Below are 72089 nucleotides of genomic sequence, written 5' to 3' on the forward strand. Positions count from 1 at the left end.
ATAAATGTAGATTTTTTTATATGAAAATACTTACCTATGTGTTTTTCTTCAAAAAGGACAGTTTGTGAGTAGGCAGGTCAAATTAGCAAGGGACACCAACCAACCTCCTTGAGTTCGCATTTTCGGATAGGAACTTTTCCCGACCGAAAAATAGAGGACATGCTCTCAATCTTTTGCTGGCTGGAATTCCGCCAGCAAAAGACCGATTGGAGCACACGGTCGCATTTTCCGACAAAAAGCTCTCATCAGAGTTTTGCTGGCGTCATTTCTGATCGTGTGTATGCGGCATTACAGTTTCCTTTCCAAGTGGTAGGGGTGCAAGCCAGAACCTCACCACCTCCCTCCTTATCTTATTTCCCTACCTTTGTTGTGTTTGATTGTTACACTATAAAAAAACATAATTCTCTGTAACACCGTTTCAAAAAATACATTTATTATACATATTACATAAAGATTATAAAGTTTAACATAACATTTAACATTATAAGTTTAACAAACTTTAATAAAATAATCTAAACCATTCTGGTTTACCCTTAAAAACATTATAGAAATGAAACAAAATATTTCATAAAAGCAAAAAATCTGTAGAAGTGAAAAATGTTATCTAAACATTATTTTAACATTAGCATATATTTTTTCATGCTAAAAGAATATGCTGAGAATGTTAAGTTAAAACACAATTTAGATTTAAAATTAGTCAAAGCATGCTAAAAAGGTGAAAAGTTTTAAACGTAGCAAAAATCATTCTGCAAAGCAAATTTGTAAGGGACATATGGATTATCCTATTTGAGTAGTTTTCATGATTTAATGCAGACAAGTGCAAAGATCTTTTTCCTCTCTCAAATTGAAACCCCATACGAAATGGAACACACAAGAAATAAGGATGGATCATTAATTTTCTGACATATTTTTATCAAAGGGGTTATATTTAGTCTCATAAACATGTGAAGAGGTGTCCAGAGATCCACATGCTCACTAAAAATGTTAAACATAAAATATTCATGTGAAATATACATAACTATTGGATGAAAAATGGAACATTATCTCATTTGCGTTCTGAGAATAATAGAGAAAGACAATACATACATTAATCTAATACATTTGTTGTTGGTGGAGTTATAGGTTAAAAGGGTCGTAAACCATTGCCGTTTTTCACCTTAATGCATTGTATGCATTAAGGTGGAAAACCTCCTGTGCTGCAGCAACGCCCCCGAGCCCCCCTTATACTTACCTGGGCACTGTAATTCCCCCGACGGGAATGAGCAAACCAGCTCTGGGCGGTGTCTCATGTCCTGATTGGATAGATTAATAGCAGCACAGCCATTGGCTCCACTGTTGTCACTTAAATCCAACAACGTGGGCGCCAGGGGCTGGAGCCAAGTCCTGCTGTCTGTGTCTACAGACGCAGCAGCAGGACATGGGAGCGTGCCCGCATGGGTCGGAGAGCGCTTCTCCAGTGGGACACTAAAGGAGAGGAGGAGCCTGGAGCGCCGCTGAAGGACCCCAGAAGAGGAGGATCGGGGCAACTCTGTGCAAAACCAACAGCACAGCGGAGGTAAGTATGACATGTTTTTTATTAAAAAAAAACTGAACCTTAACAAACCCTTTAAGTGTAAAGGTAAATGTTGGGGGGATTAAGATTTAAGGGCTTGTTTTATTAGATATGCTAAGTATTAGGTGTTCATGTGGAAAAAAGTTAAAAGACAAATTCAAGGCAAACAACTAAACACGCAGTTGAATAGTTATCATTATATTCATCAGCATTTAGAATGCTGGAAAAACTCTCTTGGAACTAAATTGTCCCTATTTTGCAATGCTAAGTATTCCCCAAATTGTTAAACCAAATCTATGTATATTTACTTCCAAAGCCCAGCAACCTTAGGCATTTTTTTAAATAGTCCTCCAACAATGGTTTACCATAAACAAGGCTCTCTGGCTGCAATCTTCACCTCCTCTATGTTCTCAGTTTTTTGGTTTGACAGCCAGCTGTTACAGTACTGATCCCATTTGGATCCCATGCATAATCTTCCAGGATTTTCGGGATCCTAGGGCCTCCACTACCTCCAGAACATTTCACATCCATATGTGTCATTGTGCATCAGTGCATGCTAATAATGCTGGGCATATACTCTGAACAGAAGGGTATTTAGGCACAAGTGTTTAAAAGGGCTGGTGCTGTGTTTTTTCACCCGCTACATGAGAGCTAAAGCACTCTAATACTTACCTATTAGCTGCCTGTTTGTACCCTACCCAGATTAATCTCACAACTCTCTAGTTTTCCCCGTCTACTCCCTGCCTGGACCTAACTACTCTCTTGCCAGCTGCCTGCAAGACCCCTGCTTGATCCTGGCTACTTTTTTGCTTGCCACCTGCCAAGGTCTTCCTGGATCTGACTCTTTTTACAGCCCGATGCCTTGTGAACAGTCCCTGCATTGTAAGCTTCCCGTTCCAGCCTCCCCTTGGTAAAGCGATCCTGAGGGTCCGACCTATTGGCAGTTTGTAGCTAAGAAAATAGGTGACTACTAGGTCTAGATTTACATATAAGAGGTCCAGAGGGGATATTTTCAGTTGGAGAGCCATATCCAATCCATATCTGATCCACCTGAACCCATTACTTTTCCTTCTGCTGCTTCTGCCCCAGTTTCATCTGCCACACCTGAGCTCAGGGTACTTCTTCCAGATTGGATCTCAGGAGACTACAGTTCAGGGTCTTTATCGGTGCTTGTCTCCACTAATTCTCTCTGTGACCCAAGACCTTTGCTAAACAATGTACTAGAGTGGGCACCATTGTCCCTCTTCTTAAAGGGGATCTTAAAGCCTTTTTTTTGTCTGATGGAACAGGTAAGTGAAATTTCGGGACTGGCCAGACTGTATTATGACTCTCATTAAACGTTAACTGCAGAATTTGCTCTAGGTAACCTATATCAGTACTTCCCATTGAGAAAGATGTTTCTGATTTCCACCGATGTAGTGTGTACACTCACTTGAATGAGGCTACCCTTAAATTCCAGTTCCACCTTGGCCTCTTGGAACAGTTAAAGGATTTACTAGACACACCTGTACTGATTTACTGAAGCTGTTGTGACTGTGCTAAAACTGCCCCATGGCACAAATGTGCAAAACAGCACTTTCCAGTATTTATTACACTGCACAAGACTGTCACTCATAAAAGAGGTTTGTTGGGAGTGTGCATGAGGCATGTGAAGAGCCACCAGCTATGCTGTGATGAACCACATTTTAACATTTATTAACATTGAAATCCATGATTTTCAAGCATACAGTAAATGTGATAGCTGTAAAATGTGTATGTTGGCCTAACTAGAAAAAGTACAAAAAAATCAACAGAAGTGAAAAAAACATAAATAACACACCTGAACCTAAAAAAAGATCACATATAGAAAAGTGACTGTTGACTATACGCAGGTACAGTAGTGAGTTGAAGCAGAGTTCTGCTGTAAAAAAATAAAATAAAAGTCAGCAGCTACAAATACTACAGCTGCTGACTTTTAAAATAACGACACTTACCTGTCCAGGGCGCCTGTGATGTCCTCTCCTGATGCCTACCCATCCCTTGGCTCCAGGTGCGGCTTCACAGCCTTGTTCCCTACTGTGCATGCGTGAGTAACGTGGCACGTTCTGAATGGTCCCTGCTGTCTTCTGGGACCTGTGTGTCTCCCAGAAGGCAGCAGGGGATGGATGGAGGAGGGGCCGGACATGACATAGTTCACTGTGGATTCAGCAGCACACTTTCGCTGGAAGTAGGAGAAAATACTTGTATTTGACAGGTATCTGCTTCCCCTCCCCCCTGAAAGGTGCCAAATGTGACACTTGCGAGTGTGTGCCAAATGTGGCTTGCCAGTGCATTACAGGATGTATTCCTTCTTAAATACCCACATGGACAATGGTGGTGTTGGAGCAACATTCTAGAACATGGACTATCACCAGAGGCTATTGTTGGAGGTACACATTGCCCAAAGCAAATAGCTAAGGGTTTATTATTGCTGCATTAGCCAAAGCTTAATAAGCTTGAATCTGTATGCATTGCTGTACAATCACAGTCATGTACCTACCAAAAAAAACAATTTAAGGAGACAAGCATTGGCAGTACCCATGAATGTGGTCTTCTTATAATTGTATTTTTTTCCATCCAACTAATATTAGGCATGCCAAATTTCATAAATAAGTAAATGTTGATGTATTATAGAATTGCTGCACATTCCTTTTTTTATGTTTTGCATATTGTTGAAATGTGTTACTTTTAAAGCAAATAGCAGTTGATCATAGACAGGATATTGTGATTTCGGCATGGAAGCTATGTACATTACTCTGGATTCTCAGAAGAATAGATAGCCAGTGATGGTGTCCCACTATCTAAATCTAGAGATGTGTGGTGAATCCTTTTTAACAGGGACATAAACAATAATCCCAATCTTATGTGTTTTGACCTAAAAATTCTGTAAAATGGTCCTTTCACTCTTGGCACATGGTTTAAAGTGTGATGATCTATTGATCACCAAATGGATTTTAAAAAACAAACAGCAGGCCCACAGTCTTGATATATAAAGGACTGCACTAGTTTATGTTTCCTTTAACCATACTGCACCAGTTTTTTCCTTATTTTCCAGGAATGTATGTGTTCACTTAACACTTCTAAATATTAGCTTAATAGTGCTGTAAAATACTGAGAAATGTGTTATCTCTTACATTCTCTCCAGACTTTGCCATTTGAATAGCATGTGCAGCTTTTTTTGGTTTGTGCTTAATAGGGATGAACCGAGCACCCCCGCCCCCCGGTTCGGTTCACAGCAGAACATGCGAACAGGCAAAACATTATGTATAAAGGATAATATATACAAATTAATTCTGCACTGCCCTGGAAAGAAACAAGCAGCTAACACGACCAACAAGATATATGTCAAAAAATAAACCACAATAAGTGTAGCGCTATTGAAATATTAAAACGTCCAATGTAAAGAACGTTAAACCGACAGTTCCAAATGTAAATGATGCGAAAAAGTCATCCGTATGTATGTTAATAAGGAGTCTTCAGGAACTAAACACTTCAAGCAGAGATATGAAACATCTGATGTGAAGACAGACACACCACCACCAAAAATGAAGAGGCTTACCAGATTGGATGGACCCAAGGGGGCATACGCCGAGTTGGGTCGGAAAAGGCTTAGGTGGTGAGTGGCTGTAGGTGGCCCAGACGGGCGATGTTTATGGAATGACCCACAAGTTGCTGCAAAGTTTTCAGGTAGGTCCGGTTTTCAAAAGATGTTCAGCAAGTGTAGCCTAAACGCAGTGTGGCTGCACAACTAAGTTTGGTCCACATTAGCTGTTGAACCACTCCTGGGCTCTGAGTTAAGTTGTCAGCAGAATCCCATGGTTACATCCACAGAGGATATCCTGACTTGTGTGCTGCACGGTGTCCGGGTATCACAGCGCTCTCCTCCGCTCCACACTGGGCGCTCTGTGTCAGCCGGAGCCGACAATCACACGGGTGTCTGCCTCTCCCAGTGCTGCTTCAGTGCTGGTTCAGCAGTGGTCCGCTCAGGTTGTGAGTCAGGTGCACGCCGCCTGCATGCCGGAGCTCGGTGCTGTGTATGTCGCTCTCAAACGAATACAAGCATCCCCTATGTGCGTGCACGCTCCCATGCGCTTGCCCGCAGCCCCCCTGCCTACACTGCACACGTCCAGTCCTTCACTTTGTCAGCGACCGTGGGATTCTGCTGACAACTTAACTCAGAGCCCAGGAGTGGTTCAACAGCTAATGTGGACCAAACTTAGTTGTGCGGCCACACTGCGTTTAGGCTACACTTGCTGAACGTCTTTTGAAAACTGGACCTACCTGAAAACTTTGCAGCAACTTGTGGGTCATTCCATAAACATCGCCCCTCCGGGCCACCTACAGCCACTCACCACCTAAGCCTTATCTGACCCAACTCGGCGTACGCCCCCTTGGGTCCATCCAATCTGGTAAGCCTCTTCATTTTTGGTGGTGGTGTGTCTCTCTTCACTTCAGATGTTTCATATCTCTGCTTGAAGTGTTTAGTTCCTGAAGACTCCTTATTAACATACATACGGATTACTTTTTCACATCAAAAATGAAATATTCCTTTAAATATCATGCCTGGGGGTGTCCTTAGCATGCCTGTAAAGTAGCACATCTTTCCCATGTTTATAACAGTGCCACAGCAAAATGACATTTCTAAATGAAAAAATGTCATTTAAAACTGCTCACAGCTGTAATGTATTGTCGGATCCAGGCAATATAGAAAAAAATACCAACAAAAAAAGGCATGGATGTCACCCCCAAAATCCATACCAGGTCTTTGAGGTCTGGTATGGATATTAAGGGGAACCACGCACCCAATTTTTTTTAAAAATGGTGTGGGGGTCACCCAGGCCCCCAGGTACTATATACTCTGAACAGCAGTATATATACTATACGGCCTGCCCTATATACTCTGCATAAAATTGGGCCTTAGGTGTTGGTGGTACCAGAACACTGTAAGTCCTCACAGTTATTCTTGTTGGGCGCAGGAACGGCCCTGCTGTGAAATATTATATCAAGAATTGTAATTCCATCCCCCTGTTAAACATTGGCAGAAAAATTGGACTTGGGCAGTGATGGTGGTGCCACAACACTGTAACCCCTCACAGATACTCTTGTTGGGTGCAGGAATGGGCCCTGCTGTGAAATATTATATCAAAAATTTTAATTTCATGCCCCTGTTACATAGGGGCAGAAAAATTGGAACTTGGGCGGTGGGGGTGGTGCCACATCACTGTAACCCCTCACAGATACTCTTGTTGGGTGCAGGAATGGGCCCTGCTGTAAAATATTATATCAAAAATTGTAATTACATGCCTCTGTTAAACAGTGGCAGAAAATTGGGCCTTTGGTGGTGGTGCCACAACACTGTAAGCATTCACAGTGACTCTTGTTGGGTGCAGGAACAGGCCCTGCGTTGAAATATTATATCAAAAATTGTAATTACATGCCCCTGTTAAACAGGGGCAGACAAATTGGGCCTTGGGTGGTGGTGCCACAACACTGTAACCCCTCACAGATACTCTTGTTGGGAGCAGGAACGGGCCCTGTGTTGAAATATGATATCAAAAATTGTAATTACTTGCCCCGTTAAACAGGGGTAGAAAAATTGGGTCTCGGGTGGTGGTGCCACAACACTGTAACCCCTCACAGATACTCTTGTTGAGCACAGCAACGTGCCCTGCTGTGAAATATTAGATCAAAATTGTAATTACATGCCCCTGTTAAACAGGGGCAAAAAAATTGGTCCTTGGGCGGTGGTGGTGCCCTAAATCAAAAATATTGTTGGAAGCTAGCATCATCAAGATTGAGGAGAAATAGGATAGTTAGCATAGGCAGTCTTCAAGGGATCCCACATCCATAGCAAATTCAGTCAATTACATCAGCATCAGGTGCTTGATTGCTGCTGATCCAAGACTGATTCACTTTTATGAATGTGAGCCTATCAATGGAGTCTGTGGACCGGCGCACTCTTTGATCCATTACAAACCCTTCGTCAGCACTGAATGTGCGTTCAGAAAGCACGCTGGATGCAGGACAGGCCAGTAGCTCAATTGCATATTCAGCAAAAAAATGAAAATGACTGGGTGACCCTCAATGTGATACAGCACTTCATCCCAATAAGTTGAAAAATCAAACTAAGAAGAGGAAATACGGGGATTATAGCGGTGCCAAAACATACACATCACATCATAGTAAAAACCAGAAATATTTTATTAACAAAAAAATTCTTAAAAGGTCGACATAGAGTTCATAAAAACAAGGTGTGCATCATAATTCATATATTTAAAAAAAACAATTATGTAGCGGAAATTTTATTTACGAAACTTGGCCTGAGAAGCATGGCGGCTACTATTTCGGAAAAACCAAACGCCCATTTTGCGTACGGATTCGCGATCATATTAAACCTTTATATAAATGCAAGACTTCCACTTCAATTAACCGACATATTGCAGATTTTCATAATTTTGACCCCCATGTTATGGGATTTACAGCCTTGGAACATATTCCCGCACATGCCAGAGGAGGTGATATAGATCAAAAATTACTCCAATTGGAGACAAAATGGATACATACTTTAGATGCCACCAAATACCCGGGGCTCAATGAATATATCAGCTTTAAGTCATTTCTCTAATTCAGCCCTTATCGTGGCTTCACACAAATACTTTACTAATTTCGACCATACTACATATATCTGTTGATTTACCATGTTCCTCCCGCTTGCTCTTTCTTCCCCAACTCAGAGGTCCATCTTGGTTTGTATTGGACTTAGTTTAATTTTACACAGCTCGCTTTTCCTTGATGTATAATAGTGGACACAGGATGTATAGGCTGTATTAAATGAATAACTTTGTTCTTTATCTTTCTTTTTTTTGTAACATATATGTGGATAATTTTTCTATATTTCATTGTATTTTTCAGTTGTTATATTATATTCTATAACAACAATGTGAGTTACTTTGCGAGCTGTCGGACCAGAGTATGTGGGCACACGCCTGGGTTCTTGCCCCTCCCTTTCTTTTTCCTTCTTTCCTTTTTCCTTATTTACACGCCTTTGTGTGCAGGCGTTCTTTTTGGGGCTTTTATCTGATCCCAGGCGTGCTCCCACTCACCTTCATCTTTTTCATCGTGCCCTTGTGTGGCCGCGCGCGCCTTTTGGTGCCTGGCTCCTTCTCTCCCCCCCCCTCCCACTCCCCTGCAGGACCCTTTGGGTACTCCCTGCTCTGTGGTCCCTGTGGGTTCCCATGTACCGCGCGGGACCCATCCGGCGTCATGGCCTCATATCACAGACTTATTACAGCTGTATGGACACCCAAGGGCATTGGTATCCCCTCTGCCCGTTGGTAGCCTTGCACACTGGTGATCCTCGGATCATAACATCCCCCAGGTATTGGGCTGCCTTGCTTGGCCGTCCAATATCGCGCGGTGTCAGTAACGTGTTTACACATGTTACTATGGACACTACCGCTATGCCTCCTGGACCTTGTAGGCCCGGAGGCAGCAGTTAGTTGCACATGCGCAATGGCTTTATTGTGTCCGCTCACACGTGCGGTGATGTCAGACGCCGCACATGTGTGGGGGGCATAAGAACACTGGCATCCCTGGCCGGTACACTCGCCAGGGATCTACAGGACACCGCCTCGGTACCTGCTCTTTTGGCTCGGTAGGCACATTTATTGTATAAATTTTACTCTGTAATGCCCAGTCCTTCTTATAGTTTGCTCTCACTAACATCATGCTTTGTTTTTAATTCCCAGCATGGCATACTGAGCGATACTACCAGCTGTAACTTTTATACCAGCCATTGACTTAATTTATTGCACTATGCCTATGGGTAAGTGCAAGTGATGTTCAATTTTCAGTATATATGTAGTGTATATCATTGACCCATAGATATAGCTGGCTGTATATATTTTTTTATATTTTTTATTTTTATTTATTTATTTATTTATTTTTTATTTTTTTACTTTTATGAGTTTTTTTCACATATGAATTTTTCTTGATCATTTTCAGAGCGTTATACCTACCTCATGATCTATAGTATCCATAATACCCTTAACTAATCGTTTATCGGTGTCCTGCATATTACCTGTTTATTTAATTATTGTAAGTATAGGTGAGACTATGTGAGTCCCAGTGGGCCCCCTTATAGGCTTGTCCAGAGCACACTATAAATGTATTTTAAAACATAATATTTTTTCTCTAGAGATACTTTCTGTCAGGTCTTTCTATCTGCCCCCTGCAGCTATCGATGGTAGTCTGTGCTTGAGGCCTTGCTGAGGGTGCCTTGTGCCTGTCCCTGGTGATTTACAGGTACACATTTACCATCCTATGGGGATCTGGCTGGGGGTTTATGGGGAAGGGGGAGTAGGGGGGGACCGCCTGGCATCTTGTGTGCGTGGGGCATATGTGGGCTCTTTTTGGGCGGATGTGGTTGGTTCTTGTCTGACAGCCCGCAAACATATTTAAGTATCCACTTACATTACATGCACTTATATTATATTTTGATTATAGAATTTTGCCTGATTGTCAATTTTCTTTCATAGATTAAATTGTAGTGCTATAGGTATCAAACATCTGTCCCTGAGGAAGCCATCACTGGCGAAACATGTCGGACATCTAAATACCTACCTACGGAACTGGCCGCCACGCTTCTCAGGCCAAGTTTCGTAAATAAAATTTCCGCTACATAATTGTTTTTTTTAAATATATGAATTATGATGCACACCTTATTTTTGTGAACTCTATGTCGACCTTTTAAGAATTTTTTTGTTAATAAAATATTTCTGGTTTTTACTATGATGTGATGTGTATGTTTTGGCACCGCTATAATCCCCGTATTTCCTCTTCTTAGTTTGATTTTTCAACTTATTGGGATGAGGTGCTGTATCACATTGAGGATCACCCAGTCATTTTCATTTTTTTCTTGATTTCAGCCTTTGAAATTTTGGTGTTTAAGTACACAATTTCCTGGCTGGGTTGTCCTCTAATATTTGTATCTGTGCCGAGACATACACTTTCACATAATTGTCTAATATGTGTTTTTGAGTTTCCTATTTTTGATTATTGTGAATCTGTTGTAGATTGTTAGTAGCGTTCCCAAATCTTTTTTCCAAAACCACATTGCTATTTCCTTTGAAACCATGGCGGATTTCTGTGGGGAAGCTTGGGAGGATCTCATGACCAAAATTCAAACGACCCATACTACTTCAAATATCTCCGATATAGAACTGGACAAATATTTTGTCAGATTTCAACGGCTATTAGAGTAGAAGGTCCGTGTCTATTGGCACAAGGTATATTTTGAAAAATATGTTGAAAATCATATTGTCCCTTGGGGACTTAGAATTCAAATATTTCCTAATATTAAAAAAACTATGGATCCTTTGAAAAAGGCCTGGGAAGATAACTTGCAAGCATGTTTTTTCAATATGATCGGCATACTTTGTCAAGAATAAGATAAGGAATTAGCATTACTTGACATCTCCATTAATGAATGGCTCGCTGATCGTGCTGCTGATGTGTCTTCTCCGAGGTTCGCCCAGAGGGACAAGGACCTCCGGGCCCACCTCGAGGAATACACAATAGAGATAATCAATGCCAAAGAAAATACATTTTTACGGGATAAACTTGCCCATACAAATGGTTACGCATACAGATGGAATGGAAATGCCCCCAAAAAAACGCTCACCAAACCAAGTTCTGAAAATGTACCTAAAAATAACAATGAAGTACCTAATGTTTTTTCTACCTCTTTTTCTTCTAGCTCATCCACCACATATCGTGACCTTTCACAAGACAGAAACCCCAAAAAAAGAAAGGATGAATTACCCACCTCTTCTACGGAATCTATCCGACGTACTTTTGGAATTAACAATACTACTAAGCCCCTAGGGGCTCGACCGAAAACCACAAGCACTTCTACCCCGCTCACACGAGCACTACCGCGGCCACCACTCACTACCACTCGCCCTGTGCATTCGGCACTCACCTCTACCACTCCAGCACCACTCGCTCTCCCTGCCTCCACTGGAAGACGGGTAAGTGAACCAACCTTAACCACCATGTTTCCCACATCTTCACAGTCTATTGATCCCAAGTTGGCTCCCATTTTTTTATCCCAAGCACTGGACTCAATACAGAGTCCAACATCCCAGCATCCAATAGCTCTCACTCAGCACAAACTCACAACTTAGATGTGGTAAATCTGTCTTCATTTCCTCTAACCAAACAACAGATTAAAGTACTTCAATTAGGTCTTACTTTCTGCCCTTCTGCGCAATTTAATAAATTCCAATTTGTCAAAGATATCCACCTATTTGCAAGAAAACTAATGTATAAAGTTATCTTTGATAAACCTGTAAAAACTCAAGCAGTAGAGCCATCACTTGAAAACAAAGTTCCTACACTGGCCGAAATTCAGGCTATTGAAGACTTACTAACACTTTTGGAGGAGGGTGGCACCGAGGACGAATGCCAGTGGCACTTGGACAGTGATGGCATTGTGGCCTCAGGGGTGTCCTCCCCCCATCATCTTTTAAACCTAAATCCACTGCTTTCCCCAATCTTTCAGTGAATCCTAATATTTGGGCATTTGTGGAACAGATTAGTAATACCATCAAACATTATGACTTCTCCACCTCATACCCTTCTAACCTATCCCTTGCCCAGAAACAGGCACTCAAATCCCTACAGAACCACCCTGGGCTGATAATAAAACCAGCCAACAAGGGAGGGAACGTAGTCATTATGGATGTTGCGGCATATGAATCCATGTGCCGCAACATCCTCGATAACAAGGACTGGTACCGACCTATCTCACGATCACTCATTGAAAATTTTGCTAATGAATACTACGAACTTATCTTCTCTGCCTATCAAAAAGGAACCATAGATGTCAATACTTGGAAATTCCTAAATGTAAAGGATCCCAGAATACCTACATTCTACGCTCTTCCAAAACTCCACAAATCTCTAAAACCCCCCCCCGGTCGTCCTATTGTGTCAGGATGTCTAAGTTTAACGGAAAATGCAAGTGCGCTTGTGGACAAGTATCTGAATCCACATGTGCTGGCTCTCCCTTCTCATGTAAAAGACACTATACATCTCCTTCGTATTTTGGAAGACTTGCACCTTCCATCTAATACGTGGATGGTGGCATTAGACGTAGAAAGCTTATACAACACTGTACCTCACAATAATGGCATTAGAGTAGTTTCCAAATTGTTACAGGAAAGAGGCCCTAAATTTGAGGCCTATGACCACTTTGTGATTGATCTCTTGAGTTTTATTTTGACGCGTAACCATTTTATGTTTGGCACTTCCTACTTCCTCCAGGTACAGGGCGTAGCTATGGGCACGAAATGTGCGCCATCCTACGCCAACCTGTACCTGGGGGGGTGGGAAAGGGAACTTTTTTCCAACTCTGACCTTGCTGATTACCTGTGCCACGTGGTGTCGTGGCACAGGTATATTGATGATTTCATCTTCTTTTGGTCTGGTACTAGGGAACACCTCTCTAAATTTATAGAAACACTGGCTGTAAACTCACACAACCTTAAGTTCACGATGCATTGTAGCCAGAGGAAGATTACCTTTCTGGATCTGGAAATACAACTGGACCGGGATGGTAATCTTTCCTCATCTCTTTATCGTAAGGAGACCTCGGGAAATACTATTCTACATGCCAAAAGTGCTCATCCGAAACCATTATTGAACAGTATTCCATACAGCCAATATTTACGCATTAAGCGCAATTGCACGCATGAAAAGGACTTTTTTGCGGCTTACCGAGATCTCTATGAGAGTCTAAAAATTAGAGGATACAGTCACAAACTGTTGAAACAGGCTTTCAACAAAGTGAAAAAACTAGATAGAACAAAATTAATATACTCTAACAAATGCACGGACAAATTCCAGCCCGTCCGCGTTATAACTGAATTTTCCCAACATCACAAAGAGGTCAGGGACATTCTAAATAAGTTCTGGCCTCTTCTTACTGCGGACAATACCATCAAAAAATACATTAAATCTCAGCCTCAGCTCACTTACCGTCGTTCTCCATCTTTACATGATAAAATCACAGCTAGTCATCATGCACCTAAATCTGACTCTACTTTACCAGCCTTTGGCACATTTCCTTGTGGCAATTGTGATATATGCGATTTTATCTATGATACACGTGAAACCCCGCTTCCAAATGGCCAAATTCATAAAATCAAGCATAAAGTCACTTGCCAAACCATTGGCATAGTATATCTGGCCACTTGTATGTGTGGCAGCTACTATGTCGGAAAAACCAAACGACCATTTTGTGTACGGATTCGCAATCATATTAAACCCTTATATAAATGCAGGACTTCCACTTCAATTAACCGACATATTGCAGATTATGGGATTTACAGCCTTGGAACATGTTCCCGCACATGCCAGAGGAGGTGATATAGATCAAAAATTACTCCAATTGGACACAAAATGGATACATACTTTAGATGCCACCAAATACCCGGGGCTCAATGAATATATCAGCTTTAAGTCATTTCTCTAATTCAGCCCTTATCGTGGCTTCACACAAATACTTTACTAATTTCGACCATACTACATATATCTGTTGATTTACCATGTTCCTCCCGCTTGCTCTTTCTTCCCCAACTCAGAGGTCCATCTTGGTTTGTATTGGACTTAGTTTAATTTTACACAGCTCGCTTTTCCTTGATGTATAATAGTGGACACAGGATGTATAGGCTGTATTAAATGAATAACTTTGTTCTTTAACTTTCTTTTTTTTGTAACATATATGTGGATAATTTTTCTATATTTCATTGTATTTTTCAGTTGTTATATTATATTCTATAAAAACAATGTGAGTTACTTTGCTAGCTGTCGGACCAGAGTATGTGGGCACACGCCTGGGTTCTTGCCCCTCCCTTTCTTTTTCCTTCTTTCCTTTTTCCTTATTTACATGCCTTTGTGTGCAGGTATTCTTTTTGGGGCTTTTATCTGATCCCAGGCGTGCTCCCACTCACCTTCATCTTTTTCATCGTGCTCTTGTGTGGCCGCACGTGCCTTTTGGTGCCTGGCTCCTTCTCTCCCCCCCTCCCACTCCCCTGCAGGACCCTTTGGGTACTCCCTGCTCTGTGGTCCCTGTGGGTTCCCATGTACGGCACGGGACCCATCCGGCGTCATGGCCTCATGTCACGGACTTATTACAGCTGTATGGACACCCAGGGGCATTGGTATCCCCTCTGCCCATTGGTAGCCTTGCACACTGGTGATCCTTGGATCATAACATCCCCCAGGTATTGGGCTGCCTTGCTTGGCCGTCCAATATCGCGCGGTGTCAGTAACGTGTTTACACACGTTACTATGGACACTACCATTATGCCTCCTGGACCTTGTAGGTCCAGAGGCAGCGGTTAGTTGCGCATGCGCAATGGCTTTACTGTGTCCGCTCACACGTGCGGTGACGTCAGACGCCACACGTGTGTGGGGGGCATAAGAACGCCGGCATCCCTGGCTGGTACACTCGCCAGGGATCTACAGGACACCGCCTCGGTACCTGCCCTTTTGGCTCGGTAGGCACATTTATTGTATAAATTTTACTCTGTAATGCCCAGTCCTTCTTATATTTTGCTCTCACTAACATCATGCTTTGTTTTTAATTCCCAGCATGGCATACTGAGCAATACTACCAGCTGTAACTTTTATACCAGCCATTGACTTAATTCATTGCACTATGCCTATGGATAAGTGCAAGTGATGTTCAATTTTCAGTATATATGTAGTGTATATCACTGACCCATAGATATAGCTGGCTGTATATATTTTTTTATATATATTTTTTTTTTTTTTACTTTTATGAGTTTTTTCACATATGAATTTTTCTTGATCATTTTCAGAGCATTATACCTACCTCATGATCTATGGTATCCATAATACCCTTAACTAATCGTTTATCGGTGTCCTGCATATTACCTGTTTATTTAATTATTGTAAGTATAGGTGAGACTATGTGAGTCCCAGTGGGCCCCTTATAGGCTTGTCCAGAGCCCACTATAAATGTAGTTTAAAACATAATATTTTTTCTCTAGGGGTACTTTCTGTCAGGTCCTTCTATCTGCCCCCTGCAGCTATCGATGGTAGTCTGTGCTTGAGGCCTTGCTGAGGGTGCCTTGCGCCTGTCCCTGGTGATTTACAGGTACACATTTACCATCTTATGGGGATCTGGCTGGGGGTTTATGGGGGAGGGGGAGGAGGGGGGACCGCCTGGCATCTTGTGTGCGTGGGGCATATGTGGGCTCGTTTTGGGCGGATGTGGTTGGTTCTTGTCTGACAGCCCGCAAACATATTTAAGTATCCACTTACATTACATGCACTTATATTATATTTTGATTATAGAATTTTGCCTGATTGTCAATTTTCTTTCATAGATTAAATTGTAGCGCTATAGGTATCAAACATCTGTCCCAGAGGAAGCCATCACTGGCGAAACATGTCGAACATCTAAATACCTACCTACGAAACTGGCCGCCATGCTTCTCAGGCCAAGTTTCGTAAATAAAATTTCCGCTACATAATTGTTTTTTTTAAATATATGAATTATGATGCACACCTTGTTTTTGTGAACTCTATGTCGACCTTTTAAGAATTTTTTTGTTAATAAAATATTTCTGGTTTTTACTATGATGTGATGTGTATGTTTTGGCACCACTATAATCCCCGTATTTCCTCTCCTTAGTTTGATTTTGCATATTCAGCAAGTTCTGGCCAGTGGTCCATCCTCAAGACCCAGTAACCCAGTGGATGCTCTGTTGGAAAGGTCTCCAAGTCAGCTCTTGCCCCTAGAAAATCCTGCACCATGTAATGCAGACACTGGCGATGGTTGCTTGAACCGATCAGACCTCGGTGCTGAGGACTGAAAAATTGCTTAAAGGCATCGGTCAGCCGGCCACGTTCTCTTCCGCTCTTCCTCTGACTGAACGAGTTGGTGGAGTGGATAACAAAGTCATCCTCATTCTCCTCATCCTCTGTCACTCCGGCTCAGAGTGGTTTGTCACTCCTTCCGTAGCCCCACCGTCACAAATACACTGTCGCTAACTGAATAACCTGCCTGCTTAATCTAACTCAAGCTATCTCCACGCCAACAAAACTACACATGGGCGCCATGTAGGCAGCCTTATATAGTGTGGGGCATGGACTTAGTCCCCCTGAGCCATCGCCCCTTAGTCCCCCTGAGCCATGATTGGCCAAAGGCACCCTGCCTTTGGCCAATTATGGCTCTCTTAGCAGAGCGCACTGTGATTGGCCAAAGCATGCAGGTCAGGTGCATGCTTTAGCCAATCATCATACAGCAATGCACTGCGATCTCACAGTGCATTATGGGGTGTTCATCGGTGCTCGAATTTTCCACTCTTTGGCGAACACCCGATGTTTGAGTCAAACTTATGTTTGACCTGAACATCGAGCCCATCCCTTTTGCCTAAGTTATACCTTAGAACAGTGTTTTTCAACTCCAGTCCTCAAGGCGCCCCAACAGGTCATGTTTTCAGGATTTCCCTCAGATGAAACGGCTGTGGTAATTACTAAGGCAGTGAAACTGATCAAATCACCTGTGCAAAATAATGGGAAGCCTGAAAACATGACCTGTTGGGGCGCCTTGAGGACTGGAGTTGAGAAACACTGCCTTAGAACAGTGGTCATCAACCCTGTCCTCAGGGCCCACTAACAGGGCAGGTTTTATGTATTACCTTGGGGAGATGCAGACTAGAATACTGCAATTACTGAGCAGCAAATAATATCACCTGTGATGTATTTTAGTTATCTTGCAAACCTGGCCTGTTAGTGGGCCCTGAGGACAGGGTTGATGACCACTGCCTTAGAAAAACTAGTTTAACATACCCTGCCTCCATAATGTTGATATTTCTTTCTTGGGAAAGAACAAAGTATTTGTTGCATTTTTATAATGTTTTATTGTATCTTGTATTATTTTTTGTTCTTTCTTGCAATTCCTTACTGGAAACCACAAGCCGATGTTTGAAAGCAACGGACATTTACAGTATGTATGGCTTGACAAATCACCCTTAATTGTTGGAACACATAGCATACACAACAAGATGAATTGAATGTCTTTTATAAAACTTTTTATACACAGACAGGAAGGGAATTGACAGTGTTTTTTTCTTTTACAAACTGTAAAGAGTGAATTCAATATTCTGATCCAAAGTTTTGGGTTTAACAGTGTTTACTGTTTATGTGCATTTTGATAAAAAATGTGTCACCAGAACAGAAAGTAAGAGGAAATCTTACTAATGGTAACATGTACAGCAGTAAAACAAAGTCAAAAGTCCTTTCATTGAAAGAAAGTACACAAAAATGTTTTTTCATGTACCACTCTGGAAGGCACATTGATCCTAAGGTTATACTGCATGACAATTTATACCTGACAGATTCCTTCTGATACTGTAAACCAGTATCCCATCCGTAAAGCCCATCCATAGGGGGCACAGGGGTGCTGCCCCCAATCCATGCATCTCGCCCCTAATCTACATAAAGGGAGCCGGATGCATGGATTCCAATTGGCTTTTTTTTTAAGCACATGATTAGGGTCGGAGGCTCTAATGGGCTTCAAAAAGGGTAGGCTCAGGGTGCAGAGCACTGCGTCTCGAGCCCACCCACTTGTGTGACAATAGCGAATTCATATTCGCTATTGTCTTACTGATTCTTCTCCTGGCCATTCAGGAAGCGGGTCCTGAGACCTGATTGGCCAAGAGGAGAAGAGACCGCATAGGAGGAAGCTGCCGGGGAGGAGGAGATGTACGGGAGGTTGCCGGGAAGCCGCCGAGGAGGAGGAGACGCATGAAGGATCCAACAATGCCTGTGACCTAAATGGGGTAAATGCGGGGCTGGTGTGGGAACTGACAGATGTACGAGCGAGTGATAGGGGGTGCGCTGACCGACCGACTAAGGGGGGTGGTGGGTGGTTTGTTTGCTGTTTCTCCCTCAAAATGGAGCACCAGCCGCCACTGTTTGCAACATTTCTGGCACTACAAAAATATGAATATTACAAATGGCATCCTGAATAATGTGCTACCATTAGCTATATATGATTTTATCCACCTCTACTGGTTCCAACTTTGGTTAATTTGAACACCGATAATCCTTATAGAGTTGCTAATTAGATTAAAGAACAATCACACGACAAGGAGAATCATTTGACACATCTAATCAATTATGCAGTGTGCTTTATCCATCAAATGAGAGAAGTTCTAAAAGTTTATGTTAACATCAGTCACTTTATAATAACTAAAAAAGAAAAATACCCACATTTTAAGCAGCTGAATCCAGCAAATGCAGATGTTAGCATATTTACTAAACATTTATAGCATACTAGCCTGATGCAGGTGCATTTATGAGAGTGTTCTATCAGAATTTTGCGGTTCTGCTCACATAACTGTTTTATTGGGGTCGGCGATCTTTTTTACCCACTTGCTGTAAATGCACTAAATCTTTAGTGCATCAACCTGCATGAATAAAATTTTGGTGTTACCTATTTACTTCCATCCTGGACGACAACGACTCCAGCATTCTTACTACCTACTGACACACTTGAACTGATGCAGCTAGGTCCTTCCCAACCAGCCTTGACTGCTGAAGAGTGCCTGCAGTTAAAAGCCAACCTCTGCCTCTACTGCAGGGCCCTGGGTGATTTTCTTTGGAATTGTCCTGTTAGGCCAGCTTGTAAGTAAGCTACTGTTGCCTCCCAGCTCACAGCTCCCCCTACCCTGTTGGCTTCACCCACTCAAATATTGTTTGTTACCTGTCTCTGGAAGTTCTTGAAACAATCACTGACGTTCAAGCAATTATTGTACATGTGCTTGCTTCCTGGACATGCCCTTCACCTATTACTGTGTGCTACACAGTGGCACATGCACATGCTGTCATGGAGGAGGACATTCTGGGGGTAGGGTTTGCTTAGCCACATGTTACATCCTAAATACTGGGGTACCATAATATGTTTCAAGAGGTGGAGTTAACCTTTAGGCTGTGGTTACTATCTGGGGAAATAAATATCCAAGGCTAAAATACTCCAGAGAGTGAATGATAGCTTGAATAAGCATTTTAAGACCTTCTTGTTACAGAGAGGTCATTGTTTTTGGGCGAGTTTTTTGTCTGCATATACAGTAGGTAGTGGAATCACTGGATATCAGGTGCTACATGTTGATCAATTTATAATTAGCACATGGTGTGATAGGACAGAAGGATTTATTCAAGTTGGATGGGGTTTGTGTAAAGTCACTCCAATGACTACATTGAAAAGGGATTGAATAAATTGTACTTTGCTACAATAATTCTAGAATTTTTATGCTATACATGTTGCACATGTATTTTTTGGAGACTATGTTGCATTATTTTATTAGTTTGTTTTAATACACATATCACCTATGAATGTATTTACCATATATATACAGTATGTATGGCACCCCCACTGCCATAATCTTCTGGTGCAGCTGGGGTTAATACAGACTATGGGGATGTCACAGGTTTTCACCAAGTGTGCCCAACTATGTCTGCCCTTTCTGCCCATCTGCTCCATTCATAGAAAACATGATCTATGAAAGGAGGACAGGAGATGATTGAAAGGTCTGCCCCCTCCACTCACAGAATCAGTTTCAGTCATTGTTTTTTCAGTCAGTATAAAAGAAAAAAGCAAATATTTATTATATTGACGTTTACCAATTCTTAGATGTGATTGCTGCATTTGTTTTCTTTTTTAAGCCTCTTTTCTTTATTTTCACCTAGTGATCCAACCAGTAAGTTTGCTGTTTTACAATGGAACAAGCTGTCCTGCAGATGTAGAAGTTAGAGGGTCGATACAAACAGTTGATTACTGATGAGGGTGCTTACAATGGTCAGCCTTTATTTATTTAAGTAAAACCTTTATCCTAAAAGGAACAGAAAAACTGTTGTGCATAGCAAGTGTTAGCTGGAGTTTGGCTTCAATTTGTCAGTGTATCTAAATCTATATAGTGCATCTAACACTACCCTCACCCCATACTGAAAATGCTGCTGTTCAAAGATGTCTCTGGTGCCCCTTCATGCAGATTGTAGGCACTTAAATACAGAAAATGTGCTACTGGCCAGATCACAAGGTGAAAACCGAGGTAGGAAAGCCTAAAAATGAATGCCACTATTACATCTAATGTTTGGTAAGCTGCAATATATTACATTTTTTGGTTTTGGGTCTAATACTTAAGTGATCTTCCCCCTCCAACCAAAAATTAGTTGTAGATAGTTTTTTTTTTTTTTCATCCACCCTGTTTGTGTAGATGGAGGAATCTGTTCGTTTTTCTCCCCTGCCAGGACATTGTATTTTAACGGCTGGACTCATTGATCTGATACTGATCCTGGTCAACTAAATGGCCTGAAAACAGTCTGAAATGTGGCCGGTCCCTGCTCAATTGGGAAAATTTCAATCCATCTATGGCCAGCTGAAAGCTATATTGCGACACTAAGTAAATGGGTCTTACATTTTTTTGGCCATTTCCAATTAAAGAAGTCATCAAACCCATATCAGTCACTTTTGTAGGCTCACTAAAGATTCATATAGTGTGTTACATTTCCTGTTTGAAGCCTGTAAGCCTGTATCCCTTACTTGGCAGATCTATCATTCAGTCTCCCCCAGTTCCTGTAGACAGTACCGAAGAATCTGTCAGCAAACACTAATGATGCTGGGAGTGTTCTCTGACCATAATGCCGCGTACACACGGTCGGACTTTTCGTCTACAAAAGTCCAACGGACGCTGACGGACTAAAGCTGGCTGGTAATCCGATCGTGTGTGGGCTTCTCCGGACTTTCAACGGACTTTTTTAGCCTCAAATCCGACGGACTTTAGATTTGAAGCATGCTTCAAATCTTTACGTCGTAACTACGACGGACCCCGAAGTCCGCTCGTCTGTATGCTAGTCCGACGGACAAAAAAACGACGCATGCTCATAAGCAAAAACTAAACGGAAGCACTCGGTCTAGTAAAACTAGTGTTCGTATTGTAGGTAGCACATTCATCACGCTGCAAAATCTGTGATCGTTGAATGCAGCGCATTTTATTTCTTCTTTACGAAGGCTCTAAAGAACGAAGGTGTTTTGCTGTTCATAATCAGAGTTCTCCCAAACTGATTTCTGGATTCTTTTTCTCTTTGATCTCATGAATGATATAGTATGCATTTTAAAAACAATGTTTCCATACTAATAATACTTTTTCCCTTTTTTTTTTTTTTTTTTTTTTAGGTTTGTAAAGTTACCACAAAGAACCCATTATTCTGTTTTTTTTTTATAGTGATTATTTTTTAGTTTTTAGATAAAGTTAACCCAAAGCACCGTTTTTGGTTATGTAAATTTTTTTATTTTCAAGACTTACCACTTGAACATTATTAACATTAGTAATGTATTTTTGGTGTGTTTTTTCCAAACTCAATGAGATTGTTGTCCCTTGTTAATTTAACATTGTGTGTAAAATCAATGATTTCAAAGAAAACACATAAAGTCTTTTGCTAAACTCAAAAAAGATCCATTTATTCATGGTCAAAATAAAATAAAGAGGAAGTCAACGCTGGAAAAAGTAGGTGTACCAGAAAATTGGGATCTTGCGGAGTCCATATAAGAGGGAGCACAATCTGGTCCAAGAATCCCAGAGATCAACAGCACCAGCAGATGATCTAGATGTCCCCAGACTGTGGTCCTACAACAGCCTGCGTCTTCTGTCAGACCAGACTGAACCCAGGTCATCACTTTCTTCTCTTCCCTGCAGCCTTTCCTCCACGCTGCCCTGCAGCCTTCCCTGTAGCCTTCTTTTGAGGCTGTGGCTCTGGTGTTTCAGTTGTGGCAGGAGGAGGAGGAGGAGGAGGAGGAGGAGGGGGGGCTGCCTCATGTAGTTGGGTGTTTTGTGTTAGCGTGCCCTGCAGCCCCTTATGGATTGTTTCCCCAAATAGGCGCTCACAAATGAGGCGCTGCTCCCAATCCATCTGAAGAAGCCTGCTGGCTAAGTAGCAGCCATAGGATTCTTCCGCTTCGGGGGGGGCTCCTTAAAAAACGGGTGGCCTCTTGCATGAGGCGCAGGGATGCGTCCTGTGTGACCATCCCCTTCCTGGCCCTTTTTTTGGGAAGGTGGAGGGGAGGCACTTGGGATTCGGTCAGGCTCCTACTGGGCCCAGCCACCTCACTTGGCCCAGCCACCTCACTGGGAGCAGCCACCTCACTGGGAGCAGCCACCTCACTGGGAGCAGCCACCTCCTGCCTGACACTGGGCCCAGCCTCCTCCAGGATGATGGTGAATCCGGCCTCCTCCAGGCTGTCCATGGGCCCGGTCTCCTCCTGCCTGCCACTTTCCCCACATTCCTCCTGGATGGACTCATCCTGTGTATAAAAAAAGGACAATAGTTTGAGTATATTTTTTTGGGTTCATCAATGACACACAGTTTGCTTCTCATGAATAGCAAATTCAATGTGAATACATCTCTTTAATAAAAGAGTCTAATCAGACACCCTAATTATTTCAAGCAGGTGCCAAACATATTTAGCCACTACTATCAATTGATATGTATACACAATTTTGAGTGCCAAATTATTTTAGACAATTATAACATCCAGTTAACATCATTAATATTAGTACAGTAAATATTTGTTAAAATAATTTACCTGACTCCAGATGGTCATATCTGGTTCATCCAGGATGGAAGACCCAGCTTGCTCCTCATCAGCCTCTGCTGGGGTGGAGGGAAGGGTGGAGGGAAGGGTGGAGGGAAGGGTTGAAAGTGATGGCCTGGCTTCATTCTGGTCATCCAGAAAACGGAGTTGATTGTAGTACCACAGCCTGGGTACATAAACATCATCTGCTGATGCTCCTGATCTCCTTGATTCCTGGATCTTCTTATGCTCCCTCTTATACATGTTCCTCAAGACCCCAATTTTCTTGAGCAATGTCTCCATTGTTGCTTCCGGGATGGTCGCCTGGACAAAGGCCAGAAGTCTCTCCAGCGTTGACTTCCTCACATGCTTTGCATAATACTGAGGGTGTTTCACCTCCCACAAATTCCTCATCTCTCGATATTTCGAAATAAAAGCTGTAAGGAACTCTGGATCCTTAAATAGGGGATTCATTATATCTGGAAAAGATGAAGTCACAACACAAAAAACACTTTTATTATAGGTTTCTGCTAACCCCTCATCATCTTCTCCCTATGTAGGCCTCATCAATCTATCAAGCCATATAGGCCGCTTGCTACAAAGTCATGACCATAAAACCCAAAAAATATATATCTAAAATTACCTTCGTTTTGTAACGTCCTGGTCCACTATCACCTACCACAGAACGTACGTACGACACGTGCGCAAGGGCCCTCTTTATACACTACGCATGTGTGAAACTCCGCCTGCGTCGCCCGCCCCTGACGTTCGAAATTAACTCATGTTCTCCGCCCCCTAATTCGACGCACAGAACGTACGTACGACACGTGCGCAAGGCCCCTCTTTATACACTACGCATGTGTGAAACTCCGCCTGCGTCGCCCGCCCCTGACGTTCGATTTTAACTCATGTTCTCCGCCCATTTTTTGTTACGGCGCGTAGTGGAGTTAAAGAATGGCGGAGACACCTGAAATGTTGACGACCTCAGGTAGTGGAGACAGCCCGGAGGCTGGAACGTCAACGAAATCTATGAGGCCTAGATTTAAGGCCTCTAATATGAGTTTTAAAGAGATGGTGGAGATGGTGGCCATTCTTCACAAAGATGACTATGATGGCAATTATGGGCCGTACGCACGGCCAAATTTGCGCAAGGCCAAAATAATGGCGAAGGTTGTGGAGACTTTGCAGGCATCTTTTGGGGTCCAGCGCTCCAAAGATCAATTGAGAAAAAGATGGTCTGACCTGAAACTCAGGGAGCCGGATCAATACCGACGTATCCGGAAAGTTCTTAAAAAAAGTAAGTACTTGTCGTGTTTTTCTCTTGTGTTTATTACCTTGTATACTGCTCCATGTGCTTTTCCTTCCTATACGATTTTTTGTTCATCGTTTTAAACGATCTTTTAATAAACCTCGTTACATATCTATAGATAGATCTATATATATATATAGATATATATATAGATATATATATATCTATATATATATATATAGATATATAGATATATATATATATAGATATATATATATCTATATATCTATATAGATATATATATATATATATATATCTCTATATATAGATAGATATATAGAGATATATATATATATAGATATATAGAGAGATATATATATAGATATATAGAGATATATATATATAGATATATAGAGATATATATATATAGATATATAGAGATATATATATATAGATATAGATATATATATATATATATATATATAGATATAGATATAGATAGAGATATAGATATAGATATATAGATATAGAGAGAGAGAGAGAGAGAGAGAAATATATAGAGAGAGAGAAATATAGAGATAGGTAGATAGATAGATATAGAAATGTAAAACATTCTTTTTGAATATTTGAAGTTATCTTAATTTTTTTGCTTTACATTTAGTTAGATATTTAGAGATTTTGTTCCAGATATAGAGAGAGATCAAAAGATTATTAACTATATTTTGAGATATTGATATCTATCTATCTGATATGTCTTTATAATTTTAAATATTGAGGTAAAATAGGAACTCTACACAAACCACTTCACTACAAATGTTGGAAAATTACTATGTACTAAAATATCTGTGTGCTAATTAGATTAATAATTTTTTGTTTCACATAGGGGAAAAATCACTCAGCCAACAACAAGAAGACAGTCCACCCCAAGCAAAACATGATTGGGAAATCAGCCCAAGTCCCATTGAGGATGTGGAGGAAGGAGAGGTGGGCGACATGGGCACCCCACCAGGTGAGTGTCTGACACACCAGCTTATGTTAATCTATGCATGGCTGCCTTTTGTTTAATGTAATTTGTCTACTCTATTTTAGGGGATCTGGTTGTGCTTCATTCAAGCAACAGTGCCACCCCCGAGGATGTGGAGGAATTAGGCTACATGGGCACCCCACCAGGTCAGTGTCGGAGACAACAGCTTTATTTATGGTAAGGTAAACTATGTATGTGTGCATATTTCTAAAGACATTTTTTGGTTTCATTCCACTTTAGGTACAACAACAAGAAGTGACTATTTCACCTCTGAAAGTGCCCAACGGCTAATTGGTCAAATAATGGCCTGGAATAAAGACATTGATGAAATGCGTAATCGGCTGGATCGTATGCAGCAGGAAATGAAGGACATGATTGATGTTTTGGGTCGAATCTAAATGCCCTTTTTTAAACCCCAAAACATCAATCATGTCCTTCATTTCCTGTTTTGCTGACCCCATTCTGGGCCTTCTCTTTCTTTTTTTGGCAGAACATAAATGGCTGTTTAACCTAATGTAAAAAAGGAGGGCTGTTTCTCGTAAATACCTCAAAAATCCACAAAAAAATAAAACTTGATTTTCTAAAAAACACAAAAAAAAAAAAAAAAGTGATTTTAAAAAACCAAAAAAAAATAAAAAAAATTGATTTGCAAAAACCAAAAAAAAATAAAAAAATTAATTTTAAAAAACCAAAAAAATAAAAAAATTGATTTTAAAAAACCAAAAAAAACTAAAAAACTTGATTTTAAAAAACCAAAAAAAAAATAAAAAAACTTGATTTTAAAAAACCAAAAAAAAATAAAAAAACTTGATTAAAAAAAAAAATAATAAAAAAAACTTGCTTTAAAAAAAAAAAAACAAAACAAAACTTGATTTTCCAAAAAAAAAAAAAAAAAAGCCTGTTTGCGAAAATCAAAAAGCCAAAAATATTTTTTTGTGGATTAGGTAGAAATATTTAAATATAATTATATTTTGCTACATTATTAAGATATCATTATATTTTTGTCTATGAACATTTTATACTAAATGCAGAACTGAATGCATAACAACCATTAATAAAAACATCTCCTTATAGGATTTTAAAAAATGTGTGGTTTGTTATTTCAAGGCTCAGTATCAGTTTGGTTATAATTGTAAAAAAGTTGTTTACAGTGGCAATGGAGCTTATTTAGACATTTTTAAAATTAAAATACAGTTGGCACTACAACTGCTCGACCATAACCTAGGAGACAGCCCAAAAGAAAGGCAAGCAATAAATATAATGCCAGATTTCCGCAATATTTTTTTTATTGTAAAAAATTATATATCCTGGCCCATTGCAATGGCCCCCCTACCCATAAAATAATTAACATATTGCTGTCTAACTTGACGGGCACTTTGGGGGGCCAAGCCAGGACGGACAGTATCCAGGCCTGTAAGGTTGGCTTCTATTTGTCCGGCCTCAGGCCCAACTGTGCCTATATAATTGGTAGAATGCTTGTTTAAAAAGTTGTGCAGAATGCAGCACGATAAAATGATAAAATTAAGTTTGTATTCCACCAAATTAATGGCTGTTTGAAACAGGCGGAACCGGCTGGCCAGAATTCCAAACGCATTCTCAACCACTCTTCTAGCTCTGGCCAGCCGGTAATTAAAAACCCTCCTCTCCGGGGTGAGGGTTCTTTGGGGGAATGGCCTCATGAGGTGCTTGCTGAGAGCGAAGGCTTCATCGGCAATGAAGACAAAGGGGAGTCCTTCCACGTTATCCTCATCAGGTGGCAATCCCAGGCCACCACTCTGGAGAAGCTGGCAGAACTCCGTCTGGGCAAATACTCCTCCATCCGACATCCGGCCATTCTTCCCCACGTCCACATATAAAAAATCATAGTGTGCCGACACCACCGCCATTAAAACAATACTGTGGAACCCCTTATAATTAAAATAATATGACCCCGAATGGGGTGGTGGCACAATGTGGACATGTTTCCCATCTATAGCCCCTCCACAATTGGGAAAGTCCCAACGGCTGGCAAAATGGGATGCCACAGTCTGCCATTCCTGTGGCGTTGAAGGAAACTGGGGAATCAAACAAGAAAACCAAAATCAATTAATTTGGAAGCTAACATTGCAAGAAAATTAGACAATTAAAAACATTATTCCCCAGCATCAGTATAACATTCAATAATTTAATTCTTCTGGAATAACTAATATGGAAAGGCACACTTATCAGATTGCTCACCCCCTCTGATGGAACATTGATTACATTTTAGGGGGTTGTGAAATCCCTAAAAAAAATTACTTTTAGGACACGCAGGAATTTAGGGACTAAAAAGGCTACAAGACTGCAGTTGTCGCACTCTGCAGGTGCAGTTGCTAACCAGCTTACAGTAAATGATCTAATGTAAAAAGGCATTCATGTTGCAAGGAGTACACAATCACAGGCAAGGGCAATTAATGAAAACACTTTGAGGCTTGCATATGATTTGATGATGGAAATCAGCAGAGCTTCTGCTCATTTACTAAAGCACTGGAACAAATGCACTTGTAGAGTGCACATGCATTTTGCAAACTGCAACATATATTTGCTTTAGACAAATCAACACCACAGAACATTCAAGCAAATTTTAACGAGGGTGGGGGTGGGGGGGTTGTGAAATCTAGATAATTGCTCATTAGCAGCACACTATTTGGAGTGAGTTTAGGTGGGGGGGTGGGGGAGTTGTGAAATCTAGATAATTGCTCATTAGCAGCACACTATTTGGAGTGAGTTTAGGTGGGGGGGGGTGGGGGAGTTGTGAAATCTAGATAATTGCTCATTAGCAGCACACTATTTGGAGTGAGTTTAGGTGGGGGGGGGGTGGGGGAGTTGTGAAATCTAGATAATTGCTCATTAGCAGCACACTATTTGGAGTGAGTTTAGGTGGGGGGGGGGTGGGGGAGTTGTGAAATCTAGATAATTGCTAATTATAAGCACACTAAATACACTCAAACAAAATACATTCAAAATGAGTAGACTAGGTGGATATGTTCCCATCACTTCATGCTGGGAAGGTTATTGAAGGAAAATATACATGCATGACAAAAAATAACAGGAACAAATTCCAGCATGTGTGAGGATAAAAAGGGGACATTCACACTATATTGCAATGATGGTAAGTAGTGTTTGAAGCAAGAAATACATCACATTATCAAAGATTACATAAAAGAACATGTGATGCTAATAAAAGAAAAATATCTTACCTTAATATAGTCCTTCTGCAGGACCTGTATGATGGCAGAACAGGTCTCTGGGATAATGATCCCCAGAGCCTGGGGGAGATGCCTGTCGAGAACTTAAGGTCCTGCAGGCTTCTCCCTGTGGCCAAATACCGCAAGGTAGCGACCAGCCTCTGCTCCGGAGTGATGGCTTGCCTCATGCAGGTATCCTGCCTGCTGATATGGGGGGTCAGCAAAGCCAACAAACGGTCAAAAACGGGGTCCGTCATCCGGAGAAAGTTCCTGAAATCCTCAGGATTATTCTCACGGATCTCACGGAGCAAAGGCATGTGACAGAACTGGTCACGCTGAAGCAACCAATTCTTGGTCCATGAACTCCTCCTCGCCCTGTTCATGGACTGGTCTTGGGCTGAAGAATAAACTACAGCACCAAGCACATACAATGCACGAGCTCTACGACGAGTACGTACAGGTAACATGGCTTCAAAACGGTCGGCTGGTCAGAACGCACTAAACAGAAGGCACTGAAGAACAGCAAGGCCTGTGAAGAACGACCTGAAAATCAGGAACGAGCGGCCAATAAAACAAAGATTTCTCAATGCCAACTGACCAAACGCACTGAAAAGCAGATACAAACCTCACAAGCACAGACTGAACAACAGTTAAAACGAACTGAAAAATATGAGTCTCACAAGCGCGAATCGTCTCTCACCAAACTTCTACTAACACGAGATAAACACGAGATTAGCAGAAGGAGCCCAAAGGGTGTCGTACGGGCTATTGAACTTCCGTTTTATAGTCTCGTCGGACTTGGTGTACGTCACCGCGTACTAGGCTGTCGTACTTTTGTGTGGTCGTGTGTGGGCAAGTCCGTTCGTAAGAAAGTCTGCCGCAAGTCCGCCGAAGGTACGTCGGAAGTATGTCGGACAGGCTGTCAGACTTTTGTAGGTGAAAAGTCCGACCGTGTGTACGCGGCATAAGAGTATTTAAGCACCAGCCTTTGAAGTAGCTGGTGCTGTGTTTTATCACCTGCTATCTGACAGCTAAAGCACTATAAAACATGACTACCCACCTGCCTGTTTGCTGCCGATTGACCAGACTGTTTTCTCTCTCTTCCTGCCTGCTAAGACCTCTGCCTAAATTTGACTACTGTCCTGCCCTGATGTCTTGTGAGCAGTCTCTGCATTGAAGCCTTTCTGTTCCAACCTCACCTTGGTGGGGTGTTTCTAAGAGCTGGACTTGGTGGCAGATTACAGTAAGGAAAACCTGTGATCACTAGGTCTAGAATTCTGTACAAGAGGTTCTGAGATAATATTTTTAGTTGCTACTATGTACACAATGACACTGATGTCATTGGACAGCATTGCTCTCTGCTTAATTGAGGACTTCCCAATAATGGAAAAGATATTGCATTTAACCGTCACCATATAAGCATCATGCTCTGATATAAGAATGCTCATTTTATACAAATCAAATTTACAGTATGTGAAACAACATTATCAAATGCTATTCTACATTATGTGCTATAATATAATATAATATAATATATAATATAATATTTTCCAAATAAAACCTCCTACTATAATAACTCCTACCATAGATAATACCCATGAGCAGAAATGTATTTCTCACTATGCATCTTATTATATTGTTAATTGTCAGCATAACTATGTAGACACAATTTAATATAAAGATTGACACAACATCACAAAGAAGGCTTTTGATATCTCACTGCAAGTACAAAGAACAGTTTAGAATATAATATCATTTTTAAACTACTGTAACTACAGAATAAAATAAAATATATAAAACTTTTTTGCACTGTACTGTAATCCAGCAAATTAACTAGTTAGCTTCAATAAATGCTAAATGAAAGCTGATACTAAACTATGAAATACGAGTGTAATTTTTATTATCTGCTTGTTTTGTGTAAGGGATTTGTGTCTTATCATACAAAGTCACACTGATGGAAGTATCTATAACCTGACTGAGCATACAAAGCTTCTAATGAAAAATGCATGAGTCGCACATATGCTGCCAGGAGAAATTAGTGTATTATGTATGACCCTTTTTGACTTTGTAAAGGAAGGAGATTTATCATTGTGGATGTTTATCATGGTTAAAGTGTCAGCTAATGAGGCAAAAGTCACATGAACATACCCCAAAGGTTAACTATATGTTATCCTAAGTGCTCAGTTTGTCTGCCACTTTCTCTTTTCCCGTTTCAATCATATTGATTTGGTTTTACTAAATAATATCGCAAAGTCAATAGACTTGTTTCCATAAAATAAAATAGCCCCTGCTCTGTGCTAGTTTTCAAATTTCAAAAGAAATAAAAAAGAAGAAAAAATACAAAAACAAATATAATAGCGATAAAAAATAAATATAAATGTAGATACAGTATACACACACACTATGTATGTATGAGTATATATATATATATATATATATATATATATATATATATATATATATATATATATATCCATACCAGACATGAATTCATATGCAGCACTGTGTATTTCTATAAATAAAATTAATTTAAACATAAAGTGCAATATGTGCAATATGGATAAATAGATAATGATAACCTAGTGTTGAGTATACATATAACTTCCTTGACTGTACAACAAAGTGTCATTCCAATAACAAACAGATCTTTAAATCAAGTTCCCAGTGATATAATAGGTAAAAACATTCCTCACTGTTACCACATCCGTGTTCATGTGTTCCTCCACCTCTCAACAGACACTCGCTGAATCTACGTGCCTCTCTTATGACAAATTGACATAAAGCCGTCTAAGCAATTGTTGCTTAGTCCTGCAATCTCTCGCTTCTTAGAAGTGTGCTCTCTCATCCTCTCTCCTCCACACATAATCCTTGAGTATAACAAGTAAAAAAAAGGACCAAATAGTGTGATACCATAAACACAAGTAACTTCATTCAAGTGGTTGTAAAAGCACAAGGAAACCTTCATGCATTCTATGCATTACTGTAAAAAACGTTTTGTGTGCAGCAGCCCCACTAATACTTGCCTGAGCCCCATCCTGATCCAGCCATGTCCACTAGAGCCTTGCCTCTCTGGGGACTCGCACTCCTGATTGGCTTTTGGCAGCAGCAGGAGCCATTGGCTCCTGCTACTGTTATTCACAGCCAGTGAGCCCATCAGGAGATGGAATGGATGTGAAAATTTAGACAAAGCACCATGGTTCAGGAGCACACTTGCTTGGGTGCCCCACAGTGGGGGCACTCGGCAGGAGGGAAGAGCCAGAAGCACTGGCATGGGACCCAAGAAGAGAAGAATCCGGGCTGCTCTGTGAAAAACCACTGCACAGAGCAGGTAATTTATAACATGTTTGTTATTTTTTGTTTAAAAAAAAAACAAGGCTTCATTATCACTTTAAATTAAAAACTTAGTCATTAGGTTGACAAATTGGTAATGCAATAAAATGCTCACTGCATGTCTGCTAGGATGAAACCACTTTTACCATCCCTAGCATAAAGCCAGATGCTCTGTGAATGTGTTTCTCAACCAGACAGCCCGGATTGGCAGATGACTTCCAGTTATTGCTTAGCCATGCCCAACACGTTTTGTCACCAAGAACATTGTCAAGGGGATGGCTGAGCAGTGCAGACTCCTTACATTTATCATGTATGCAAGGCTAATTACGCCTTCATAACTTAGCTCAGATTCACCAGATATAAGCACTATATCTACTTACATATAACAACCAAACAAAAAAATGTGAGTACATCCTAATATTTTGAAGTGTATCTGGAGAGCCTCAGCTTTTCCATGGTGAATTTGTTGAAACTCCACCAATGCCACCATACATGCTCAGAGGAGCCGATCTCATTTAGATTCCAATTGGTAATCTATACTTAATCTGAATAATCTGAAAGCATTATGTGCATAATCTCAAATTCCTAAAAACAAATATTAAGTACAATCATACTATAATAATATTCTTGCTTAATACATACACACATATACTGTACATATATAAAAAAAAAATATATATATATATATATATATATATATATATATATATATATATATATATATATATATATATATATATACAAAAAAAGAAAATAAGATAAAAAATGCATATAAATAAAGTTTTAAAACAATATGTGTGCAACATCAAAAATTATCTAAAAACCATACACAGCATAAATACATACACAATTCATAATTACAAATGCAACTGAAATTGCCATCGGCAGTCACTAATAAAACAATTCATGTCCAGCTCTATATTAATACCCTTAGGGTTAAGACAACTGCAATAATGATTAGCTTCTGTTATACGCTTCCCAAGAGTTTAGTGACACGCTATGATTTTTGTAATCCTTTTCAATGTTCTGAATGTTTGCCACCACATGTTTTTTCAATAGTCTTTTTGTGTGGTCCACATATTGAAACCCACATGGGCATTAAAAGACAAATACAACATACATCCTCTCACAATAAATTAAGTCTCTAATTCTATACTCCCTTTTGGTACACTCTAAACACATAATGGTTTCAAAGGTTAATTGCTTCTTAGGGTCCAGGAATTTTTTAACCACTCTATTTGTTCTCCTATATATAAATCTCAGACTGCTGTCAATTCCCTGAGAGGAATAGTACTTATTAATAAACATTTAAGTATTTGTGATTGCCCATCATTCCTAGTACAGTTCCACCTCTCTCATGATCTGACCTCTGGGAATGTTTTTAAACCAGAGAGAATGATGTCCACTATTATTACCTAGATAACTATTTCTATGTTTCCCTGAAAAAAACTTTTAGTATACGACCCATCGGCATCCCTGGATATGGTGACATCTTAAAAATGTATCTTTTTTAACCTTTTTTTGCACCAATCTGATATTATTATTATTCATAGATATTTGCCTATTTATAGATACTTTCCTTAGTACCTTCCCATATAAAGAAGAGGTAATCTATAAATCTCTTACAAAAAAGAAGTTTGGGTCTCTTTTGGTTAAAAACAGACTTGCCTTCCCACTCGGCCATGAAAAGGTGCCCATAACTGCTTTGTGAATAAGAAACTCTCCCCTGTACCAAAAGTACTTATGTTTAAGAACAACACAAGAGTCTTTCTAAAAAAACTAAATTTTTTGTAACTTAGGGATATCATCCCTAAGTTATCCACACACACTAAAAATCTCCAAGACCCTGGGGCTTGTCCCTTCATATAAATCCCACTCCCATCCACGAATCCGACACTGCGTCTTCTGCTGCCATATCCCATGGTGGTCTTCTCTGGACTCACTCCCCCAGATCCAGTGGACGTAAGGGAGGAGGTATCGGAATCCTTCTAGCCCCACATAGCACCTTTCAGGTACTTCACCCACCTCCCTCTCTGTCACTCTCCTCTTTCGAAGCACACTGTATTTGTCTTTTCACTCCAATTTCGCTAAGGATAGCTGTGATCTACAGGCCCCCTGGACCAGTATCAACCTTTCTTGATGACTTCTCTGCCCGGCTACCCTACTTTCTTTCTTCTGAAATCCCCACAATCATTCTCGGCGACTTCAACATCCCAATTAATACTAACACTCCTGCCACTTCAAAACTTCTCAGACTAACATCCGCCTTTGACCTGAAGCAGTGGATACATGCTCCTACTCACTCAGAAGGCAATATCCTTGACCTTGTTTTCTCTCACCTTTGCACTCCATGCAACCTCTCTAACTATCCATTGCCTCTCTCTGATCACCACCTTATTAGTTTCACTCTCTCCATTTCCTTCACCTCCTCTCCCTCCAACCACCTTAACCTCCCTGGCGGTATGATTATTTCGGATTTTAGGTGCTGAAAACGGTACCATTATTTTGCATGGAAATTTGGCGTTTTATATTGTAGGTCTGTAAATCTTAACAATAACACACTTAAATCTGTCCAAACCAGAGTCTAGTAGATATCCCGGGTATGATAAAGTTTGAAACACAAAACATAAATTATAATATAATAAATAAAAATAAATAATTAAAAAAAAAAAAATAGTAATAAAATAAATTTCCCCACAATTCACTATCGCTCAATTCTGCAAGTGTTCTAATTTACTATCGCTGTTTTCTAGCTGGTCTAAAGCCACTTTTGACGTAAAGGGACACTTTTTGGTTGCTATGGACAATCTCCAGTTTCCAGGCAGAAAGAACAGTGTATATCATGTAAAACTGCATGCAGGGCATGGGACAAAGCACTGGGGACAAAAGGGATGTGAAATCATTTCATACAGTACTGTAATCTGTAAGATTACAGTACTGTATGTGTTATGATTTTTACTTTTTTTTTAATTTGCCGCCAGGCTCCGCCCCCGTGCGTCGCGCCGCTCGCAGGGAACGGAGCCTGGCACGGAGAGGCTTTGGAGGAGGACGGAGCCCTCGGACACTGCGGGTGACATCGCAGGATCCCGGGGACAAGGTAAGTAACGCCGCCCCAGGATCCTGCAATGCGATCCTGAGTGTGGCTCGGGGTTACCGCTAATGGGACTGAATTTTAACCCCGAGCCACACTCGGGAAAACCGCCAGGGAGGCTACAGTTACCCGCAGAAACCTACGTCATCTCAACCCTTCTCTGCTCTACTCTGCTATTGACAACCTCTACGACAAAATCTCACCCCTATCCTGCACCAACCTAGCCACTTCTGTCTACAGCGCTTCACTTCTAGCCTCACTGGACTCACTGGCCCCCCTCACTAGACACAGAATCAAGCCCAGACCCCTTCAACCTTGGCAAACAGATGGTACTAGAAGTCTGAAAAAACGTAGTAGTGCTCTTGAGTGCCTGTGGCATAAGACTAAGTCTCAGGGAGATTTCAACCAATATAAATCTGCCCTCCAAAAATACAATTCTAGCCTCCTCTCTGCCAAGCAGACCTATTTTACCACTCTCATTAGCAACTTATCATCCCATCCCCGTCAACTCTTCTCCACCTTCAACTCTCTACTTTGTCCTCCACCGCCTCCACCCGCCAACTCACTCACTGCCCAGGAGATCGCCAATCACTTCAAACAGAAGATTGATACAATTCGCGCGGAGATCTCTACTATTCCCACACCCTCCATGCTTTACACTTCATGCCCACAGGCACAATCATTATTTCCCTCTTTCAACCCCACCAATACAGACAAAGTTGCTAAACTACTTGCTAATGTCCACCTTACCACCTGCCCTCTGGATCCTGTTCCCTCACAAATGCTACGTTCACCCTCTGGCCCTATGCTACACTCTCTAACCCACATCTTCAATCTCTCCCTCTCTTCTGGCATCTTCCCTAACTTTCTAAAACATGCACTTGTCAGACCCATACTTAAAAAGCCCTCACTGGACCCATCTAATCTTAACAACCTACGCCACATCTCCTTGCTCCCCTTCTTATCCAAACTCTGCGAACATCTGGTCTACAACCGACTGAGCCTCCACCTCGCTGATAATAACCTTCTTGATCCCCTTCAGTCTGGATTTCTTCCTCAACACTCCACAGAAACTGCTCTCCTAAAACTAACAAACGATCTACTAGCGGCCAAAACCAATCAACACTATTCTGTACTCCTACTCCTGGACCTCTCTGCTGCCTTTGATACGGTTGACCACCCCCTCCTCCTCAAAAAACTACACGCCTTTGGTCTCCGTGACTGTACACTTTGCTGGTTCTCTTCCTACTTATCCAACCGCTCCTTTAGCGTTTCTTATAACTTCACTTCCTCCTCTCCTCTTCCTTTCTCTGTTGGGGTCCCCCAGGGTTCTGTTCTTGGACCTCTCCTATTTTCAATCTACACTGCCTCCCTGGGTCAACTGATAGCCTCCCATGGCTTCCAATACCACCTCTACGCTGACGACACCCAAATCTATTTCTCTACTCCTCAGCTCACTCCCTCTATCTCCTCATGTATCACTAATTTACTATCAGATATATCAGTCAGGATGTCACACCACTTCCTCAAACTCAATCTATCCAAAACCGAACGTATATTTTTTTCTCCCCCATATGCCCCTTCCCCTGATCTCTCTGTCAAAATCAATGGCACAACTATAAGCCCATCCCCACATGCCAAGGTTCTAGGTGTAGTCCTAGACTCTGAACTCTCCTTCAAGCAACACATCCAATCACTGTCCAAATCCTGCCACCTCAACCTCCACAACATCTCCAAAATATGCTCCTTTCTAACCAATGACACAACAAAGCTCTTGATTCACTCGCTTGTCATCTCTCGCCTCAACTACTGCAACTCCCTTCTCATTGGCTTGCCTCTACATAGTCTATAACCTCTTCAATCTATCATGAATGCCGCTGCCAGACTCATCCACCTTACCAATCGCTCTGTGTCTGCCACTCCTCTCTGTCAATCCCTCCACTGGCTTCCGCTTGGCCAAATAATTAAATTCAAAATTCTAACAACTATGTACAAAGCCATCCACAATTTCGCCCCCAGCTACATCACTAGCTTAGTCTCTAAATACCAACCTACTCATTCTCTTCGTTCCTCTCAAGACCTCCTTCTCTCTAGCTCCCTCATCACCTCCTCCCATGCTCGCTCCCAGGACTTTTCCAAAGCCTCTCCAATCCTATGGAATGCCCTACCCCAATCTGTCCGCTTATCTTCTCTTTTATTAGCTTTTAGATGATCCCTGAAAACCCTTCTCTTCAGAGAAGCCTATCCTACCCACACCTAACAACTGTATTTTCATTTTTTCCATCAGCTCATCCCCCACAGTTATTACCTTTTGTTTCCACTTGACCCTCCCTTCTAGATTGTAAGCTCTAACGAGCAGGGCCCTCTGATCCCTCCTGTATGGATTTGTATTGTAAATGTACTGTCTGTCCTCATGTTGTAAAGCGCTGCTCAAACTGTTGGCACTATATAAATCCTGTATAATAATAATAATATCATCCCTTTTGCTCAAGGCCCAATTAGAACTAAAAGTGCATCCTCATGTTGTATGATAGTGTATAGTGAGGGCACATCAGCTTGGTTCTCCAAGATTTTAGTAACAACCAACCTCCCGGGTTCCTTCAAAAACTGTGTGCACAAGCACTGTGAAGAATTGATGCTGGTTTGAAGCCAGAGAGTAGTCACACCAAATATTGATTTGATTTGGATTTCTCTTCTGTTCATTTACTATACATTTTGTTAATTGATACAAATAAACTATTAACACTTCCATTTCTGAAAGCATTCTTAATTTACAGCACTTTTTCACACCTGCCTAAAGCTTTTGTACAGTAGTGTACATGTAACTATACATAGAACAGTTGAAACATAATACTTACGTATTCCAAAATTTTATGTAAAATAAACTAGTGTTTTTTTTTACTATTATGTGATTTTTTTATGGTTTTATCTAGTCATTCCATCTTAAACTCCACCTTAATAGCCTCTCCTTGATTGAGTATATATCTTTGGTCATCTCAGTGCCCCTTCATTCAAATTTATCTTTACGCTTTCTTGGTACATATTGAGGCTATTTAGCCCTACTTATGAGACATACATGGGCTCTATGAGAGTTATTTGTCTCTAATTTTTTTTCTCTTGCAACTTTTATTGGTCTCCTTTCTGCCCTCTGCAGCCACATTGTGGCAGTGTTGGCTTGCCTTCCTTAGGACATGCCCTTTGCTGACTCTGCTCGTGGGGGCATTGGGATAGGTTGGGTGATTGTTTTGGGGTAATGGGGTGTTTATTCCCACTATCTTGTGGGGGGGATTGGGGAGGGGGCTGGGACTACTAATGCCTTGTCGCCCAATCATTCAGTGTTGCTCACCATGTCATTCCTGTATACTATTTATATTGTTTCTTTTGAGAGCTATAATTACTTTGGTCACATCTTAATCCCTGAAGAAGCCAACGCCTTGGCAAAACATGTAGGGAAGACATGACCCGCCACTATAAAACAGCCAATATCATCTCGGCTATTAGTATATTAGTATATTTTTTATATGCTCTTTCAATGATTATGTGAACTCACATTTATAATATGTGTTTTAAAATATATTGTAATAACATTTGTCATTTTAATGATTATTCTTAGTGAGTTGTTTGGCACTGCAATAATTCCCTTCCCTCTGTCGCCTTTATAACAAATTCTTGGGATAAGGTGCCGTGTCTATTAAGGACATATAAGCCACTTTCTTTATCCATATTACACCATCAATGGGGCTGGATGCTTGACTGAGGAGGAGGAAGTCAGTGAATATTATGATGCTGCTGGCTTTGAAACACATATTCATTGAGTTCCTGCGGTAGATGGTGCTGACAGTGGGACTTTGTTGAAGACTGTATGCTTGTTCTTGCACATTTTTAAGTCTATCTTTCATATTTGCTTTTTTCTTTCTAGAAATAAACTTTAAGCCATTTGACGTTTTGTTTTTGGATGAACTGTTTTCTATTTATTTTATTTTTTTACAAAACAGTTTTTCAATTACAAAAATGCTAAATAAATAAATAAATAGTAAAAGCTAGCTGGTAATTCTGTCAGATATGTGGATTAAAATCAACATGGTTATATCTTCATTCACTATAATAAAATAATTAAATTTTGGAGCCTTTTGGGTGTTGAGGGTATTAGTGGCTTTGAGGGTATTTAAGTATTTTTGAGATGAGTAAGAGATTCCAAGAGTGTATTCTAGAATTTGTTGACATTTGGATAGCATACAGATAAACCCTCAATACTCTGGAGACCTCAGAGTTGAGATATGTGGCAATCCACATTTTTGTGAGCTGTCATCTGGTATAGTAATGATCATAGTGTGAAAAAATGAGTTTTGGTAAGTATTCATTTTATCATTTATATTATCCCACTTTACACTTCAACTCAATGAAGCCAGACAAATTAAATATATAATTTTAAATAGGTGATGTCCGTTAAAGTGACTGTCATGTGAAAAGTGTGTGGGCTGCCACTGCAGACCTCTCCTTTCAGATTATTAGTTCCTTGGTTCCTTTGACCATAAACAGCTATAGAGATAAGGATTCTGACACTTTTCTGACACTCATTTACAGCAAGTTTGTTTAAGTGTTATAGGCAGGGGTAGCCAGGCAGCCAGCATTATAAATAGACGTCTAGAAATGGTAGCCCCCATGTATAAAGAGTTTTGGGAGAGTATATCTAAAAACTTCTAAAGATATCAAAGACATAATTGTGAGGATACTATTTAAAATCAACATTTATTTTTAATGGATTCATCCTAGAAACTGAGAAATAATTAGGCTGAAGACTTCATATCCTGAACTGTAAGCATTAGTTCTTAAATACAACATAATTGGGAATTCACCACAATGCCTTCTGGATTAAGATAATCTAATATTAAAATGACTAATGGTTCAAGGGTAAAGATAAATAGTACTGGGAGAGAAGAAAACCATAATGGTTACCTTTCTGAACTGAGCTAATATCAGACTGAGATGGTTTAAAAAAGTTAATGAAAACAAGGTATACAGATTTAGGTGAGGTATTGAAATTATTGCAAAACTTAAAACCTTGAAGAGTATAGCAAAATAGTTAAAATATAAGCAGAACCATATGAAATTATTAAAGAAGTTCAGAAATACTGTATAAGTCATATGGTTTTTTTTTAATGGAGCTTTTTTATCAACAAGCTGCCTAGTAAACACAATTCAATAAATACACTATGATAAAATAAGATGAGTGACTCGATTTATAGTATAGTATTTTATATTGAGTGCATTGAATGTGTATGAATATTGATAAACAGCAAAACTAAAAAATATCATCTTGTTTCTTTCCATTTTATAGTTGTTTGAGTTTTTGTTAGATAATAGGACATATAAATACAAAACACTCATGAAAAAAAAAACAAAATCCTAGTGTTTATGATACTGTCCAGAATTAGGCTAGCCCCACAAAAATGTATATGCCATGTAAGAACTACTGATTTATTTAAGAAATAGGACATATAATTACAAAACACCAATGTGACAATAACAACCTAGTGTTTGATTTTCTTTAGTTTGTCATTTTAGAAAAAAAAAGCAAACAAAGTATAGATGGGTAACTTCATAAACCCATTCTCTGATAACTTGATATGAGCTGAACGCACCTGAGTTTGCAAATATTATTGAAGTTAGGGCACTGATGGCACTGTTAGGGCAATGATAATCACTGTAGGGTACATAAAAAAAAAATCGATCCAACTCACACTGCTGCAAGTATCTCTCTCCTTTCCTCACATGCTGTATCAGTGTGAGGAGAGAGCTGAACTGGGCATGACCCCAGTTCGTTTACATAGTGATCACTCCGTCATTGGATGGAGCGATCAAGTGGTAAAGGGCCACTGTGATTGTCACTTTACAACAATCCGTGATGCGCTGGGTCCTGAGGACCCAGCCATCAGGGACACTTCTGGCTGCACACCCCAGGGGGCGTGCGAGAAGGGCAAGCATATGACCACCTCCCAGAACTAGCCAGCCTTACTATAGCTGTTATTCAGCTACAGCGCAGTTGACAAGTGGTTAAATAACATGCTCTGAGGATACCATAAATTTGTACAGAAAAATGTTTTAGAATGTTATGACTTTCAAGGGGACCCCAAGATCCTGGCCTCCCCCCTTGTGTGAAATGGTAATGGGGTACAAATGTACCCCTGCCATTTCACAAAAAAAGTGTGAAAATGTTAAAAATGACATGACACAGGTTAAAAATGACATGACACGAGTCCTTTATTAAAAAAATAAAAAATAAAATTGTCCCACATAGTCTACTTCTTTTTTTTTTCTTGCTCCGCTGATGGACCAAAAAAGAAAAAAAAAATAATGACCATCCTCTCAGGTGACAGCTCTTTTATAACGAGGGGGGGCCACATGGTGACATCACTGGGTGATCCCGCCCCCTTTGACACACGGGGACATTCCTATGGCTTCCCCGTAGTGTCAGAGGGGGCGGGGCCACCCCGCCCCCTCTGATGGTCCATCGGCGTGGAGCAAGAGAAGAAGAAGACTACGTGGGACAGTTTTATCTTTTTATTTTTTAATAAACGACTTGTGCCCACGCCTGGTCATGTCATTTTTAACATTTTCACAATTTTTTTGTGAAATGGTAGGGGTACATTTGTACCCCATTACCATTTCACACGGGGGGGAGGCTGGGATCTGGGGGTCCCCTTGTTAAAGGGAGCTTCCAGATTCCAATAAGCCCCCCACCCGCAGACCCCCACAACCACCGGGCAAGGGTTGTGGGGATGAGACCCTTGTCCCCATCAACATGGGAACAAGGTGCTTTGAGGGGCTATCCCAAAGCACCCACCCCATGTTGAGGGCATGTGGCCTGGTACGGTTAAGGAGGGGGGTACTCTCTTGTCCCCCCTTCTTTTCCTGCGACCTGCTAGGTTTCTTGCTCGGATAAGGGTCTGGTATGGATTTTTGAGGGGACCCCACACCATTTTTTAAAAAAATTTGGCATGGAGTTCCCCTTAATATCCATACCAGACCTGAAGGGCCTGGTACGGAATTTGGGGGGACCCCCACGTAATTTTCTTTTAAAATTTTGGTTCGGAGTTCCCCTTAATATTCGTACCAGACCTAAAGGTTCTGGTAATGTACTGTGGGGGAATCCTATGCCATTTTTATCAATTACTTTTATGTGTATTGCCGGAACAGACAAGTACTTTTTAATGACTTTTTTCCTTTAGAAATATCATTTTGCTGTCAGACTGTGCTAAACACGGGAAACATGCGCCCCTTTACAGGCATACTATAGACATCCCCAGGTACAAAATTTAAAGAAATATTACATTTTTATTGCTTCACTTTAAGCATTATTAAAATCACTGCTCCCGAAAAAATGGCCATTTTTAAAACTTTTTTTGCATTGATACATGTCCCCTGGGGCTGGACCCAGGTCCCCAAACACTTTTTATGACAATACCATGCATATAAGCCTTTAAAATGAGCACTTTTGATTTCTCCCGTAGACTTTTAAAGGGTGTTCCGCGGCTTTCGAATTTGCCGCGAACACCCCAAATTGTTCGCTGTTTGGCGAACAAGCGAACACCCGATGTTCGAGTCATACTTATGTTTGACTCGAACATCGGGCTCATCCCTACTTATATCTAGGGCAGCCCAGTAGCTCAGTTACATACTGGGCAATATTGGCATTACCAGGAAATGTGGACTTTATAGGCACAAAAACACAATCGTATAAAAAATTGCAAACCAACTTTATTGATACAACATTAAAACACTCAGCGCAAAAATCTTAAAAGCAACCTCAATGGAGCAAGAGATCTATTAATTCCAGTTACTAAGCATTTCTACTTGAAATAGCATATCCTTCGAATAACAACTTGACATGTTTCGCGGGAGCTTCTTCAGGAGCACGCTTCTCAGGAGATTTTTTGGATGCTGAATCACTTAAAATCATGAAAAATCAGATGCATCTGTGGCTAGAATAACCCTGGCACGGTATTGTCATGGACGCACTGCACATAATCCTGCAACAGGTCACAGGCACATGGGTTCACAGAGGCATAGTCTGGTTAACAGGCATCCACGTGCACAGTGACGCTGCCTTGGAGCCCAGTGGCCTTTAAAATGGGCTCCAGTTGCATTGATCCTTTTCTGTTTGTTCTGCAGATTTACCCTGTGACCTGATCCTGAACTCACATCTGATCCAGTACTTACCCAGCTTCCTGACCTCACTGCTGTCTCCAGTCCTGACCTTTGGCTTTCCTTGACCTTGCTTCATTTACCTGTCTGCCTGATCTTCTGTTACTAACTCTGCCTGAACTTTGACCATTCACTGCCTGCCAATTCTGCCTGATTGATCCGCTGTGTATTACCTGGCTAGTCTGACCTCGCTCCTGCCTGCTGTCCTGCATCCATGTGCATCCGCTGCCCCTCAGTGCACCTGCATCCACTTACCCTGTATCCACAGCATCCAAGTTGGTTCCTGTCTCTGCCAGTTGTCATCATTTCCAGCCAATTAAACCCTGCAGGCACCCATACCTCACTGCGCTCCTATGGTCACAGTCTGAACTCCAGTGATCAACCAGGGCTATATGAGAGGTCTCCCTCTGCACATCAGACTTACCTCCAAGGTACGTGTCAGTATCAAACAGCCATGCCTGAGCCTGCAAGAGGGACCTTCTCCACAGATGAGATTTGCCAACATCTCTCAGCTCTCACTCAAGTGGTGAAATCTTTAAAGGATGGTTATGTGCGTTTGGAGGAACAAGTGAAATCCCTGACTACCACTGCAAATCCTCCTATTAGCAGGACATCCGCAGAGGCTACCACCACCCCTGCTGCAATGATGTTTCCTCCAGAGCCAAGGGTCCCCATTCCAGAGAAATTTTCTGGGGACCGAAATAAGTTTTGGGCATTCCGCAACGCCTGTGAATTGTACTTTTCACTACAACCTCTGACGTTTTTCCTGGAGACCACCAAGGTGGGGTTCATCATTTCTCTGCTGCAGGGTGAACCACAGATCTTGGCCCATCGCCTGCTAGAAGAATGCCATATTATGCTGTACTCTTTGTCATCCTTCTTCAATGCCATGTCACTGTTATACAATGACCCACAAGGGACTTCCACTGCAGAGGCTGCCCTTCATGTGCTCCAGCAAGGCCTCAGATCGGTCAAGGACTACGTTACAGACTTCAGATGCTGGAGCGGTAGATACCCAGTGGAATAAAGCAGCCCTGCAGCACCAGTTTAGCCTTGGCCTATCTGAAAGATTAAAGGATGAACTGGCCCGGGTCGGTATAACTTACTGGAGGCTTTAATTACTCTAACCATTCAGATAGACTGACACCTCGGGAGTGCAAGACAGAGAAAGCTACCTATCAGATCCGTCCAACCTGGATGCTACCCAGAGTACCCGTTCCCGCTCACCCCGCTTTCACCAGTCCTGTGCCAATCAAACAGACATCAGACTTTCCTGGGCCTATGCAACTTGGATTAATGAGACCCTCACTATCTGCTAAAGAACGATTACGCCGGCAGCAGAACAACCTTTGCCTGTACTGTGGGGAGGCTGGCCACTATGTACACTGATGTCCAGCACCTACACACCTGGTTCTTCCCATCTCGTTTCAACTTCCAGGAAGAACTGTACCAGTTTTTTTTTTATATTAATTCATCTTTATTTAAACATTTTCATTTATTACAAACAATACCTACATTCCATATTTTATATAGAAACATAGAAATTGACAGCAAACAGAAAAAATAGACATTTATAAAATTAGTAATCATATCTTACATAAACCTTCCGATTGCAGGGGGGGATTTGCTCTGCCCGGCACCACTCTAATCTTGTTGGAACCCCCCCTTCTCCACGCCCCCCCCACCAAAAGGAAAGAGGAAGAGAAGACGAAAGAAAAAAGAAAAAAAAAGGATTATTTAACTGTACCAGTTACTGCAATAATTGATTCTGGAGCAGTTGTTTTATTGACCTGAACTTTCCACATAAACATCTCATCCCACTCCGACCCAGGGCTCAAGGACTCTTCATTTTCTTAGCAGACGGGTCCCATATCAAGTCTGGTCTGGTGACCCAGGAGACCCCTCCACTACCTGTGATCACTTCCACAGACCATAAAGAAGTGTTGTGTCTGGATGCAATTGCGTCCCCTCTGTTTCCAGTCATTTTGGGCTTACTCTGGCTACAGGCCCACAATCCGCAAATTGATTGGGGCTCTGGAAATATCAAGTTGCAGTCCTACTGCCTAGAACACTGCCTGCCCATACCTCCTAAAGTCTCTTGCCCTTTGCTGTGCATGGAATATGATTCGGAGATACGCTCAATAGTACCTGAGCCATATCACGAGTTTCTGGATGTTTTTAGCAAACGGGGCTGAGACTCATACAATTGTCCAATTGAATTGCTTCCAGGGGCTGAGATCCCCTTTTGATGAATCTTTCCACTATCTGAGTGAGAGTTGGAGGCACTAAAGGAATATGTGGACAAAAATCTTTTTCCTTACGGCCCTGTGTGGACTACCGGGAGCTAAATAAAGTTACTGTCAAAAACCGGTATCCTTTGCCCCTGGTACCTGAGCTCTTTCAAAGACTGCAAACCACAGCTGTATTCGCCAAACTAGATCTGCGGGGGCCTACAATTTGGTTCGTATCCCTGCAGGGGACGAGTGGAAAACAGCTTTCCATACTAGGTTCGGCCACTATGAATACCTAGTGATGGTTTTGGTCTGTGTAATGCCCCTGCCACCTTCCAGTACTTCGTTAATGATACCTTCAGAGACTGCCTAGATATCTTTGTAATTGTTTATCTAGAGGACATGATTTTTTCCACATCCCTGGATCAACACCGGAGACATGTTAAGACTGTACTCTGCCGACTCCATCAACATGGGCTATATGCCAAACCAGAAAAATGTGAATTTGAGCGGCAGAGTATCCAGTTCCTAGGTCTGGTAATCTCCACCGAGGGATTCAAGATGGACCCACAGAAGGTTACAGCTGTTCTGGACTGCCCTGCACCATCAGACAAAAAGGGGGTACAGCGTTTTGTTGGCTTTGCAAACTTTTACAGAAGATTCATCAAGGGGTTCTCCGCTATCATTTCTCCAATCACCCAGTTGACAAAACAAAACGTTCGGTTCCACTTGAATTTCGAGGCTCAAGCTGCCTTTACAACTATAAAAGAACTTTTTACTTCTGCCCCCATCTTGAGTCATCCGGATCCCTCTTTGCCTTATCTACTTGAGGTAGATGCCTCAGAAACAATGGTATGGGCAGTTGTTTCCCAATGCCAAGGCCTCAGGATTCTCAAGGATCTAATGCACCCCATAGCCTTCTTCTTCCGCAAGCTTTCTCCAGCCGAGAAGAGCTATGATGTGGGTGATCATGAACTCCTTGCCATTAAGGCTGCACTCAAGGAGTGGAGGTATTTGTTGGAAGGAGCAGCACAACCCATACGTATTTACACTATCACAAGAATCTGGAGTATCTGAGAACTGCCAAACGGCTGAAGCCACGTCAAGCGTGATGGGCGCCTCCAGATTTTCATTCCATATCACCTACCAGCCGGGGTCAAACAACATTAAGCCGGACGCTCTCTCCTGTATGTTTGATGACCCCAAAGAAATCTCAGTTCCAGATACCATCCTATCAGAGGGAAACTTTCTGCTTCTTCAGACAGTTCTGATGTCCGGCTTAAAGCAAGCTTCAGCAGGATTATCCAGTCCACCAGGAGTTACCCTGTTACCCGAGGATGGGTTACTATGGAAAGACAATAAAATCTTTGTGCCAGAAAATTTCCAGACAAGAGTACTGAGCCTTTGCCACGACCACCCTCTGGCTGGCCATTTTGGGGTGCACAAAACTCTGAAATTAATTCAACGTATGTTCTGGTGGCTGAGCCTTGAGAAGCACTGCAAGGAATATGTTAAGTCATGCATTGTCTGTATTCAGAGCAAGACTGCTAGAACCAAGTCTTGGGGGCTTCTCAGACCACTACCAATCCCTTATAGACTATGGAGCATGAATGCTATGGACTTCATAGTAGAACTACCCTCGTCTGAAGATGTACGGCTATCCTTGTAGCGGTTGACCGCCTTTCTAAAATGGCCCACTTCATACAACTACATAACACACCTTCTGCCATGGAGACTGCCCAGGTTTTCATCAGGGAAATCATCAGATTACACGCGATTCCAACAAACATTGTGTCAGACAGGGGGGTTCAGTTCACCTCTCGCTTCTGGAAAGCACTATGAAAGGTCCTGAAAATTGAGCTATCTATGTCTTCTGCTTACCATCCTCAGACTAATGGACAGACTGAGAGGACACCTCGAACAGTATATCCGGTGCTTCACCACATTTGTTCAGAATGATTAGGCAGCACTATTATGTCGCATACACACGATCGCACATTCCGACAACAAAATCCAAAAAAAATTGTGTTTCTTTTAGCTGTCTCCTAGGTTATTCAATATGCTTTTTTTGGGGCATTTTCTTCAATAGTGCAAACATAATTTATTTGATACATAAGGTGACAATCTCTTCAGTGAACTATTATTATGTTGTGGGTCTGCTACACACACACCTTGTTGTTTTTGTTAATGTATGTAATGCATTACTCTTAAAAATATACATCATTTTTAGCACCATGAATGAATTTTGGTGAGTCACGAAAATGGCATGATTGTGGCAAATTATAAAGCACTGTGGAAGTTATTTACTAAAGGAAAATCCACTCTGCACTCCATGTGCACTGCAAAAGTACACTTAAAATTGCACTTGAATTGCACTTGTAGTGCAAAGTAGATTTTCCTTTAGTAAATAATCCCCATTTCAGTGTAAACACCAACTTAGTCAAAAAAACGATATTGAACATTGAAAGAAGAAGCCACACATTGTTGAGTAGCAAACTTTTTACTCTGTGCACATTCACACGTGTGTTAGAATTTTTTTTTTAACAAACCAACATATTTTAGTAATAGGATTTTTGTTTTTGACAGTTTTTGTGTTAAAACAGGCATCTCAGGAACTTACAAAGTTCAACTTTGACAAAGTGAAGGCAATATCAGACATTAGTATGTCCAAACTGTGTTGATCTTGCCTTCATTAAATGGGGTGATGTCACCCCTGTGAAAGCCAAGTTTTGAAGATGCACACAAATTGAGAGACAATATGGGGATTTCCCTCCTGATCCCATGCCTAATTTCAACATGTGCTAGCTTCCATCATGGGGGATCAATAGTCGTGTTTCGGGGGTGCAATCCCTTCCCCTCATCTATTTTAGTTGAGAGGAAGGGGTTGCACCCCCAAAACACGTACCTTGATATCCCATGATGGCAGATAGCACATGTTGACACACTGTGTGCATCTTCAAAATTTGGCTTTCTAAAAAAAATTTAAAATGTGTGAAAATAATAAAAATACAAACAAACTTGAATAATTTTGGGGTGTTTTAGATTCTGCCTAAAACATCAATGATGATTTTGAGTCTTTTTTCCACATCATTGATGTCTTCCCTGATCTTCTGTAAATCATGATTGCACACCATGATCTCCCCGATGAGGATGAGTGCACTTGTGAAATGAGAATCTTCTTCCACAACATCCACATCACCTAAAATTAAAAAACACACCATGTATTATAAATATACAGGCATCCATCTATTACCTGAAGCTGTGCTCTCAGACACTCACCTGTTGTGGTCACTATTTCGCCCACTTCATAAACCTTTCCTTCCTCCACATCTTCTGGTTGTGGTGTGGGGATTTGCTTTTCTTTAGGAGGTGGGGGGTCCCTGGTGTCCTCAGATGTCCCGAGTCTTTTCTCCCCTATGTGAATAAAAAAAGGTATACTTAGCACACAGATCTTTGAGGCCAGAAATAGTAATATGAAACATTGCTTGGAAGTGTCATACAATTGTCTTTTTTGGCAGAGTTCCAAGCTGAATACATTATTTTTTTCCCTTTCTAAAGCTGGAATGCTTACCTTTTTTGTACAATTTTCACACATGGAGACACCCCTAGTATCCACTGGAGCACCTGTGTGGGACACCCTAAAAAGTTTGTTCTGGTGTCCCACACTAGTGCTCCTGCGTCCAGATGTGTAAACAGCTGCAGAGTGTCCTCTCCTTACACTGAATCAAGTTTCCATTCCACTCTAGTACAAACCCATCTAGACAACAATTTCATAAACTTCTTTTAATACAAATATGTCAGAACAAATGTAGTTAACCTGGATCTGCCAAAAACATATTATTATGTATTAGTGGGCGAATGAACGATGTTTACTACAAACGATTACTATGCCCACAAACCTGAAACTTCCCATTTGAAACTGTACAACAGTAAAGAAAAGCACATGGAGCAGCATGTAAGTAATAATAATAGGAACACACGACAACTACTTACTTTTTTGAAGAACTCTCTTGATCTTTCTGTACTGATCCTGCTCCCTCAATTTCAGGTCTGACCAGCATTTCCTCAATTGATCCTTGGATCGTCGTACCCCAAAATTCCTGTGCAGACTTCTCACAACTTTAGCCATGATCTTGGTCTTTCTGACATTTGGGTTTGGGTAAGGTCCATGCTTCCCGTCATAGTTGGCCCTCTTCAAGATGTCCACCATCTCCACCATCTCTACATCTCTATAAAGGACATATTTGAGGCCTTAAATCTCCTCCGGGATCGGGACATTCGTGGCTCCGGCCTTTCGTCATTGCTGCTGCTGTCTGCATACACTTGCCCTTTCTCTGCCATGTGCTCTTCCACTGCGCCAAACCACAAGAGGCTGTAAATAGACTAGAAAGAACATCAGGGGCGAGTGGAGTTTCACGCATGCACAGTGTATATAAAGAGTAACATGCATGCTTCGTACGTACAATCTGTGAGTCGAGGAAGGAGTAGTGGAAGCGCCGATCGTTCTAACGAAGTTCAAGTTTAATTTGGTGCATCAGTGGCCTATACTGCCTCTAGATTGAAGCCTATATTGGGACAAGATTAGGAGGGTTTGTCTTGTGTTTGTCTTGTTTTGTGTCTTGCAGAGAAAATGGATGGCTTCAATGATCACAACTTCCTCCCCCTATTCATAGACAAGTACAAGGAGCTGCCCTGTCTGTGGCAGGTGAAACATCTGCATTATAATCATAAACAAAAGAGGCAGGCAGTGCTGGAGAAACTGCTTGAGTTGGTGAAGCCGCAGATCCCCACGGCAACCATCCCCTATTTGAAGGCAAAATTGGTGGGCTGAGGAGCACTTATAATAGGGAGCGCAATAAGGTCCAGGATTCCATGAGATCAGGAGCAGCAACAGATGCCATTTATGTCCCCAGGCTGTGGTACTATGACAGACTGCATTTTCTGTCAGACCAAACTGAAGTTAGGCTATCACTCTCCACCCTACCTTCCACTCTTCCTTCCACACTTCCTTCCACCCCAGCTGAGGCTTCCAACGTCCAACCTGGGCCTTCCAGCCAGGAAGAAGTGGAGGAGCCCAGCTTGAGCCAGGTATAGCATTGTTCTACAGATTTCTTGTCATAAAATTAATGATGTTAACTAGATGTTATTATTGATCACTAATTGCTGATTTAATAAAGTGTTTTACATATCAATAGACAGTAGTGTCCAAAAATGTTTTGGACAAGAATGAAAAATGCTGGGGTCAGAAAGATTTCTTTTTGAAGTCTTTTCTTTTTGTTAACATTCAATTTGCAACAGTCATGAGCTGAAAATTGTGTGTGATTGATGAATAAAAAAATAAAACTATGTCCTTTTCATACACAGGGAAGCCTCAGGGTGTGGAATGTGTCAGCGAGGAGGAGGCTGTAGAATGTGGTAGCCAGGAGGTGGCGGGGGTAAGTGGCAGCCAGGAGGTGGCGGGGGTAAGTGGCAGCCAGGAGGTGACCCAGCCCAGTAGCCTGACTGAATCCCAGGTCCCTCCCCTCCACCTTCCAACCAAAAGGCACAGGAAGGGGAGTAACGTGAAGGAGGCAGCACTTGGGCTGATTCAGGAGGCTAATGCTGCCCTCAGAACCACCCCCACTCTTCAAGAGGCCTTTGCCTCCATGGCTGAATGCAAAATGCAGGAAATGGAGGAGGGCCAAGCCTCATCTGTGTGGAAATGATGTATATGTCCCTAAATAAGGGGTTGAGGAGCCAACTGACAAATAAAACACACCTGTGTGAGTTCGACCTTCCTCCTCCTCCTCCTCCACCTCCTGCCACAACTCCAAAACCACAGCCTGGAAGCAAGCCTGAAAGGAAGAGTGGAAGGAAGACAAGAGTATGATGGCTTGAGTTCAGTCTGGTCTGACAAAAGACGCAGGCTGTGGTATGACCACAGCCTGGGGACATATATGTCATCTGCTGCTGTTCCTGATTTCTTGTAGTCTGGGACCGGATTGTGCTCACTATTATATGGACTCCTCATGCGACCAATTTTGGCTGTAAAATAGTTGATGTGAGCCCTGATGTGAGATCTTGATAAAAAAAAAAAAAATAATATAAACAAAAATTAAAAACATTATTATGGAGATCTGACGAAAAAAAAATACATATTCAGGAGATCACGAGAAATAATAAAGAAATAATTTTTTAAGAACTCTGTGTGAATATGAGCAGCAAAACAACTTAATTATTCTAGCATTATAAAGAAGAAGAGAATGTGCTGCATTAAAAGATTTTAAAATTTGCAGCGTGACGAATGTGCTATCTCCATTATGAACGCTAGTTTTACCAGACAGAGCGCTTCCGTCTCGTAATTGATTGAGAGAATGCGTGGAACTTTGTGCATCGGAATTGTGTACACACGATTGGAATTTACGAGAACGGATTTTGTTGTCGGAAAATTTGAGATCCAGATCTCAAATTTTGTTTGTCAGAAATTCAGACGAAAAATGTCCAATGGAGCCTACACAGGGTCGGAATTTCCATCAACAAGCTCCCATCAAACATTTCTCGTCAGAAAATCCAATCGTGTGTATGTGGCATTACCTTTAGCGGAGTTCGCTTTCAATAATGCCAGTCATTTAGTTATGGGCCAGTCTCCATTTTTTGCAAACTATGGGTTTCATCCAGTCTTTCTTCCTAACATTGTACCTGAATCTCCGGTTCCAACAGTACAGAGCACTGTCAATTTCCTGGAGCGCAATAACAAATTATTGCAGGAAACTATGGTCAAGGTACAAGCAACCAAGAAAAGGCTATATTATAGAAAGAGAAGAGGGGAATTGTGTCTCCAACCAGGGGATCAGGTGTGGTTGTCTACTACCAACCTCAGAATGGCTTGCCCCTCGAAGAAACTGGCACCTAAATTTATTGGTCCCTTCCCAATTAAGAAAAAACTAAATGAAGTTTCTTATGAACTCGCTTTACCAGATTCACTCAACATCCATCCAGTGTTTCACGTGTCTTTGCTGAAACCCACAGTACCAGACCCCTTCCCAGACAGGGGATCAGGGCCACCTGAACCCACAATAGTCAATTCGGACGAGTAATATGAGTTGGAGGCAGTCGTAGACTGCAGGAGAAGAGGTAATCAACTGCAATATTTGATCAAATGGAGGGGGTATGGGTTGGAAGAAAACTCTTGGGAACCTAAGCAGAATGTCCATGCTCAAGAGCTGATCCAGGCCTTCTTCCGCAGCCATCCTCAAAAGAAAGTTCTTTTGGGCACCCGGAGGTTGCCCATAGGGAGGAGGCAATGTCATGGACACACTGCGCATAGTCCTGCAACAGGTCACAGGCGCACGGGTTCACAGAGGCGCAGTCCGGTTAACAGGCATCCATCTGTGAACAGACGTGCGCCACTGTGCATGCGTGTGTGCAGATCGCAGAGATCGTGCACGGGTGCACAGTGACACTGCCTTGGTGCCCAGTGGCCTATAAAAAAGGCTCCAGTTGCATTGATTCTTTGATGTTTGATATGCAGCTTTACCCTGTGATCTGATCCTAAATCCCAATCTGATCCAGTATTTACCCGGCTTCCTGACCTCCCTGCTGTCTCCCATCCTGACCTTTGGCTTTCCCTGACCTTGCTTTTTTTACCTGTCTGCCTGATCTTCCGTTACTAACCCTGCCTGAAATTTGACCATTCGCTGCCTGCTGATTCTGCCTGATTGATCCACTGTGTATTACCTGGCTAGTCTGACCTCGCTCCTGCCTGGTGTCCTGCATCCGTGTGCATCTGCATCTGCTGCCCCTCAGCACACCTGCATCCGCTTACCCTGCATCCACAGCATCCAAGTTGGATCCTGTCTCTGCCAGCTGTCATCATTTCTAGTCAAGAGAACCCTGCAGGCACTCATGCCTCACTGTGCTCCTACGGTCACTGTCCCAACACCAGTGATCCCGGAGCCAGGGCTGTATGAGAGGTCTCCCTCTGCACGTCAGGCTCACCTCCAAGGTACGTGTCAGGTATATACGGGCTATCATTCACCAATAGAGATATGTCATCAACCTAAATATCATATCATAGTAATCCTAGTAGGGCCTGAATACGTGTCCAGATCATAGTGAAATGGTGGGTAATGACCATTACCATGCTGTAATTAGCCATGCAGAGCCATCTAAGGTCCTTCACCTAATTGCTATTAATTTGAGTCTATTACACTGTAGGGGCCTGTGTATGTCAAAACAGTGCAATGTAAGCACACCTCAGTATAACCGCGTGTCCTCAGATATGACATTCTGAAGACACACAGTTATACTGAGGTTGGTTTTTCCTTTTTATCAGTAGAAAATATACAGCACTAAATATTATACTTTATATAGCACTGAGTACTGTTTTAAGCACAAAGCAGTAGTAGCACATGAAACTACACTAACCAATTTTCTCTCCCTAGAAGCACCATTAGCTGTCCTGCACTAAACTTCCTTCACTAAACTAAACACATTGATGAAAGGATGTTTGGAAACAGTCTTATATAGTGTGTGGTCTGCAACTTAGGTCAAAATCATCATTGGCCTAAATCTTGCATCCAGGAAGAGGTCAGGGGCAAGACTTTGGTCAATGATGACGTTTGCAATACATTGTAAGATGTTTAGCAATTCCTGATGAACACCCCAAAAGTTCAGTGGATGACATCTGTCCATAAAATGATTCAAACTCACCTGATCCCTACTAATAACTTGTCCACAGGATCTGTTTTAAGGCATGAATATCTAACCCTATTCTTTTTATAGAATTTCATATCTAGATTACAAAAACTGCACATCAGCATCAACACTATAAAAATTAAGAACTGGGAAGGATGGCCAATAATGTTGAATACTAACACAGAATTTTTTGCATGGTTAGAAAGTACTAAGGCTCGGGTCACACTGCTGCGACATGGGATCTGACTTGTGAGATCCCAAGTCGCATGACATGTCAAATGTTTTCCTATGAGAGCCCTCTTAACTGACACTACACATGTTGCTTTAGAAAAGGGTCCTGCACTATTTTGGTCTGGCTTTGGTGAAATAACAGCCCTTTTACAGGCTCTTAAATAGCAAACAATTCAGAAAAAAGCTGCATGGCAAAGTCACAGGCAAACTCTTACGACTGTCGCAGCAGTGTGAACCGAGTCTCAAAAAAAAAAAGCACAAAAAGTAGCAATTTTTACCATTTTTAAAAAACGTCAAATTGCCTGAAAAAGTGAAAAACACTGAACAGAGATAACAATCAAACTCAAAATCCATTTAACCGCTGGCTGACCAGCCACCATCACTTTACTGCGGCAGGTCGGCACGATCCCTCGAGCCGTCGTAGCTGTACGTTGGCTTATGGGATCGGGATAGCAGGCACGCACCCGGTGCACAGCGAGGTGCCGATGCTCATGGCCTATGGTCACGATGACCACCGGCCACGAGGGATCGTGAGCATGAGGAACAGAACAGGAATGTAAACATACACTTCCCTGTTCTGTTCTGAGAGGAGTGACAGATCGTGTGTTCCTATTAGCTAGGAACCACGATCCGTTTTTTCCTCTAGTCAGTCCCCTCCCCTTCAGTTAGAAACACGTACTAGGATACACAGTTAACCCCTTGAGCACCCCCTAGTGTCAACCCCTTCCCTGCCGGTGAAATTTTTACGGTAATCAGTGCATTTGTATAGCACTGATCACTGTATTAATGCCAAAAATGTGTCAAAAGTGTCCGAAAAATCTCAGCTCGCCGCCATTACTAGTAAAAAAATATAATAATAAAAGTGTTATAATTCTTCTCCCCTATTTTGTAGACGCTATAACGTTTGCTCAAACCAATCAATATATGCTTATTGCGATTTTTTTTTACCAAAGATATGTAGAAGAATACATATCGGCCTAAACGGAGAAAATTAGCTTTTTTTTATAAAAATGGGGATATTTATTATAGCAAAAAGTAAAAAAGGACATCAATTTTTTTGGGTGCAGCGTCGCACGACCGCGCAATTGTCAGTTAAAGCGACGCTCATTCAGCAGCCAAATCTTCCGGGGCTGAAGTGGCTAAAGCTTTGAAAAATGCAAAAAAATAACCACCTCAAATTATCATAATTTCATCTTGCCTATTGACTCTGATGTATTTTGCTTATAAACAAATTTTATCAAAAGTGAAATCAGCCAATTTTGTAGCAAATCTTGATCTACTAACCTAGCTGTCAGTCATCTTGCTCTTCTGTAGGAATAATAGGTTAATAAGTGAGTTTGGACTTGCCATTATAACCATACACGGTATTTCTTTGCATCACATAGAAAATTTGGAAATTGTTGCTGTTCACTACTTATTAAAACACAAGTAAACTTTAAAAAGTATATTACCTAATGCAGTGTATTATGCTTTGCAGCAATACACAACAGTGTATACTGCTGTTAATTAAGAGTAAACCATTGTTACACCATACACATTTACATCAGTCATCATTCACTCATTTTACACCAAAGACTGTACAGTAACTTTTAAAATAATTTAGGTAAAGCTTTTATGACACATGTGTTCTTAGCCTCATTTGAACTGCATTTGCTTTTTGCTGATGTATGCTGATCATCATATTGTTAGGTTTAGTAAGTAGGTAAGAAAGCCACTTTGCATAATATGAATGACTTGCCTAAGTTCCTGAAACATCTCAAACTTCCACCAGTGTACTTTCTTAATTTGTGCTTCATAGAGGAAATACCTATGCCAAGACATCAGGGATTGTGCCAGCCTGCCCCCCAGCGGGCTCGCAAGAGACTTTCAAATTGTCTGGAATGGAAGGCCTTCAAAAAACTCTGATACACTTCACAGAATTTTCGGAACTCAAAGTAAATCACTCTAAATCTTAGGCGCTTAGTGTCTTTTTACAAACACACATAGTTCAAGCCCTGCAACAATCTTTTCCATTTAAATGGCAGAAGGAGACCTTGCCGTACTTGGGCATCCTCCTGACTCCCACCCTTACAACACTGTACAAACATAATTATCCCCACTATTTAGGAAAATACTAGAGGATCTCAAAAAATGGTTGAATAACCCCCTGTCATGGTTTGGTAGGCTGTACTCAGTTAAAATGACCGTTTAACCAAAGGTGCTATACCTGTTCAGGACTCTTCCGATAGTGATAATAAGAAAAGATTTACAGAAATTCCAGACAAGGTTGTTAGATTATATATGGGGACATAGGAGACCTAGGGTGAATAGGCGAACATTATATACACCGAAACTGAGAGGGGGCCTAGGAATGCCCGATTTACTTAAATATTTTCAGGCAGCACAAATGTCCCAATTAATCCGATTCCACACACGACAGTCTAGACCACTCTGGATGTCGATTGAGTCCTGTCTATATCCTGATAGAGAGATTAGCCGCTTCATGTGGATGAAGGCGAAGGACAGGGCGGTTATATTGTGCCCGAGCTTGTCATTCTCCTTAGATTTGTGGGATCGGCTGGTAACTACCCATAAGTTTAAGTCCCTGCACACCCACTTAGCCCCACTATTTGGAAATACTTTGTTCACCCCGGGTCTCCATCCCCAAAACTTCTTGTGGTGGACTAACAAAGGTTTGCTGCGTATAGTGGATTTCTGTGATCATAGAGGTGCTTTATTGAAATCAGCCTTACAGGAAAAAGATAACATTCCAAATTCTGAACTTTTTCGCTATACTCAGAGAGCACACTTCTTGGCCACACTGAATCGCACCTCCGATCTTACCACATTCACCTCAATGGAAAATCTCTGTAGGACTTTCGATAAGCACACTGGTCATCTATCACAGATATAAAACATCTTGACCTCAACTCCCCAAAAATGATTTTATAATCACAAATGGGAGCAAGACATGGACACAGATTTAGCAATGGAAGAATGGAGCAAAATAATAGAGAACGCATCTAAATCGTTTATTAATACCTCTTTGATAGAGGCAAACTATAAAGTATTGATGCGATGGCACATGGTCCCAGAGAGAATAGCAACCTTTGTCCCAGGGGCGTCCCCCCGGTGCTTCAGAGGATGTAATACAGATGGTACCATGTATCACACTTGGTGGACATGTCCTAAAGTGAGGAGGTTTGGATACGTAAATACAATCGTATTTATTCCCTCACGCAAGTGAATCTACTTAAATCGCCTCTACACGCGCTGTTGGGACACCCAGTGGAGGGGGCATCAAAACCAATGCGTAGACTCATCACATTTATATTTGTAGCGGCCAGAATTTTGATAGCCAAGTCTTGGAGGTCCCACTCGGTTCCTTTTTACTTACTAAAAGCTAAACTCTCATGGATAATGGTAAATGAACGCCTTTTGGCAATTTTGAAGAATAAGATCCCTGGGTTTAATAAAATATGGGACCCCTGGATCAGGTATCTTACAACTACGTAGGACGCCTGGTAATTGAAGCATTTGCTACGTGATAGGAGTGCATCCACCCCACTTCCATACCTCCTAACCCTCTCTTTTTCTCACCTCTTTTTCTTTCTCTTCTCAGGTATTTCTCTCTCACTGTTTCTCCCTTATCTTACTTTTCCCTTTTTTTTTCTTTTTCTCTCTCTCTCTTGTTTCTTTTATTAAGACGTGCCTGGCATCGCGTGGCCCCTGGCACCATATAGGGGTTTGGGGTCCACGCAAGAGCCCAATTAACGGGTCGAAAGCTTGTCTTAGTTTCGACCCGAATAGACGTACAATACAATATGTAAGCTGTATAGTACATAAGATATAACAGTTCTATAATTGACCTATAGAGCCTTATTTATGTACAAACATTCTTCTTACTTGCAAAGACAATTGCATTTCCTTTTCCTTGGTTTTGTTTGTAGGTTTAATTGATAACGTGAATAAAATATAGGAGGAAAAAATAAGTATAGACTTGTAAGGTCGGTACCACCACCAAGTCACCTCGAGCTCCCAAAGGGGTGACTGGTGAGGGGAGACAGTACGTCTTGTCCTATTTATAATCCTTACAAACCATACAAATGTGATGTAACTGTAGGGTAAATGCACGATGTTGTTAGCTGATATTATCTCTATCACAGTCTATGATACCTGTTGATGTATGACATATGCTGTTCACCCTTTTGTATGTTGACAAAAATTGAATAAACATTATTGATTAAAAAAAAAAAAACTCTGATACTATACACACAAGTTTTATGAATATAGGAATAAGTGTGGAAGGTTTTTGGCACAAGCCCCAAGTAAACGATAAAGCCTTTGTCATGTACACAAATTGATGATCCCATCACAGACGTCACTCATATTGCATAGAAATTTAGAGATTACTATCACTCATCCCCCTAGAATTGGCTACTGTTATCTCTGAACTCTCTGACAAGAAAAGCCCAAGGCCCGACAGCTTTACTAACACCTATTTTAAAAAATGATCCCATTTATTGGCCAAGCCATTATGTAGATACTTCAACTATTTCATCAGATAATTCTCGGAAAATGCTGTTGGTGCATATAGTGGTCATATCTAAACCAGAGAAGGACCAGACATTTTGCCAAAACTACTACTACTACTATTTCCCTTTTAAATACTGATCTAATCTAAAAAATCTAAACTCCTAGCCTCCAGACTTCAGGGTTTCATCAGCATTACCACCTGATCAAACCAGCTTTACATTGGGAAGAGAGGTTCATGACAATACAATCAACATATGACACTGGACATGATGTGGCCCAGACCACTCTCCTCTCTTAGTTGTGTCAATGAATACTGAGAAGGCTTTTGACAGGGTGGACTGGCTTTACTTGTAGGAAGCCCTGCGGAGGTTAGACCTAGGGAGTAAATTGATGGGGTAGATTCTGTCTCTATATCAAAACCAAGGTTAAGGTAAAAGTGAATGGGGTATTGTCCGAACACTTTCCCATACAACAGGACCAGACAGGGGTGCCCGTTGTCCCCCCTTTTATTTGCATTGGTACTGGAATCCCTCCTGAGGAAGATTAGGCTGAATACAGATATCAAGGGTATTCATGTGCGCTCTAGAGATAATAATTTAATAATACATAAATTGTCAGCCTAAGCTAATGATGTTTTGTTTTTTATTTGCCAACCAAATACCGCACTACTGATCTTGATGTCTGAATGACAGGGATTTGGCTACCTGTCCTATTTCCACATTAACTACAGTCACAAAATGTTTCCGCATATTTGCGTGCACACGGCATGAAAGGGTTAAGCACTTAAGGTCTTTCTCAATCTTTTCTACTAGAGGGTACTAGATGACCAGAGTTGCTGTATAGGGAGGGAATTGCTCACTACACAGAGCCACAGGAATAGATCATAGTGTAGTGTTTTATCATAATAAAACTCTCACATATAAAGAAGCAAGAACATGAAGTACAGATCACATCCCAAGCATAAGGAAAAGTAAAATTGCAGCAAACTCACAATGAGGCCATCGATGGCCATCGTTCCAAACTGGGGTGTGACGTCAGCATGTTAGCTCTGCCCAACACGTTTCATGCGAATGCAGAACGCACGTCCTCAGGGGTCGTTTATCTGGAAGGAACACACATTGTACTAGGCACTAGGCACACATATCTCCTCTGATTTCGGGCTCCTTTATTCTAGTAATTATGGGTCCCTTCTAAGTATGATAGGATAGGACAGGACTTGAAGGGCTGGCAGCACCCCACTCTTATGTTGTTGTGGCACATACTACTGAGAATCCTCTATTTGCTATGTACAATGTATAGTTATGCTATGTACAGTGCCTATAGGTTTACTGCCATTATTCTTTAGGCAAATTCACAGACCGATTAAAACTTTTGTTTGACATGGTAAACTACCTAGGCTAGTTTATTCCATGTTGTGCAGATGCATAGAGGATGGGGGTCTGGGTCTCCCTTACATAGTTACATAGTTACATAGTTAGTCAGGTTCTAAAAAGACACAAGTCCATCTAAATCAACCAAAAAAATAAAAAATACAATCCCATATACACAATCATTTACCCACAGTTGATCCAGAGGAAGGCGGAAAAACCCCAGCAAAACATACTCCAATTTGCTACAGCAGGGAAAAAAATCTGATTTTCCTTGGATCAACTTTACCTATAAATGTTAGTACCCAGTTATATTATGCACATTTAGGAAAGAATCCAGGTCTGTGGTTCTGAGCTTGCCAGAACCACATCTGGAGGAAGTCTATTCCACATTTTCACAGCTCTTACTGTGAAGAAAACTTTCCATATTTGGAGATGAAATCTTTTTTCCTCTAGATGTAAAAAGTGCCCCCTTGTCCTCTGTGATGACCTTAAAGTGAATAACTCAACACCAAGTTCACTATATGAACCACGTATGTATTTTTACATGTTGATTATATCCCCTCTTAATCTCCTCTTCTCAAAGGGGAATAGATTCAGTTCCTCCAATCTTTCCTCATAGCTAAACTCCTACATGCCTCTTATCAGTTTTGTTGCCCTTCTCTGCACTTTCTCCAGTTCCCCGATATCCTTTTTGAGAACTGGTGCCCAAAACTGAACTGCATATTCCAGATTAGGTCTTAGTAATGATTTGTACAGGGGCAAAATTATATCTCTCTCTCTGGAGTCCATACCTCTCTTAATACAAGAAAGGACTTTGCTTGCTCTGGAAACTACAGCTTGGCGTTGTAATCAATGCGCTTATGATCTACCAAAACTCCTGAATCCTTCTCCACCATTGATTCCCCCTGTTGTACTCCCCCTAGAATGTATCATGCATGCATATTCTTAGCCCCACAAGTGCATAATTTTACATTTATCAACATTAAACCTCATTTGCCACTTAGTTGCCCAATTAGTGCATTGAGGTCAGCAGTGAAAGGTGTATCTAGCTGTATATATCCACTATTTTTAGCGACATCGAAAATTTGTGATCAGCTGAATGCTAGAGGAATCTTTCCCCAATGACATCACATTGACCCCTGCAGGCACTCATGCCTCACTGTGCTCCTACGGTCACTGTCCCAACTCCAGTGATCCCGGAGCCAGGGCTGTGCGAGAGGTCTCCCTCTGCACGTCAAGCTCACCTCCAAGGTACGTGTCAGGTATATACGGGCTATCATTCACCAATAGAGATATGTCATCAACCTAAATATCATATCATAGTAGTCCTAGTAGGGCCTTAATGCGTGTCCAGATCATAGTGAAATGGTGGGTAATGACCATTACCATGCTGTAATTAGCCATGCAGAGCCATCTAAGGTCCTTCACCTAATTGCTATTAATTTGAGTCTATTACACTGTAGGGGCCTGTGTATGTCAAAACAGTGCAATGTAAGCAGCTCAAGCTGGTAAGGAAAAGCCAACCTCAGTATAACCGCGTGTCCTCAGATATGATATTCTGAAGACACACAGTTATACTGAGGTTGTTTTTTCCTTTTTATCAGTAGAAAATATACAGCACTGAATATTATACTTTATATAGCACTGAGTACTGTTTTAAGCACAAAACAGTAGTAGCACATGAAACTACACTAACCAATTTTCTCTCCCTAGAAGCACCATTAGCTGTCCTGCGCTAAACTTCCTTCACTAAACTAAACACATTGATGAAAGGATGTTTGGAAACAGTCTTATATAGTGTGTGGTCTGCAACTTAGGTCAAAACCATCATTGGCCTAAATCTTACATGCAGGAAGAGGTCAGAGGCAAGACTTTGGTCAATGATGACGTTTGCAATACATTGTAAGATGTTTAGTGGAGCAATTCCTGATGAACACCCCAAAAGTTCAATGCATGACATCTGTCCATAAAATGATTCAAACTCACCTGATCCCTACTAATAACTTGTCCACAGGATCTGTTTTAAGGCATGAATATCTAACGCTATTCTTTTTATAGAATTTCATATCTAGAGTACAAAAACTGCACATCAGCATCAACACTATAAAAATTAAGAACTGGGAAGGATGGCCAATAATGTTGAATACTAACACAGAATTTTTTGCATGGTTAGAAAGTACTAAGGCTCGGGTCACACTGCTGCGACATGGGATCTGACTTGTGAGATCCCAAGTTGCATGACATGTCAAATGTTTTCCTATGAGAGCCCTCTTAACTGACACTACACGTGTTGCTTTAGAAAAGGGTCCTGCACTATTTTGGTCTGGCTTTGGTGAAATAACAGCCCTTTTACAGGCTCTTAAATAGGAAACAATTCAGAAAAAAGCTGCATGGCAAAGTCACAGGCAAAGTCTTACGACTGTCGCAGCAGTGTGAACCGAGTCTCAAAAAAAAAAGTACAAAAAGTAGCAATTTTTACCATTTTTAAAAAACGTCAAATTGCCCTGAAAAAGTGAAAAACACTGAACACAGATAACAATCAAACTCAAAATCCATTTAACCGCTGGCTAACCAGCCGCCATCATTTTACTGCGGCAGGTCGGCATGATCCCTCGAGCCGTCGTAGCTGTACGTTGGCTTATGGGATTGGGATAGCAGGCATGAACCCGGTGCACAGCGGGGGTGCCGATGCTCATGGCCTATTGTCACGATGACCGCCGGCCACAAGGGATCGTGAGCATGAGGAACAGAACAGGAATGTAAACATACACTTCCCTGTTCTGTTCTGAGAGGAGTGACAGATCGTGTGTTCCTATTAGCTAGGAACCACGATCCGTCTTTTCCTCTAGTCAGTCCCCTCCCCTTCAGTTAGAAACACGTACTAGGATACACATTTAACCCCTTGAGCGCCCCCTAGTGTCAACCCCTTCCCTGCCAGTGAAATTTTTACGGTAATCAGTGCATTTGTATAGCACTGATCACTGTATTAATGCCAAAAATGTGTCAAAAGTCGAAAAATCTCAGCTCGCCGCCATTACTAGTAAAAAAAATAATAATAAAAGTGTTATAATTCTTCTCCCCTATTTTGTAGACGCTATAACGTTTGCGCAAGCCAATCAATATATGCTTATTGCGATTTTTTTTACCAAAGATATGTAGAAGAATACATATCGGCCTAAACTGAGAAAATTAGCTTTTTTTTTATAAAAATGGGGATATTTATTATAGCAAAAAGTAAAAAAGGACGTCAATTTTTTTGGGTGCAGCGTCGCACGACCGCACAATTGTCAGTTAAAGCGACGCAGTGCCGAATCGCAAAAATTGGCCCGCTCATTCAGCAGCCAAATCTTCCGGGGCTGAAGTGGCTAAAGCTTTGAAAAATGCAAAAAAAAACCACCTCAAATTATCATAATTTCATCTTGCCTATTGACTCTGATGTATTTTGCTTATAAACAAATTTTATCAAAAGTGAAATCAGCCAATTTTGTAGCAAATCTTGATCTACTAACCTAGCTGTCAGTCATCTTGCTCTTCTGTGGGAATAATAGGTTAATAAGTGAGTTTGGACTTGCCATTATAACCATACACGGTATTTCTTTGCATCACATAGAAAATTTGGAAATTGTTGCTGTTCACTACTTATTAAAACACAAGTAAACTTTAAAAAGTATATTACCTAATGCAGTGTATTATGCTTTGCAGCAATACACAACAGTGTATACTGCTGCTAATTAAGAGTAAACCATTGTTACACCATAAACATTTACATCAGTCATCATTCACTCATTTTACACCAAAGACTGTACAGTAACTTTTAAAATAATTTAGGTAAAGCTTTTATGACACATGTGTTCTTAGCCTCATTTGAACTGCATTTGCTTTTTGCTGATGTATGCTGATCATCATATTGTTAGATTAGTAAGTAGGTAAGAAAGCCACTTTGCATAATATGAATGACTTGCCTAAGTTCCTGAAACATCTCAAACTTCCACCAGTGTACTTTCTTGATTTGTGCTTCATAGAGGAAATACCTATGCCAAGACATCAGGGATTGTGCCAGCCTGCCCCCCAGCGGGCTCGCAAGAGACTTTCAAATTGTCTGGAATGGAAGGCCTTCAAAAAACTCAGATACACTTCACAGAATTTTCGGGACTCAAAGTAAATCACTCTAAATCTTAGGCGCTTAGTGTCTTTTTACAAACACACATAGTTCAAGCCCTGCAACAATCTTTTCCATTTAAATGGCAGAAGGAGACCTTGCCGTACTTGGGCATCCTCCTGACTCCCACCCTTACAACACTGTACAAACATAATTATCCCCACTATTTAGGAAAATACTAGAGGATCTCAAAAAGTGGTTGAATAACCCCCTGTCATGGTTTGGTAGGCTGTACTCAGTTAAAATGACCGTTTAACCAAAGGTGCTATACCTGTTCAGGACTCTTCCGATAGTGATAATAAGAAAAGATTTACAGAAATTCCAAACAAGGTTGTTAGATTATATATGGGGACATAGGAGACCTAGGGTGAATAGGCGAACATTATATACACCGAAACTGAGAGGGGGCCTAGGAATGCCCGATTTACTTAAATATTTTCAGGCAGCACAAATGTCCCAATTAATCCGATTCCACACACGACAGTCTAGACCACTCTGGATGTCGATTGAGTCCTCTCTATATCCTGATAGAGAGATTAGCCGCTTCATGTGGATGAAGGTGAAGGACAGGGCAGTTATATTGTGCCCGAGCTTGTCATTCTCCTTAGATTTGTGGGATCGGCTGGTAACTACCCATACGTTTAAGTCCCTGCACACCCACTTAGCCCCACTATTTGGAAATACTTTGTTCACCCCGGGTCTCCATCCCCAAAAATTCTCGTGGTGGACTAACAAAGGTTTGCTGCGTATAGTGGATTTCTGTGATCATAGAGGTGCTTTATTGAAATCAGCCTTACAGGAAAAAGATAACATTCCAAATTCTGAACTTTTTCGCTATACTCAGAGAGCACACTTCTTGGCCACACTGAATCGCACCTCCGATCTTACCACATTCACCTCAATGGAAAATCTCTGTAGGGCTTTCGATAAGCACACTGGTCATATATCACAGATATAAAACATCTTGACCTCAACTCCCCAAAAATGATTTTATAATCACAAATGGGAGCAAGACATGGACACAGATTTAGCAACGGAAGAATGGAGCAAAATAATACAGAAATCTAAATCGTTTATTAATACCTCTTTGATAGAGGCAAACTATAAAGTATTGATGCGATGGCACATGGTCCCAGAGAGAATAGCAACCTTTGTCCCAGGGGCGTCCCCCCGGTGCTTCAGAGGATGTAATACAGATGGTACCATGTACCACACTTGGTGGACATGTCCTAAAGTGAGGAGGTTTTGGATACGTACATACAATCGTATTTATTCCCTCACGCAAGTGAATCTACTTAAATCGCCTCTACACGCGCTGTTGGGACACCCAGTGGAGGGGGCATCAAAACCAATGCGTAGACTCATCACATTTATATTTGTAGCGGCCAGAATTTTGATAGCCAAGTCTTGGAGGTCCCACTCGGTTCCTTTTTGCTTACTAAAGGCTAAACTCTCATGGATAATGGTAAATGAACGCCTTTCGGCAAGTTTGAAGGATAAGATCCCTGGGTTTAATAAAATATGGGACCCCTGGATCAGGTATTTTACAACTACGTAGGAGGCCTGGTAATTGAAGCATTTGCTACGTGATAGGAGTGCATCCACCCCACTTCCCTACCTCTTAACCCTCTTTTTTTCTCGCCTCTTTTTCTTTCTCTTCTCAGGTATTTCTCTATCACTGTTTCTCCCTTATCTTACTTTTCCCTTTTTTTTTTCTTTTTCTCTCTCTCTCTTGTTTCTTTTATTAAGACGTGCCTGGCATCGCGTGGCCCCTGGCACCATATAGGGGTTTGGGGTCCACGCAAGAGCCCAATTAACGGGTCGAAAGCTTGTCTTAGTTTCGACCCGAATAGACGTACAATACAATATGTAAGCTATATAGTACATAAGATATAACAGTTCTATAATTGACCTATAGAGCCTTATTTATGTACAAAAATTCTTCTTACTTGCAAAGACAATTGCATTTCCTTTTCCTTGGTTTTGTTTGTAGGTTTAATTGATAACATGAATAAAATATAGGAGGAAAAAATAAGTATAGACTTGTAAGGTCGGTACCTCCACCAAGTCACAGCGAGCTCCCAAAGGGGCGACTGGTGGGGGGAGACAGTACATCTTGTCCTATTTATATTCCTTACAAACCATACAAATGTGATGTAACTGTAGGGTAAATGCACAATGTTGTTAGCTGATATTATCTCTATCACAGTCTATGATACCTGTTGATGTATGACATATGCTGTTCACCCTTTTGTATGTTGACAAAAATTGAATAAACATTATTGATTAAAAAAAAAAAAACTCTGATGCTATACACACAAGTTTTATGAATATAGGAATAAGTGTGGAAGGTTTTTGGCACAAGCCCCAAGTAAACGATAAAGCCTTTGTCATGTACACAAATTGATGATCCCATCACAGACGCCATTCATATTGCATAGAAATTTAGAGATTACTATCACTCATTATATAACGTTAGACCTCCACCAGACCCCGTAGATGGACAGCATAGGAGAACACTCATATAGGATTATTTACAAGCGGTGGAGTACCCACGCCTCCCCTCGCAGGTATTGAAAGAATGGAATGCACTATCATCCCCCTAGAATTGGCTACTGTTATCTCTGAACTCCCTGACAAGAAAAGCCCAAGGCCCGACAGCTTTACTAACACCTATTTTAAAATATGATCCCATTTATTGGCCAAGCCATTATGTAGATACTTCAACTATTTCATCAGATAATTCTCGGAAAATGCTGTTGGTGCATATAGTGGTCATATCTAAACCAGAGAAGGACCAGACATTTTGCCAAAACTACTACTACTACTATTTCCTTTTTAAATACTGATCTAATCTAAAAAATCTAAACTCCTAGCCTCCAGACTTCAGGGTTTCATCAGCATTACCACCTGATCAAACCAGCTTTACATTGGAAAGAGAGGTTCATGACAATACAATCAACATATGACACTGGGCATGATGTGGCCCAGACCACTCTCCACTCTTAGTTGTGTCAATGAATACTGAGAAGGCTTTCGACAGGGTGGACTGGCTTTACTTGGAGGAAGCCCTGCGGAGGTTAGACCTAGGGAGTAAATTGATGGGGTAGATTCTATCTCTATATCAAAACCAAGGTTAAGGTGAAAGTGAATGGGGTATTGTCCCAACACTTTCCCATACAACAGGACCAGACAGGGGTGCCCGTTGTCCCCCCTTTTATTTGCATTGGTACTGGAATCCCTCCTGAGGAAGATTAGGCTGAATACAGATATCAAGGGTATTCATGTGCGCTCTAGAGATAATAATTTAATAATACATAAATTGTCAGCCTAAGCTAATGATGTTTTATTTTTTATTTGCCAACCAAATACCGCACTACTGATCTTGATGTCTGAATGATAGGGATTTGGCTACCTGTTCAATTTCCACATTAACTACAGTCACAAAATGTTTCCTCATATTTGCGTGCACACGGCATGAAAGGGTTAAGCACTTAAGGTCTTTCTCAATCTTTTCTACTAGAGGGTACTAGATGACCAGAGTTGCTGTATAGGGAGGGAATTGCTCACTACACAGAGCCACAGGAATAGATCATAGTGTAGTGTTTTATCATAATAAAACTCTCACATATAAAGAAGCAAGAACATGAAGTACAGATCACATCGCAAGCATAAGGAAAAGTAAAATTGCAGCAAACTCACAATGAGGCCATCGATGGCCATCGTTCCAAACTGGGGTGTGACGTCAGCATGTTAGCTCTGCCCAACACGTTTCATGCGAACGCAGAACGCACGTCCTCAGGGGTCGTTTATCTGGAAGGAACACACATTGTACTAGGCACTAGGCACACATATCTCCTCTGATTTCGGGCTCCTTTATTCTAGTAATTATGGGTCCCTTCTAAGTATGATAGGATAGGACAGGACTTGAAGGGCTGGCAGCACCCCACTCTTATGTTGTTGTGGCACATACTACTGAGAATCCTCTATTTGCTATGTACAATGTATAGTTATGCTATGTACAGTGCCTATAGGTTTACTGCCATTATTCTTTAGGCAAATTCACAGACCGATTAAAACTTTTGTTTGACATGGTAAACTACCTTGGCTAGTTTATTCCATGTTGTGCAGATGCATAGAGGATGGGGGTCTGGGTCTCCCTTACATAGTTACATAGTTACATAGTTAGTCAGGTTCTAAAAAGACACAAGTCCATCTAGATCAACCAAAAAATAAAAAATACAATCCCATATACACAATCATTTACCCACAGTTGATCCAGAGGAAGGCGGAAAAACCCCAGCAAAACATACTCCAATTTGCTACAGCAGGGAAAAAAATCTGATTTTCCTTGGATCAACTTTACCTATAAATGTTAGTACCCAGTTATATTATGTACATTTAGGAAAGAATCCAGGTCTGTGGTTCTGAGTTTGCCAGAACCACATCTGGAGGGAGTCTATTCCACATTTTCACAGCTCTTACTGTGAAGAAAACTTTCCATATTTGGAGATGAAATCTTTTTTCCTCTAGATGTAAAAAGTGCCCCCTTGTCCTCTGAGATGACCTTAAAGTGAATAACTCAACACCAAGTTCACTATATGAACCACTTATGTATTTTTACATGTTGATTATATCCCCTCTTAATCTCCTCTTCTCAAGGGGGAATAGATTCAGTTCCTCCAATCTTTCCTCATAGCTAAACTCCTACATGCCTCTTATCAGTTTTGTTGCCCTTCTCTGCACTTTCTCCAGTTCCCCGATATCCTTTTTGAGAACTGGTGCCCAAAACTGAACTGCATATTCCAGATTAGGTCTTAGTAATGATTTGTACAGGGGCAAAATTATATCTCTCTCTCTGGAGTCCATACCTCTCTTAATACAAGAAAGGACTTTGCTCGCTCTGGAAACTGCAGCTTGGCGTTGCAATCAATGAGCTTATGATCTACCAAAACTCCCGAATCCTTCTCCACCATTGATTCCCCCTGTTGTACTCCCCCTAGAATGTATCATGCATGCATATTCTTAGCCCCCAAGTGCATAATTTTACATTTATCAACATTAAACCTCATTTGCCACTTAGTTGCTCAATTAGTGCATTGAGGTCAGCAGTGAAAGGTGTATCTAGCTGTATATATCCATTATTTTTAGCGTCATCGAAAATTTGTGATCAGCTGAATGCTAGAGGAATCTTTCCCCAATGACATCACCTTGACCCCTCTTGGAGGATTCCCTGGTTACAGCTGGGAGAAGATGTCACACTCTTTAAATTACAGGGCAAAGAAAGAAATACCAGATGCTCTAAGTCAAACCCCTCCCGACACCTTCTTCCCTTTAGAGCAGCTGCGGCACATTTTGAAAGGTTTCTTCTCTGCAGATTCATTTATGTTCTTTAGACCTAACTACCTTTAAATCTATGTAAGCCTCAGAACTCACAGCACCTCCTACCACATATGTATAAACTTCTGTTGGTCAAATAAACAGACCCCGTATTTGGGGAGAAATGGGAGGTGGAGTTGGGATTTGAGTTCACATCAACCCAATTGCAGAAAATGACCAAGCTTGCCCACATTTTCTTCAATCAGCTCCAGAATCCAGGAGACATGCTACAAATTTTTCTTTCGCTGGTATAAAACCTCTGTGTGGTTAGTGAAAATATTCCCGGGGTGGATCCTAGATGTTGGAGGTGAGATTTTTGAACGCTCACAATTTTGTACCTGAGGAGGTCCTTCCCAAAGGTCCAAAAGTTTTGGAATGCTATCTTGCCATGGTTAAAAAAAACACTCTCAATCCTTTTCAATATACCCTTCATTACCTGTTCCATGATAGTCCCTTCTCATTTAGGCCTTACAAATAGTTTTTGTTGTACGAGTTACACCAAAGCTTTTTAACAATGCTAGGAACTTAATACCCAGATTCTGGAAGCAAGGACATTTCCCTACACTTATAAATTGGAAGAAGAAAATGGAAAGGATTATAAAAGTTGGGAGGTGGGTTTATACTGTCAGGGACAAACAGGACAAATTTCAGAACTTCTGGTCTGGCTGGCTGAAAAAAGTGATGCTGCTTAGGTCATTCTGTTGTCCTAGCCAGAGCCATTAGGCGCCATTATCTCTCTATGTCTGAGATCGTAGAGCACTGTGATCCCTGTTAAACTTATACAGCTTCCCATTATGAGGAGTTCCAATTTCAACATTTTTGACCAGATAGATTGCCCTCCAAAGACTTAGGGCTTATCATGGGACTGGCATCTCTCCCCACTCAAATCTTTAACCATGTTCAATCAGTAAGGGAGACCAAAGGCTTTATATCTCTGTTTTTTTAAATGTTACTCCTTAGAGATTTTTTGGATAAATTCTGGTGTTGGTTTCTCAGACTTTGGATAGAAGTAACAGGTGTGGAAAAATTGGGCTTTTGGTGTTGATGGTGCCTTTACACCGTAGCTCCATAGAGGTACTGTTGATGAAAGCAAGAATTGGCCTTGCTGTAAAAAATTTTAATTATATGCACCTTTCAAACAGGGGCGTAAAACTTGTCCATTATGTGTTAATTGTGCCTATAAAACCTATACAAAAACAATCTTCTAGATAAAATCAACACCCACAAAGGCAGCCTAGATGGTCTTGCAGAGGTTCCACATCCCCAAAACACTTCAGTGACATCGGAAACCAGGAGCTTGATAGTTGCTGCTAATCCAGGAATGATTCATTTTGATAATTGTCAGCCAGTCAATGGAGTCTGAGGACAGATATGCTCTTTTATCTGTCACAAAACCTGTGGCAGCACTGAATACCCACTTAGAAAGCACACTGGGTGCATGGCAGCCCAGCAGCTCAATTGCATACTGGGCAAGTTCTGGCCCGTGGTCTATTCTCATGACCCAGTAATCCAGTGGATCATTGATTGGAAATCTCTCCATGTCTGTTTTCGCACCGAGATAATCTTCCACCATATGATGCAGACATTGTCAATGGGATGTGGAAGCTGACAGCCCTGGCCACCGAAGACTAAAAAAAATTTGAAATGCATCACTAAGGGGATCCGCTTTTCCATCGCTCCTCCTTTGACCAACAGAAGCCTCAAAATTAGCTTTTCCATGAGACTGTAACCTACCAGAGTCTGGAGAGGTATAATATAAACTCCTCCTTAATAGGGATGAGCTTCACATTCGAGCCAAACTCATGTTCGACTCAAACATCGGCTGTTCGTCACTTCTCCGAACAGCGAACAATTTGGGGTGTTCGCGGCAAATTTGAAAGCCGCGGAACACCCTTTAAAAGTCTATGAGAGAACTCAAAAGTGCTAATTTTAAAGGCTTATATGCATGGTATTGTCATAAAAAGTGTTTGGGGACCTGGGTCCTGCCCCAGGGGACATGGATCAATGCAAAAAAAAAGTTTTAAACCATTTTTTCAGGAGCAGTGATTTTAATAATGCTTAAAGTGAAACAATAAAAGTGTAATATTCCTTTAAATTTCGTACCTGGGGGGTGTCTATAGTATGCCTGTAAAGGGGCGCATGTTTCCCGTGTTTAGAACAGTCTGACAGCAAAATGACATTTC

The sequence above is a fragment of the Aquarana catesbeiana genome, linkage group LG01, assembly GCF_042186555.1.
Source record: "Aquarana catesbeiana isolate 2022-GZ linkage group LG01, ASM4218655v1, whole genome shotgun sequence".
In the NCBI taxonomy this organism is placed as follows: Eukaryota; Metazoa; Chordata; class Amphibia; order Anura; family Ranidae; genus Aquarana; species Aquarana catesbeiana.